General features: G+C 40.6%; 4 protein-coding genes across 8 annotated transcripts; 1 reads left to right on the top strand and 3 right to left on the bottom strand.

Annotated features, from left to right (window-relative positions):
- Positions 1-14,764: 14,764 nt before the first annotated feature.
- LOC121304866 (zinc finger protein 239-like) lies at positions 14,765-18,763 on the top strand. The gene is made up of 2 exons (XM_041236278.1): positions 14,765-14,862; positions 15,945-18,763. The coding sequence occupies exons 1-2, from the start codon at positions 14,765-14,767 to the stop codon at positions 16,735-16,737; spliced, it is 891 nt and encodes a 296-aa protein (XP_041092212.1). The 3' UTR covers positions 16,738-18,763.
- A 10,103-nt stretch (positions 18,764-28,866) lies between these two features.
- Positions 28,867-37,247, bottom strand: LOC121304973 (E3 ubiquitin-protein ligase TRIM39-like). 3 transcript variants are annotated; one of them, XM_041236433.1, is made up of 7 exons: positions 36,781-37,247; positions 34,898-35,002; positions 32,542-32,640; positions 31,798-31,881; positions 31,053-31,151; positions 30,431-30,457; positions 28,867-30,182 (listed from the first exon to the last, which is right to left on the bottom strand). In XM_041236433.1, exons 2-7 carry the CDS (start codon positions 34,992-34,994, stop codon positions 29,641-29,643), a joined length of 948 nt encoding a protein of 315 aa, XP_041092367.1. In that variant the 5' UTR covers positions 34,995-35,002; positions 36,781-37,247; the 3' UTR covers positions 28,867-29,640. The 3 variants fall into 3 exon arrangements, with proteins under 3 accessions (XP_041092367.1, XP_041092369.1, XP_041092368.1); XM_041236435.1 differs by having other exon boundaries at positions 34,898-34,996; XM_041236434.1 differs by lacking the exon at positions 36,781-37,247 and having other exon boundaries at positions 34,898-35,317.
- Positions 37,248-38,711: 1,464 nt separating this feature from the next.
- On the bottom strand, positions 38,712-46,660 carry LOC121304975 (E3 ubiquitin-protein ligase TRIM39-like). 3 transcript variants are annotated; one of them, XM_041236436.1, is made up of 5 exons: positions 46,530-46,660; positions 42,594-42,692; positions 40,412-40,510; positions 40,139-40,165; positions 38,712-39,861 (listed from the first exon to the last, which is right to left on the bottom strand). In XM_041236436.1, the coding sequence occupies exons 1-5, from the start codon at positions 46,627-46,629 to the stop codon at positions 39,320-39,322; spliced, it is 867 nt and encodes a 288-aa protein (XP_041092370.1). In that variant the 5' UTR covers positions 46,630-46,660; the 3' UTR covers positions 38,712-39,319. The 3 variants fall into 3 exon arrangements, with proteins under 3 accessions (XP_041092370.1, XP_041092373.1, XP_041092371.1); XM_041236439.1 differs by lacking the exon at positions 46,530-46,660 and adding an exon at positions 43,598-45,037 and having other exon boundaries at positions 38,713-39,861; XM_041236437.1 differs by lacking the exon at positions 40,412-40,510 and having other exon boundaries at positions 38,713-39,861.
- Positions 46,661-50,493: 3,833 nt separating this feature from the next.
- Positions 50,494-56,561, bottom strand: LOC121304865 (erythroid membrane-associated protein-like). The gene is made up of 5 exons (XM_041236277.1): positions 56,465-56,561; positions 53,054-53,152; positions 51,903-52,001; positions 51,551-51,577; positions 50,494-51,313 (listed from the first exon to the last, which is right to left on the bottom strand). The coding sequence occupies exons 1-5, from the start codon at positions 56,559-56,561 to the stop codon at positions 50,772-50,774; spliced, it is 864 nt and encodes a 287-aa protein (XP_041092211.1). The 3' UTR covers positions 50,494-50,771.
- Between the last annotated feature and the right edge of the window lie 8,634 nt (positions 56,562-65,195).

The raw sequence follows: 65,195 nt of genomic DNA, 5'->3' as shown, positions 1-65,195 counted from the left end.
ACACAGAGGTGCCTCAAATCAATAATGCTTGTAACATTCTAAACAGTTAACCTTGTTTTTCATAAGTAAAAATTGTAGAAGGGCAATGTTATGAAAACAGAAAGTTGCATTTATCTAACGCATATCTTCCTGTATTTTTTCTAAAGGGTGTGTATCAATGCAGGCTGCTTTATCCTTGTTCTCTTTGTGTCTTTCCTTTACAGCCATTTAAAGTTACTGTTAAAAAGGCAACTGTAAGAGGTTCGATTTCTTAAATAATTAATCTTCTACAGGTAAAGTTAATCAAAAATAGTTTATTCAAGAATCAAAATGCAAGCAGGAACAAAGCAAATCAAAGGTGATCCATCATTGATGTCACACACAAGTCTCAGTCGATGCTGTTCTGAGCTGGCATCAGTGATCTCACACACAAGTCTCAGTCGATGCTGTTCTGAGCTGGCATCAGTGATCTCACACACAAGTCTCATTCGATGCTGTTCTGAGCTGGCATCAGTGATCTCACACACAAGTCTCAGTCGATGCTGTTCTGAGCTGGCATCAGTGATCTCACACACAAGTCTCAGTCGATGCTGTTCTGAGCTGGCATCAGTGATCTCACACACAAGTCTCAGTCGATGCTGTTCTGAGCTGGCATCAGTGATCTCACACACAAGTCTCAGTCGATGCTGTTCTGAGCTGGCATCAGTGATCTCACACACAAGTCTCAGTCGATGCTGTTCTGAGCTGGCATCAGTGATCTCACACACAAGTCTCAGTCGATGCTGTTCTGAGCTGGCATCAGTGATCTCACACACAAGTCTCAGTCGATGCTGTTCTGAGCTGGCATCAGTGATCTCACACACAAGTCTCAGTCGATGTTGTTCTGAGCTGGCATCAGTGTAGATGTTATTTACTTCTGAGCCAAGCTGAGCTTTCATGGCATCAGAGATGTTGGCTTTTTTCTCAGCCGGCATGGCACAGAGATGTTAGTTTCTGAGCTGAGCTGACCTGACCAAAGAAATGACTTCATACAGTACAGATATACAGCTAGCTTGCGTCATTTAGGTGCGTCTCGTTTTTTGAATAGGCTACAGTGTAGCCGCTACATATTGCAAACGTTGTTGGTTTTTAATGTTAGGCTACACAAAAAGTACATTTTGTGACTTGGGTTACCACTTTTTTTTTTTTTTTTTAAATTTTGTGCCACTGTGTTATTCCTTCTAAAACTCACTTGGTTTGGTCTGTGCATATGATTATGATACGCACAAAAATGACTACTTTCTATAACTTTTAAAAATCATAAAAAAATACCCCCCCTCTTTTTTTGAAACCCATTCCTGCGCCTCTGTACTAAGATAACAGCTACCTAGCCTAAGTTTAATTAATCATTTTAGTGATCTACTAGTGGCTTCTGTTGCATCCACATCGCTGATAATAGAGCAGACCGTGGGGTAAACCAATGTTCGTATTGGGGGGTGGATTTTTTTTTGTTAAATCAGTGTTGTCCTTCTGGAGTCCTCTGAATGCCTTTTTAATTTGTTCATTTTTTAAAGCATTTAAATGCAAAACCATAACTGAACGTGGTGACACGTTACAGCTCTATGTACAGCTTAATTTTAAGAGCTTATTAACCCTGCGTTACATTAAAAACAGGAAAATCACACATTGTTTACAGGCACGTTCAATGATTTCGCACTTCTTTAACCTTTTAAATGAAAAGCATAAGTAATGGGTTGTATAATGCAAAAATTTAACTGTAATAATGTGGACACTGCCCCACACAAGGTGCCTGGTTATTACAAAACGTCTGTGTGTTCCAATAGTGTGTTTCAATTGGTTTGATTATGGTTTGTATATAGGCTCAAAACAGCTTATTAATACCAACTTACTAATATTAAATTATCTTGGGATAAAGTGAAATATTTTATAGTCATTCAAAATCATGGTGTTTAAATAAAAACAAATGTTGCATCCATAACATTTTCTTGGTAAAGTTTTTATAAAAGTTGTGTACTTTCTTGCCAGCGCTGTTGAGCATTACGTTGCTACCTGGAAAAATGACGCTGTATTCAGGCCGCTACGCTGTGTTTTCACTTTGCGTAACGGCCAAAAAATAATAATAATCCTGTGAAACATTGTTGATTGTTCCTTTATGTGGGAAATTGGTTTGCTTAAAACACTTGTTTCAGCTCTCAATAGTCTTCAATAGGCTGGTTGTGACAGCATGTTCTTTAGTTTGGTGCATGTAATGTATGCGACACGGAGACGAGATTGAACTTCACTGAACTTTATTAGCACATTCCCCCCTGTTGACGGATGAGACTAGATCCTGGGTGCGCCCCTGATACACAGCTCTGTAACAAGAAACCCCGCTGCAGATGTTTATTATTATACCAGAACTACATTCCCTCTAACACTTTCATTTAATCAGCCACTGTGGCTAAAGTAACTTAACATTTATTAGCCACACTGGAAAAACCTTAGCCACTTAACAATACTGTAAACAAGTTATAAACATACTGTTTCAGCAAGGCAAACAGACTTGTATTTTATCTGAAAACATGCAGATATTTGCCATATAATATCAGACCCTATCATTTACAATACACAAAAATATTATATGTAATTTGCACTATAACTCTGATTCCCATTTAATAAATGCCAAACTTAGTCCCACGTGAAAAAACGTTACAGATTTCCTAAATTCTGAATAGGTTTGCATTGATATTCATGTGCTGTATAATCCTTTACATTGTTTTGACTGTGCCTCAGTTTTCTTTCCACTACAGAATAGTAAAGCAAAATTGTGCCAGTAGACAGTGCTATTAGTGTATGTTAATATTATTAAGAACATAAGAACATAAGAAAGTTTACAAACGAGAGGAGGCCATTCGGCCCATCTTGCTCGTTTGGTTGTTAGTAGCTTATTGATCCCAAAATCTCATCAAGCAGCTTCTTGAAGGATCCCAGGGTGTCAGCTTCAACAACATTACTGGGGAGTTGATTCCAGACCCTCACAATTCTCTGTGTAAAAAAGTGTCTCCTATTTTCTGTTCTGAATGCCCCTTTTTCTAAACTCCATTTGTGACCCCTGGTCCTTGTTTCTTTTTTCAGGCTGAAAAAGTCCCTTGGGTCGACACTGTCAATACCTTTTAGAATTTTGAATGCTTGAATTAGGTCGCCACGTAGTCTTCTTTGTTCAAGACTGAACAGATTCAATTCTTTTAGCCTGTCTGCATATGACATGCCTTTTAAGCCCGGAATAATTCTGGTCGCTCTTCTTTGCACTCTTTTTAGAGCAGCAATATCTTTTTTATAGCGAGGTGACCAGAACTGAACACAATATTCAAGATGAGGTCTTACTAGTGCATTGTACAGTTTTAACATTACTTCCCTTGATTTAAATTCAACACTTTTCACAATGTATCCGAGCATCTTGTTAGCCTTTTTTATAGCTTCCCCACATTGTCTAGATGAAGACATTTCTGAGTCATCAAAAACTCCTAGGTCTTTTTCATAGATTCCTTCTCCAATTTCAGTATCTCCCATATGATATTTATAATGTACATTTTTATTTCCTGCGTGCAGTACCTTACACTTTTCTCTATTAGATGTCATTTGCCATGTGTCTGCCCAGTTCTGAATCTTGTCTAGATCATTTTGAATGACCTTTGCTGCTGCAACAGTGTTTGCCACTCCTCCTACTTTTGTGTCGTCTGCAAATTTAACAAGTTTGCTTACTATACCAGAATCTAAATCATTAATGTAGATTAGGAATAGCAGAGGACCTAATACTGATCCCTGTGGTACACCGCTGGTTACCACACTCCATTCTGAGGTTTTTTCCTCTAATCAGTACTTTCTGTTTTCTACATGTTAACCACTCCCTAATCCATGTACATGTGTTTCCTTGAATCCCAACTGCGTTCAGTTTGAGAATTAATCTTTTGTGCGGGACTTTGTCAGAAGCTTTCTGGAAATCTAAATAAACCATGTCATATGCTTTGCAATTATCCATTATCGATGTTGCATCCTCAAAAAAATCAAGCAAGTTAGTTAGGCACGATCTCCCTTTCCTAAAACCATGTTGACTGTCTCCCAGTACCCTGTTACCATATAGGTAATTTTCCATTTTGGATCTTATTATAGTTTCCATAAGTTTGCATATAATAGAAGTCAGGCTTACTGGTCTGTAGTTACCTGGTTCAGTTTTGTTTCCCTTTTTGTGGATCGGTATTACGTTTGCAATTTTCCAGTCTGTCGGTACCACCCCTGTGTCAAGAGACTGCTGCATGATCTTGGTTAGCGGTTTGTAAATTACTTCTTTCATTTCTTTGAGTACTACTGGGAGGATCTCATCCGGCCCAGGGGATTTGTTTATTTTAAGAGCTCCTAGTCCCTTTAACACTTCTGCCTCAGTTATGCTAAAGTTATTTAAAACTGGATAGGAACTGGATGACATGTGGGGCATGTTGTCAGTATCTTCCTTTGTAAAAACTTGTGAAAAGTAATCATTTAACATATTTGCTATTTTTTTTTTCTTCATCTACGATTTTGCCATTTGTATCTCTTAAACATTTAATCTCCTCTTTGAATGTTCTCTTGCTGTTGTAATATTGGAAAAACATTTTGGAATTGGTTTTAGCTCCCTTAGCAATGTTCATTTCTATTTCTCTCTTGGCCTTTCTAACTTCCTTTTTGACTTGCGTTTGCAGTTCTGTGTACTCTTTCTGCGTACTTTCTTTTTGGTCCTTTTTTAATGCTCTGTAAAGTGCCTTTTTTCGCTGAATATTTTTTTAAATTGATCTATTAAACCATTTTGGCAATTTAGTTTTACATTTAGATTTGTCTACTTTAGGGATATAATTGTTTTGCGCCTCTAGTACTACATTTTTGAAGAACAACCATCCTTCTTCTGTGGGTGTTTTCTCTATTTTACTCCAATCTACTTCTGTTAGTCTCTGTTTCATACCTTCATAGTTTGCTTTTCTAAAATTGTAAACCTTAGCTTTAGTCTTTACTTTTGGGGATTTAAAAAACACTTCAAATGAGACCATGTTGTGGTCTGAGTTTGCCAGTGGTTCTCTGACCTCTGTTTTAGTTATTCTATCTTCGTTATTTGAAAAGACTAAATCAAGGCATGCCTCCCCTCTAGTGGGTGCCTTCACAAATTGTGTTAGGAAGCAGTCATTTGTCATTTCCACCATTTCTATTTCATCCTTCGCGCTACCCACCGGGTTTTCCCATTTTATTTGGGGGAAGTTGAAATCCCCCATTAGTATGGCTTCTCCTTTGCTACACACATTTCTAATGTCATTGTATAACAGATTATTGTGCTCACTGTCTGAATCTGGCGGTCTATAGCATGCTCCTATTATTATGCCTTTTGAATTTTTGTCTGTTATTCTGACCCATATTGATTCGGTTTTATTTTCTTTGTCCAGGTTTAACACCTGGGCTTCAAGACTGTTTCTTATGTATAGCGCTACCCCTCCTCCTCTTCTGTCCTGCCTGTCTTTCCTATACAGTGTATACCCACAAATATTAAATTCGTCCCCATCACTCTCAGACAACCAAGTTTCTGTAACACCTATCACATCATAGTTACCTGTTAGTGCAGTAGCTTCAAGTTCTAGAATTTTGTTTCTGATACTTCTAGCATTTAGATAAATACATTTAATGGTTGTCTTACCTGAGTTGTTGTCCTTGTTTTGATGCGGTCTCCCTTCTGTTTTTTTTGTTGATTTCTCCCCCCTTCCTTTCTAGTTTAAATGCTTCCGAACCTGCTCGAGGATCTTTTCTCAGAGTAGACTAGTTCCCTTGTTATTTAAATGCAGTCCATCCCGTCTATACAGATAGTCCTCGTTGTAGAATGTGGTCCAATGATCAAGATAGGTGAAGCCTTCCCGTGTGCACCACGTCTTCAGCCATTCGTTTTGATTAATTATTTCCAGCTGTCCATATGGTCCTTTGCAAGGTGCGGGTAGTATACCAGAAAATACCACAGTTTTGGTTTTCTCTTTTAATTTCCTTCCTAGCTCTCTGAATTTGTTTTGCAGGGATTTTGGTCTGTCTCTTCCAATGTTGTTTGTACCGATGTGGACGACTACTACCGGGTCGTCTCCTGTTCGTTCTAGGAGCCTGTCCACGTTTTCAGTGATGTGCTTGACCGAGGCTCCCGGAAGGCAGCACACTGTTGTAGTAAGGGGGTCCAAACTGCGAATTGAACTTGCTGTGTTTCTCAATATGGAGTCCCCAACAATCATGACCTCCCTTCTTTTTGCTGTCTGGTCACCACTGTCAATAGGGTCCTGGATGTTGTTCCTTTCATTCTCTTGTTGTTGGTTCTGCTGGTCAAAATTCTGAAGTGACTCAAATCTGTTGGTTGTTTTGATTTCTGGTGGTTGTGTTTGACGAAGTTTCTTTTTTTCCCTGCTTCTGCCTACCTGAACCCAGCTGTTCTGACCTTCTATCTCCCTGGTGGCTTTCAGTCTGTTAGGGGTGATGCAGACTTCCATGAATTGTGGGTGTGCCAGTTCCTCAAGATCCTGTTGCTGTCTCACTTCTTCCAGCTCCATTTCTAGCATACTTACTAGTTTATGCAAATCCTGGATCGCGCGGCACTTTACGCACACTTGGTTTAGCTCCGCTGGGTTTTCTCGGATTTCCCACATCAAGCAGGTGTCACAGATTACTGGCTTGAAGACCATGTTGAGAGTTTTTTTTTTTTTTTTTTTTTGAAGTTTAGTTTCTTCTGCAGCCGTCAACCTGCTTTCAAACTGCTTCGAAACTGCTCTGTACTTTTCCACGCCTGTACTTCTCCCACTCGCTGTCGCTGGGAAGACTGCCTCGACTATCTGTATAGACGGGATGGACTGCATTTAAATAACAAGGGAACTAGTCTACTTGGAGAAAAGATCCTCGAGCAGGTTCGGAAGCATTTAAACTAGAAAGGAAGGGGGGAGAAATCAACAAAAAAACAGAAGGGAGACCGCATCAAAACAAGAACAACAACTCGAGTAAGACAACCATTAAATGTATTTATCTAAATGCTAGAAGTATCAGAAACAAAATTCTAGAACTTGAAGCTACTGCACTAACAGGTAACTATGATGTGATAGGTGTTACAGAAACTTGGTTGTCTGAGAGTGATGGGGACGAATATAATATTTGTGGGTATACACTGTATAGGAAAGACAGGCAGGACAGAAGAGGAGGAGGGGTAGCGCTATACATAAGAAACAGTCTTGAAGCCCAGGTGTTAAACCTGGACAAAGAAAATAAAACCGAATCAATATGGGTCAGAATAACAGACAAAAATTCAAAGGGCATAATAATAGGAGCATGCTATAGACCGCCAGATTCAGACGGTGAGCACAATAATCTGTTATACAATGACATTAGAAATGTGTGTAGCAAAGGAGAAGCCATACTAATGGGGGATTTCAACTTCCCCCATATAAAATGGGAAAACCCGGTGGGTAGCGCGAAGGATGAAATAGAAATGGTGGAAATGACAAATGACTGCTTCCTAACACAATTTGTCAAGGCACTGACTAGAGGGGAGGCATGCCTTGATTTAGTCTTTTCAAATAACGAAGATAGAATAACTAAAACAGAGGTCAGAGAACCACTGGCAAACTCAGACCACAACATGGTCTCATTTGAAGTGTTTTTTAAATCCCCAAAAGTAAAGACTAAAGCTAAGGTTTACAATTTTAGAAAAGCAAACTATGAAGGTATGAAACAGAGACTAACAGAAGTAGATTGGAGTAAAATAGAGAAAACACCCACAGAAGAAGGATGGTTGTTCTTCAAAAACGTAGTACTAGAGGCGCAAAACAATTATATCCCTAAAGTAGACAAATCTAAATGTAAAACTAAATTGCCAAAATGGTTTAATAGATCAATTAAAAAAAATATTCAGCGAAAAAAGGCACTTTACAGAGCATTAAAAAAGGACCAAAAAGAAAGTACACAGAAAGAGTACACAGAACTGCAAATGCAAGTCAAAAAGGAAGTTAGAAAGGCCAAGAGAGAAATAGAAATGAACATTGCTAAGGGAGCTAAAACCAATTCCAAAATGTTTTTCCAATATTACAACAGCAAGAGAACATTCAAAGAGGAGATTAAATGTTTAAGAGATACAAATGGCAAAATCGTAGAGGAAGAAAAAAAAAATAGCAAATATATTAAATGATTACTTTTCACAAGTTTTTACAAAGGAAGATACTGACAACATGCCCCACATGTCATCCAGTTCCTATCCAGTTTTAAATAACTTTAGCATAACTGAGGCAGAAGTGTTAAAGGGACTAGGAGCTCTTAAAATAAACAAATCCCCTGGGCCGGATGAGATCCTCCCAGTAGTACTCAAAGAAATGAAAGAAGTAATTTACAAACCGCTAACCAAGATCATGCAGCAGTCTCTTGACACAGGGGTGGTACCGACAGACTGGAAAATTGCAAACGTAATACCGATCCACAAAAAGGGAAACAAAACTGAACCAGGTAACTACAGACCAGTAAGCCTGACTTCTATTATATGCAAACTTATGGAAACTATAATAAGATCCAAAATGGAAAATTACCTATATGGTAACAGAGTACTGGGAGACAGTCAACATGGTTTTAGGAAAGGGAGATCGTGCCTAACTAACTTGCTTGATTTTTTTTGAGGATGCAACATCGATAATGGATAATTGCAAAGCATATGACATGGTTTATTTAGATTTCCAGAAAGCTTTTGACAAAGTCCCGCACAAAAGATTAATTCTCAAACTGAACGCAGTTGGGATTCAAGGAAACGCATGTACATGGATTAGGGAGTGGTTAACATGTAGAAAACAGAAAGTACTGATTAGAGGAAAAACCTCAGAATGGAGTGTGGTAACCAGCGGTGTACCACAGGGATCAGTATTAGGTCCTCTGCTATTCCTAATCTACATTAATGATTTAGATTCTGGTATAGTAAGCAAACTTGTTAAATTTGCAGACGACACAAAAGTAGGAGGAGTGGCAAACACTGTTGCAGCAGCAAAGGTCATTCAAAATGATCTAGACAAGATTCAGAACTGGGCAGATACATGGCAAATGACATTTAATAGAGAAAAGTGTAAGGTACTGCACGCAGGAAATAAAAATGTACATTATAAATATCATATGGGAGATATTGAAATTGGAGAAGGAATCTATGAAAAAGACCTAGGAGTTTTTGTTGACTCAGAAATGTCTTCATCTAGGCAATGTGGGGAAGCTATAAAAAAGGCTAACAAGATACTCGGATACATTGTGAAAAGTGTTGAATTTAAATCAAGGGAAGTAATGTTAAAACTGTACAATGCACTTGTAAGACCTCATCTTGAATATTGTGTGCAGTTCTGGTCACCTCGCTATAAAAAAGATATTGCTGCTCTAGAAAGAGTGCAAAGAAGAGCGACCAGAATTATTCCGGGCTTAAAAGGCATGTCATATGCAGACAGGCTAAAAGAATTGAATCTGTTCAGTCTTGAACAAAGAAGACTACGTGGCGACCTAATTCAAGCATTCAAAATTCTAAAAGGAATTGACAGTGTCGACGCAAGGGACTTTTTCAGCCTGAAAAAAGAAACAAGGACCAGGGGTCACAAATGGAGTTTAGAAAAAGGGGCATTCAGAACAGAAAATAGGAGACACTTTTTTACACAGAGAATTGTGAGGGTCTGGAATCAACTCCCCAGTAATGTTGTTGAAGCTGACACCCTGGGATCCTTCAAGAAGCTGCTTGATGAGATTTTGGGATCAATAAGCTACTAACAACCAAACGAGCAAGATGGGCCGAATGGCCTCCTCTCGTTTGTAAACTTTCTTATGTTCTTATGTTCTTAACTGCGTTGTTCTGCTGTGCTGTCGGCTCCTCCCCTCGCCCGTGTCTCAAAACGGCGCTGAATTTGAATCAGCTGCTCCGAGTTTCAGCTTGTTTGTTATCAGAAAAACACACGCGGCTGTTTGACTTTGAGCTGCTGCTGTGTTTCCCCAATGTCCTCTGTTTTCTGATTAAAGCAATTCAAGATGCAATTTCTCCTTTCTGCTTCGAAACTGCTCTGTACTTTTCCACGCCTGTACTTCTCCCACTCGCTGTCGCTTCCACTCGCTGTCGCTGGGAAGACTGCCTCGTTTAACTGCCTGACCAACCGCTGCTCTAGTTACACAAGATTGTACTAATGTGATTAATAACGTTGGTAGGATTATACAGCTACTCCTGTGTTTAAAAAATCGTTTTTTTAACCATGTTCTTTCACTTGTGACTACTGACAGTAATATTGCACCGATTCTGACATTAAAACTCAATAAATCACAGTGAGACGAACATTTTTTAAAATAAGAAATTTAAAAAGTTTATTATTTTATTTAATTATTACTCTTTCAAATCCACTCTGTTACCATTTCCAATATATATATAGAAAGTCTACACCCCCTTGAACTTTTTTCACATTTTGTTGTGTCAGTGTCTCAGAGCTTCATGCATTTAAACGAGGATTTTTTTTCCACTTATCTAGAAAAAAAATGATATATTAAAAATACAAAACTGAAAGATCATAATTGGATAAGTCTCCACCCCCTGTTAATACTTGGTGGAAGCACCTTTGGCAGCAATTACAGCTGTTGGGATAGGTTTCTACCAACTTTGCACACCTAGATTTGGCAATATTTGACCATTCTTCATTACAAAGCTGTTCAAACTCTGTTCCTTGGAGCATTGATGGACAGCAATCTTGAAGTCATGGCACAAATTTTCGCTTGGATTTAGGTCAGGGCTCTGACTAGGCCACTCAAGGACATTTACCTTTTTGTTCCTTAGCCACTCTAGTGTAGCTTTGGCTGTGTGCTTTGGGTCGTCGTCATGCTGAAAGGTGAACTTCCATCCTAGTTTCAGCTTTCTTGCAGAGGGCAGCAGGTTTTTCTCATGGACTTCTCTGTACTTGGCTTGATTAATTTTCCCTTTCTATCCTGACAAGTTCCCCAACCTCTGCTGATGAGAAACATCCCAATAACATGATGCTGCCACCACCATGCTTCACAGTAGGGATGTTGTTCTTTGGGTGATGCACTGTGTTGGATTTGTGCCAAACAAAGCGTTTTGCATTTCAGCCAAAAAGTTTAATTTTCGTCAGTCCACAAAACTTTTTGCCACATGGCTACATAATCTCCTGAGTGTTTTTTTTTTTGTATACTTCAAACAGGATTTAAGGTTGGCTTTTTTGAGTAATGGCTTCCTTCTTTCCACCTTACCTATATTGTTGTCACATGCACACTTTGACCAGTCTTGGCCATAAAAGCCTGTAGCTCTTGCAAAGTTGCCATTGGCCTCTTGGTAACTTCTCTGATCAGTCTTCTTCTTGCTCAGTCATCCAGTTTGGAGGGACGGCCTGATCTAGGCAGGGTCTTGGTGGTGCCATACACCTTCCTCTTCTTAATAATCGTCTTGACCATGCTCCAAGGGATATTCAAAGCCTTTGATATTTTTTTTTAATACCCATTCCCTGATCTGTGCCTTTCAACAACTTTGTCCCGGAGTTCTTTTGAAAGCACCTTGGTGCTCGTGGTTGAGTCTTTGGTTTGAAATGCACTACCCAGCAGAGGGAACCTACAGGAACTGCTGTATTTATCCTGAAATCATGTGAATCACTACAATTTAACACAGGTGGAGGCCACTTAACTTGGCGTGTGATTTTGAAGGTGATTGGTTACACCTGACCTAATTTAGGATTGCTATTACAAGGGGGGTGGACACTTATCCAACTAAGTTATTTCAGTTTTTAGTTTTAGTTTTTCTACAAATTTGTAGAATATTTTTTTCACTTGGAAGTTATGGGGTAGGATGTGTAGATAAATGGGGAAAAAAAACTATTTTAATGCATTTTAATTCCAGGCTGTAAGGTAACAAAAGTTGAACATTTTGAAAGGGGGTGTGGACTTTTTATAGGCACTATATATATATATATATATGGAAGCGACAGCGAGTGGGAGAAGTACAGCGTGGAAAATAAATATCATATGGGAGATATTGAAATTGGAGAAGGAATCTATGAAAAAGACCTAGGAGTTTTTGTTGACTCAGAAATGTCTTCATCTAGGCAATGTGGGGAAGCTATAAAAAAGGCTAACAAGATACTCGGATACATTGTGAAAAGTGTTGAATTTAAATCAAGGGAAGTAATGTTAAAACTGTACAATGCACTTGTAAGACCTCATCTTGAATATTGTGTGCAGTTCTGGTCACCTCGCTATAAAAAAGATATTGCTGCTCTAGAAAGAGTGCAAAGAAGAGCGACCAGAATTATTCCGGGCTTAAAAGGCATGTCATATGCAGACAGGCTAAAAGAATTGAATCTGTTCAGTCTTGAACAAAGAAGACTACGTGGCGACCTAATTCAAGCATTCAAAATTCTAAAAGGTATTGACAGTGTCGACCCAAGGGACTTTTTCAGCCTGAAAAAAGAAACAAGGACCAGGGGTCACAAATGGAGTTTAGAAAAAGGGGCATTCAGAACAGAAAATAGGAGACACTTTTTTACACAGAGAATTGTGAGGGTCTGGAATCAACTCCCCAGTAATGTTGTTGAAGCTGACACCCTGGGATCCTTCAAGAAGCTGCTTGATGAGATTTTGGGATCAATAAGCTACTAACAACCAAACGAGCAAGATGGGCCGAATGGCCTCCTCTCGTTTGTAAACTTTCTTATGTTCTTATGTTCTTATATATATATATATACAGGTAGTGCAAAAAATAAAATGGAAACACCAATGTAAAGTCACTTAATAGGCCGTTGGGCCACCACGTGGGGCCAGTACGGCCTGTATGCACTGTCCCTTTTGTGCTGCAAGTCATTAGATCCTTTTGCATGGAAGGCCTCGGCCATCTGGGTGCAACCAGCAAAACCTGTGCTCTCCCCACCCTGATCCTCTCTAGAGTCAGGGATAATAGCGGTAGCGGAGGGAACGCATACAAGAGCCCCTGTAGCCAGGGGTGAGCTAGCGCCTCTACTCCCAGGGGGCCCCCGTCTCTCTCAATAGAAGGCAATGAGTGGACTAGGTTGTGGCGAAGAGGTCTACTTGTGCAGTACGAAACCTCTCCCAAATCTATTTCACCACCTGAGGGTGCAGTCTCCATTCTGAGCTGTCTGGAGCACCTCTGGACAGGAAGTCTGATGCCTTGTTGTCCACACCGGGGAAGTGAACCGCCTGATAGAACGCAAGTTTCTGTGCATCCAGGAAAGGAGTATGTGTGCTGCGTAGTGAAAGCCCAGCGAGCGCAGGACTCCTTGGTGATTTTATGTAGGCTACCACCGTAGTGTTGTCCATCCGGACCAGCACATGTTTGTGCGCTAACTGCTGGTGAAAATGATAACGCCACGGCTACTGCTTGCCCCTTCCACTGACCTATTACCCCTCCCATTCCAGACCACTCCCCAGCCCAGGCTGGAGGTGTCCATAGTGACAACTTCCCTTTTGTGAGCCACCACTCCAGTGTCTTCCGGCATTGTCTGGACACTTCGCACCAGCCGGTATCGATTGTGGACTGGGTGCACCTTGATCGTATTTACCCAGGCTTGAAGCGGGCGCATTCTCAGCAGCCCTAGGAGGATTCTCGAGGCAGCTGCCGTTAGCCCCAACAACCTTTGAAATATTCTGACCTCTAGAAGAGCATCCTCTCTGAATTGGGAGAGTGTGACTTCCAATGACCGAATCCTGTCTTCCGACATTGAGGCAAGCATGCTCACAGAGCTCAGTTTGATCCCCAAGAACACTGTGGACTGAGACGGTACATAGTTGCTCTTCTGTTGATGTATGGAGAGCCTTAATTTCATCACATGATCTATGACCTGTCTGGTGTGTGCTTTGGAACGTGCGCAAACCAGCCAATCGTCCAGATAGTTCAGGATCCGAATACTCCGCAGTCTGAGTGGAGCCAGTTCTGCATCCATGCACTTTGAAAATGTGCGGGGCGCCAGCGAGAGGCCAAACAGCAGCACACAGAATTTGTTTTTTGTGGCCTTGAAAGGCGAAGCACAGATATTTTCTGTGCGTAGGACGGATTGGGACATGGAATTAGGCATCTTGCAGGTCGATCGATGTGATCCAGTCTCCCGGCTGGACGAACTAGAGGATACGCTGTGCGGTCAACATGTTGAACTTCCTTTGTTTTGAGGAACATGTTGAGGACCCTGAGGTCCAAAATAGGTCTGAAACCGCTGTTCCTCTTGGGCACCAGGAAGTACCTGGAGTAAAAGCCGCTGAGGGCATCGCTTGGGTTTACCAAGCGCACAACGTTCTTCTGTTGAAGACTGGCGATCTCCTGTTGAAGGAGTATCGCGCACGCTGGTTCGACGGTGGTAAGGAGCACACCCTTGAAGGGTGGCGGGCCGAAGCGGAATTGCAGAGCGTAACCATGTCTCATAGTCGATAGCACCCAGGATGCGTGCCTGATGCCTGACCTAACTCCCCCATTAAGTCAGTCAATGCCCCCGTCACCATCTGGAGCTTTCCTGCGTTCGTCTCTGTTGCCCGTTCCTGCACCCTCGCCACTAGCTGCGACTGGTAAAGCACCAGTATGGCCATTGCATTTGCTGCTTGGACTGATAACACTGCTGACACATATGCTTTTTTGACCATGGCGTCAGTAGTCCTGCATGGCTTGGATGGGCAAGTAAGGTCTTTGTCCCCTCTGGTGAAGGTGGATCCTTGCACCAACACCGTGACCGTGTCCCCGATAGGAGGGAACGTGCCTAGGCCTGCTTCTTGCATGGAGAGCGGGAGAGCGGGAGTCGGGGAGCTGGGGCTGTCCGGTGGTAGGGGGCAGTCTACCCTGAGACTTCAGCAGGGTCTCCTGCATGGTCTCTGGTGAAGGTGGATCCTTGCACCAACATCTAGGAGGATTCTCGAGGCAGCTGTCCGGTGGTAGGGGGCAGTCTACCCTGAGACTTCAGCAGGGTCTCTTGTATGGTCTGCTGGGCCCTCACTGTCTCTGCGAGTTCCTGAAAACGCCACTCGTGTTTTAAGCGGAAGGGTTAAAAGCAGCAAGAGGTGGTGCGTCTCTTCCAAATCGAGGCAGATCATTTCACAACTATGGGGCTCTGAAGCTGAATGCTCTGCCACCTGCCTTCTTTCTCTATGTCTATGGATTACTTTTCATGGGTAAGAAAATAAATGGGGGTTATTGTTTACATTTACATATAAGACTAGTTTCAGACTGATGTGTAAATATAGACAATAGACACAGCTGTTTCTTTAAATGTCCGATATGCACGTTCTCAATGCTCCGCTCCATTTTTGATGATAAAATGAAATCTTAATTGGCACGGAACAACAACCTTGAAGTAGAAACACACAAGTGACACAAAGGACAGGCTTGCTGTTGATTTAAACACTTCCGCCTCTGTGTTTTGGGAGGGGGCTGTCTTCACACAAGGGGTGGTTGTTATGATGTCATCGGGCACGCGCTGCAGTTCAGGGGCTATGCGCGTGCATACGGAGCCAAAGCCAGCCTAGGACTGTGTAAACAGGGGCTCAAATGATAAGAATCTTTGAATCTGAGAGAGCCTAAGCCAGTTCAGGTTCGAGTTGCAAGTGTAAACACACCAATAGAGAACAGATCATAATACTTCATTTCATTTTCTGTTTTCAGGACTGCCTTATCCAGGTGAAAGCCAAGGAACAAAGATGGAGTCTGTTTACATTAAACAGGAGGAGGTTCTGGAATTGGTACCTATCTGCATTAAACAGGAGATGCCTGAACTGGAGCCTGTCCACAATAAAGAAGAGACTGAACTGGAGCCTGTCCACATTAAAGAGGAGACTGAACTGGAGCCTGTCCACATTAAACAAGAGACTGAACTGGAGCCTGTCCACATTAAAGAAGAAGAGACTGATCTGGAGCCTGTCCACATTAAAGAGGAAGAGACTGAACTGGAGCCTGTCCACATTAAAGAGGAAGAGACTGATCTGGAGCCTGTCCACATTAAAGAAGAGGCTGAACTGGAGCCTGTCCACATTAAAGAAATAGCGATTTACCCAGAGCCTGTCCACACAAAAGAGGAGTCTATTGACTTGTTTAAGGATTCAAAAAACATACGCCGTACGAAGATAGCACATCAATGTACTGAATGTGGAAAGAGCTTCAGTAAGTTAGGAAACCTAAAAACACACCAGCGAATTCACACTGGAGAGAAGCCATATCACTGTTCTAAATGTGGGAAGAGCTTCAGTAAGTTAGGAAGCCTAAAAAGACACCAGCGAATTCACACTGGAGAGAGGCCATATCACTGTTCTGAATGTGGCAAAAGCTTCATTGAGACAGGAAGCCTAAAAACGCATCAGCGAATTCACACTGGAGAGAAGCCGTATCTCTGTAATGAATGTGGGGTGAGCTTCACTGTGTCAAGAAGTCTAAAAACCCACCAGCGAATTCACACTGGAGAGAAGCCGTATCATTGTACCGAGTGTGGGGAGAGCTTCAGTCAGTTAGGAAGCCTAAAATCACACCAGCGAATTCACACTGGAGAGAAGCCATATCACTGTTCTGAATGTGGGGAGAGTTTCAGTCAGTTAGGCAACCTAAAAGCACACCAGCGAATTCACACTGGAGAAAAGCCTTATCACTGTTCTGAATGTGGAAATAGCTTCAGACAGTCAAATACCCTAAAAAGACACCAGCAAATACACTGGAGCCAGTCTCCCTCCCTCCCAGTACCACACGTCTCTATAATGCTTGTTTAAATGTGTGGAGAGCTGGCTGATTTTCACTCTCACTCTCTCATATAAAGGGGTCCCCAGGAGTGAGAGCCAGCCTGAATCCAAGACACTGGGATTCAGCTCCACTCCTGCCCCTGAATTGGAAATGAATCTCACTCATCCTACTGTGAGGATTTAGGACAGAATTACAGGTCATTCTACTGAGAAGGGACACATTGGAAGTATATGCCAAGCTTTTTATGTGAACACTTACATGTGTGATACCAAGCTAAACACATTAAACAAAGCTGCCAATATACATTTTTAAAATGCAATTGGAGCTGTATATGGCATTACTGTACCAATGTTAGTGTGTACAGTATATGATACAGACATGAATTGTTTAAAATTAACTAAAACTAAGAATATCTTCATGGGTGTGGCAGCAATGTGTGCTTCATCTAACTAGAGTGGACTCTAAGGTGTTGCACCAGTGCAGACAAAAGCAGAAAGCAGTCTTGTGTTTTTAATTCTTTGTTTTACTTCAAGTGGTGCAAACTTTGCGCTGGAGAAAATGCTGTTTTGGGTTTGAATGAATGAATCTGTTTTAAATACTGAGAAATCCTGTATACTGGAGCCCTGCTCCAGTGCAGTGGGATTGAAATGCAATTCCTATCATTATTTTAATGGGTAGATTGCTATGTGCAATTATCATGACAGCCCCGCAATAGCAGAGCTGTATAAATATACTGTAAAACATGAAAGGGTTGCAAGCAAACATTTCTCGGATTTTGCAAACCATACTTGCTGCAACATTCCCATTAGTACTACATTCATAGTTTTGTACTGTTTGTGAATAATTGATTCACAAACAGTATGAACAATCTGTTTTACAGTAACAAAGCTGGACTCGCCATTAGCTTTTTTAAATCCTTTTGGGCAAACTATGGCCTGTTTTCTTGTATTTTGTATCAGTATGCTGTTACTAGTGACAATACAGTACCTCCTAAGGCAAGCTTAACTATTTAGAAAGGATTTCATTGAGTTTCAGTTCCTGTAAGTTTTCCAGTATCTCTGTATATAAAGGGTGGGTGAGAAATTTGTAGTTGTAATTGAACGTATTTGTAAAATGACATTTCACATCTGAAACTGTGAGACTTCAGATGCTGTGATGTTAAGTTTGTCTTGCCCTGTCCTTCCTTCCTCTTAACATTCTCTAGATCTGCTTCAGAGGACTAGATATTAGTAACAGAGGGGTTGTAAAGATTTCCATTGCAGAATAGTTTAGATTACCTGCTGTGCTGACCTGCCAGTCTGGTATCAACAAACAGAGCTGATTCTTACATTTTAATTAAGAATAATACACAATTTTCTTCATGTAAAGGGTTAAGAAGTGTGACACCTGGTGGATATGAGGTGCCATTACTCTCTCCCATGAAATTAATTGTTGCATTTAAGTGAATAGAAATTCCTAATTTCCTTATTCTAAAAGTGAATTGAAAAACAAACCTTTGAGGGTATACTATTAACTTGTTTAACAATGTGAGGGTTTTAGATTTACTGAAACTACTAGATTGAAATGTAGCAAGTAAAACAACTGAAAAATTGGTTTTAGAATTATTTTAATAACTAATCTTGCTGATGATGTTTGAGCTGTTTAAGTAGGCGTCCAAGTAAAATGTAAATGCGTTTTAATAATAATAAATAATAAAAAATAGTTATTAAATGATTTTACTAAATCTACTGCATAACATATTTAACATGCTTGTAATGTTTAGTTATGTTTAGTTAGGAGAAAGAAACTGTTTTTTTTTTATCCTTCTATGATCAATATAACTGAAGGTAGAACATAATTAAGTTTTGTTCTATAAATGTTCAATATCTCTGCATGGAGGATGCCAAGCTGCCTGTGTTAATGATGCACTTTGCTTGTGTAAAGGTAAACATAATTTACTTCATCAAACTGATTTTGGTCAGGGGTTAGCTTCCTATTTTACCTGGAAATGATTGGATCACCAAAGTAAACTCTTCTTTGGGCGATATATTTAAATAAAAACAAGCGTGAACTTGTTCTCTTTGTCTTGGATTTGGACGTCTCTCCCAATGAAGTAACCGCTGAGCTGTTGCTTAAATGCAGCTCTATTTAGAAGCAGTGTAGTTATAATAATAATCTTTATATAGCACCTTTCATAGACAAGGGTGTGTGAACTGTGCATCAGCTGCAGAGTCACTTACAACAGCATCTCACCTGAAAGATGGAGCACAAGGAGGTTAAGTGACTTGCTCAGGGTCACACAGAGTGAGTCAGTGGCTGAGCTGGGATTTGAACCGGGGACCTCCTGGTTACAAGCTTGTTTCTTTAACCACTGGACCACACAGCCTCCCTGTAATGCTAGCATCATGTCGACTCCACATCCATCTGCAACTCTTACACACAAGACCAACTGCATTCCAACTGTGTGTTTCTTGAACGACCACGTCTCCAGAGTAAGTGTTATGTTTCAAAGACTCATGAAGATTCAAGTAAAATACTCTGTGTAGTTAATATGTACATGCAAACCAGAAGGAAAAATGCAGAACTTAATCATTTTTATGTGCTGAGTTTCTGTTTGCCTGTTATGAGTTCTAAAGTAAGCATTTATGATTGATTTGGGATCCTTAAATATGTGTGTGTGTGTGTGTGTGTGTATGTGTGTATATATATATATATATATATATATATAATTAGAGGTTGGCACGGGTGCCCTTCAGGTTTTAAATTACCTGACCCGGACCGGGTCTCTTTGAACTACCCTGGTTCCAAATATTATTTAGAGAATTTAAAGAAAATGTAGAAAATATTACAATGCAGTTGTAAGCACAGTTTTCTGCCTGGCATAATGAAGACAATGTTATAACAGCTTTGCATGCAGCCTTTTCTAAGGTTTTACAGAAAACAATAACACACAGCAAGCAGCAAACACACCTCAATAATAATGTAATGAACGGTGGTTCCCACAGGCAGGGGTGGGACGCGAACCCAGGACTTCTCACTTTGAAGCATAGCGCTGATACTGCTGTACAAAATAGCAAAATAAATGGGTTTATGTCTGTCAGATTGCATCACCTACCAGCCCAGACCCCTAACCCTGTGTACGCTACACTTGTGACTGCAGCATCCAGGACTAACTTGGAAAGAAAATAACATACAACATCCTATTCTGTTTATGTCAGTGATAACCAGGAATCCTAGTTTATTAAATTAAATTCTACGATAAATTTAAAACTGTGTTCTGCCATGATTAAAATAAATTCTAAAAAAGAGTTTTCCCTGCCCCATTAAGACACACAAGCAGGTAACAGTTTGTAATGATCCCTCTGCACAACTGAGAAGCAGTTGCACTGTCCTCGTTAAGGAGATACTATTGGCCCTATTGCTATAACTAAATAAGTCAGCAAGAGTGACAGACAGCAAAATGCAGGGACATCAATTTCACAAACAAGCTGTTTATTGTTGTGAACAATAATGTCAACAAGTGAAATATAAACAAAAACAAAAAGGTGAACAAAACAGGTCAGTATAAAGATGGTGCAGGTCAGTAAAGATGGTACAGGTCAGTATAAAGATGGTACAGGTCAGTAAAGATGGTACAGGTCAGTATGAAGATGGTGCAGGTCAGTAAAGATGGTACAGGTCAGTATAAAGATGGTACAGGTCAGTAAAGATGGTACAGGTCAGTATGAAGATGGTGCAGGTCAGTATGAAGATGGTACAGGTCAGTAAAGATGGTACAGGTCAGTATGAAGATGGTACAGGTCAGTATGCAGATGGTACAGGTCAGTATGCAGATGGTACAGGTCAGTAAAGATGGTACAGGTCAGTATAAAGATGGTACAGGTCAGTAAAGATGGTACAGGTCAGTATGAAGATGGTGCAGGTCAGTATGAAGATGGTACAGGTCAGTAAAGATGGTACAGGTCAGTATGAAGATGGTACAGGTCAGTATGAAGATGGTACAGGTCAGTATGCAGATGGTACAGGTCAGTATGCAGATGGTACAGGTCAGTAAAGATGGTACAGGTCAGTATAAAGATGGTGCAGATAAGCTGGTAAATGGAAAACAGAAGACCAAAAAGTAACACAAAGGAGAAATGGATGTAGTGTCCGGTGGTCCTCAAATTTCCCCCCACACACAAACACAAAAACAATGCACAGACAGACAGGGAAAGATAACAGACGGCTGAAAAGATCACAGATGGTAATAATAATAATAATAATAATAATAATAATAATAATAATAATAATAATAATAATAACAGTCTGTATGGCAATGAATGGTTCATGAAAGTTAACCCTATCAAGTCCAGCAGAGCAGCAATGTAATTGAAAACCAAACAAAGTAACAAAAAGAACAAAACCAAAAAATACAGGAAACAAAACCATCAAATTAAAGTGGAAAAAATCCAAACAGAAAATCTCACCAACAGATAAGGAAGTCCAGCAAAGAGTCCAATAATGATGGGAGATTGTAGAAGGGTGAAAAAATTGAGTATGTTCAAACTGATGATTCCCTTTCAATTAGAAGATGGCCACCAAAACATTGTTACGGTGACCCCCTTGGTCCCGCCTCCCGAGGGTACTTAACCATCATTCAGGGGAGATTCGCTCTCTTTCACTTCTCACGATTGGTAAGGTAAGACCTCTGTGTTGCATTGAACCCTCTTTTTCTTCTAAAAAGTGCTGAGTAAGCTACTGCTAGTTCCCCTGCACTTGGTGCTGAAAGCTGGCATTTGCCACTTTTCCCGGAATTAAAAAAAAAATTCATAGCCTTTTTATTCTATCTCTGACTGTCAGCACCTGCTTGCTCCTCATGTCAGGCTGCTTCTTTCTGTCTCAGTACAGTAAGTATTACTGTAAAGAATTGTGTGTGTTTTTCACCATTTCTTGCTTCGGAGAGCGCTGTTACTCCATGGAGCTGGGCTTGCCTTGTCCCCGTTGTCGAGCTAGCCCACCAGCTGCCTGCGGGCCACAGGTTGGGCCTTGTTTTGATTGTAGCTACGCGTCCCAGTGCTCACGCAGAGGACTAGCCGCACCGCGGCTGCTTCAGCCGGGCCAGCCGTATACTCCTTACCAAGGCTTCCCTCGTTGTTGGGTTGAAACGTACGTAGGCTGAATCCTCAATCCTTCCCAACTTTCTCCGATTTTATGGAGGAGGTGCGTTCCTCTTGGATGGGATTTTGCGTGATGCCCCACTCCAAGAGCCGTTGGCCACGGAGTTGCAGTTACTATCGCACACGTTGCTCTAGATCTCCGGCCTGCAGGGTCAGACCCTCGGCCGGAGTCTGGTGGGTCCAGTGTTCGCGCGCAGACAGCTGAGGCTGTCGCAGGCGCGGGTGCCTGATGCTGATAAGGCCGCGCTGTTGGACACGCCCATATCAATAGGCCACACCTTTGGCCCAGCAGTGGAGGAGATCCTGCAGCGGTCTCTTAGGGAACACAAGGCATCTAGACAGGTAGCCGCGTTGCTCCCTCCCCCCGCTCCGGCACGGATCAGGTCGAGCCGCTGGCACTCTACCCTGACGCGAACACCAGATAGTGCCAGTTCCCACCAAGTGACCTTAGGCATCGTCTACAGGCCTCATCTCAGGTGAGAGGCAGGACCCTCCCTCAGAGTGATGGACGTGGCCGTAGCCAGCCCACGCAGCAACAACCTAGAAGGCGGTTCCAGAGTTTCCACTCTAGACAACCACCACCGCTAGCCCCACCCCAGCCTCACCCGACCCAGCAGGTCCCCTGAAGGCTGGCGGCCTCAGACCCAATTCACAGCACAACAGCTGCACTACTGGCGTGCTTGCACCTCCGATGTGTGGGTGCTCGCAACTGTACAATACGGTTACGCGCTTCAGTTTCGTTTGGGACCCCCTCCTTTTCGCTGCGTCATGACTACGTACGTGACGGACCCACTTCAGGCCTCGGTGCTCCAGATCGAAGTGGCAGCCTTGCTGGACAAGCGCGCCATTCGTCTCGTAGACCCCACCTCTCTCAGAGAGGGGTTCTACTCGAGATACTTTCTGGTACCGAAGAGGCACGGTGGCTTTTGCCTCATCCTGGACCTGCGGCTTCTCAACCGGGTTCTGAAACAGAAAGGGTTCCACATGCTGATTCATCGTCACATACCTCACTCTGTCCTACTGGGTGACTGGTTCACCACGGTGGACTTGCGGGACGCGTATTTTCACGTTCCCATTCGTGCACAGCACAGGAAATTTCTCCGCTTTGCCTTTCAGGGTAGCGCGTACGAGTTTTCCGTGCTGTCGTTCGTCCTCTCCCTAGCTCCCCCGGTTGATCTGTTCCCAGTCGCGGGAGGGAGCGGTGGCCCACACGGCACTAGTGATGGAGCATCTAGTGAGGCTTGGCCTCACCATCAACGATGCCAAGAGTCGGCTGACGCCGGTGCAGTGCATAACGTATGCGGGGCTCCGGCTGGACTCCACTGCGACGCGTGCATTCCTGTCAGATGACAGGGTAGCAGCTCTAAAGCACCACCTCTCCCTGTTTCGACAGGGATCGAGGGTGCCCCTCGTTTTATGCCAGCAACTACTGGGTCTGATGGCAACAGCGGTATCGGCCATCGAGCTGGGTTTATTGCGCATGCACCCGCTGCAGGCGTGGCTCAATGCGTTCTGGTTACATCTTTAAGCTTTTGATTTGGGCTCAACAGAATCTACTGTCCCTTCGGGACACCCTTAGGTGGTGGAGCGCATTTGGGAATAGTTCGGGAAGGCGCAGGTCAATCTCTTCGCCTCGGCGGAGACGACACACTGCCCCCTATGTACTCCCTCCACCGCTGTGGCGGTCCACTCGGTGTCGACACCCTAGCCCACGTATGGCCCAGAGCGCTCCATAACTGCTCGATTCAGGTCCTGAGCTATGCACAGACAGTGCCTGCAGCTGACTAACCCGCTTTGTGGAGGTGATAGCCAAGAGGAAGGCTGTCTTCATGGACAGATGCTTCAACTCGGAATATATAGGCTCAAACGAGGTCTGCGTGAGAGCCTCCAGTACAATCTCAAGGCTCCATTCGGAGAGAGTAGCCCTCCTTAGAGGGCGCAATCGCCGAGCGCCTCTGAGAAATCGGGTAGCCAAAAAATGCATGCCTGGGGACACTGAGTCAACGGGGGCATGGCAAGCAGAGATAGCTGCTAGGTAAATCTTCAGTGTGGAAGATGATCTACCAGCCTCAAGCAGATCTTGCAGAAACTGCAAGATGACAGGTATAGGACAGAGATTGGATCATGACCGTAGAATGGCACCAATCTTGAAAGAGTTTCAACTTATAGGCATACAATGACCTAGTGGAATGTACCCTAGCATTCTGCAGTGTACCCACGACCACGTCTGAAAGCTCTAAAGCTGACCTGCGGTCCCTTTTAGGGGCCAGACCCATAGTTGGAGCCTGCCCGGCTCCGGGTGCCAAAGTGTGCCTCTCGCCTGACTGAGAAGATCCCGGCGAAGTGGGATTTCCCAAGGAGGGCCGTTCAATAGCTGGCACAGGGATGAGAAACAAATCCTCCTGGGCCACCTGGGGGCCATTAAGAGAACTGAAGTCTTCTCTGACCAGACCTTTTCGAGAAAAGCCGGGAGCAATGGCAGAGGCGGGAACGCGTAAAGGAGTGCTCTCGGCCATATGTGGGCAAGGGTATCGATGCTAATTAGACCACCGCACCGGTGGAGGGAGTACCATAGGGGGCAGTGTGTCGTCTCCGCCGAGGCGAAGAGATCGACCTGCGCCTTCCTGAAACAACTATTATGGACATTTCTTGCCAAATCTGTCCACAGTTTTTTAGCACCAACTGTTGCAGAAACAGGTCTGGTGGCATTGGGGTCTGGAGCAGACAAAGGCTCTGCTGAAGTGTTCAGACGTACTGGTGCACTATGATTGTAAGAAAGCCCTGGTCTTATCATACAACGTGTTGCCTTACGGATTGGGAGTTGTTCTTGTGCATAGAATGTCGGATGGCTCAGAGCGGCCCATCAGCTAGGTATCACGTTCTTTGACACTTGCAGAGAAAAATTCCCAACTGGAGAAGGAAGGGCTGGCTGTTTTTAATGCATAAGGAGGTTCTATTGCTATCTGCAGGGCAGACATTTTACAATAAATTTAGATCACAAGCCCCTCCAAAGCTTGTTCAACGAAAATAAAACAATACCCCCAATGGCCATACAAATATAAACAAAAATGTCAACGACCTCCTGAGTTTCTTCTATGGAAAACTGTACTTTAAAAAAAAAATGCTTTTATTGTAAAAAAAAAATACATCATTAGAAAACGATTGAGTGCGAACAGTCAATCAGCTTCCAGGTTTAGCGGGCTTCTATTTTGCATAGATGCCCGCTGGAATGTTGAAGTGTTTAACTGTGAATTGCATTTTAAAATCAATCCAAGCATAAATACCGGTCCAGAGACAAGGGAAATCATGTCTTTGACAGGCCAGCATAATGAAGGCTCAATTCACAGCTACTGGACAGCAAATCAACAGGGAAGACATGATTGGTCCACAATTCTGTCATCGGCTGGATCCAAACAACACCCTCCCTCAAAACCAGCCAGTCAAACTGCCAACCCTGTTTCAGTTCTAGGATATCAACTCCTATCAAGACAAACAAAACAAAAAAACTAGAGCGAGAAATAAACTTTATACATTGCCAGGAATATTACAATCTTGCTTCCAAAATAAATTCGATTGCTTTCTAATTTCTGTTTTAATCGTGTTGCTGTAATAATAATGCTTCAGCTGTATTTTAAATCAAATTACACTTGACCACTTCATTTTATGAATGTATCTTCCAAAAACTACTAAGAAATTAAAGATGTACACAAACTTCTGTTCAATGTTTGTTTGCTTGAAATAAAGCAACGCATCAACCCCACCAAAATGTACATTTATAGCCAACTTCCTTAAATAAAAATACTGCGTATCATTATGGCAGGCTGTACGCATCTCTAGCGCCGACAAAGTGACGTGGCCGTGAAGAATGACGCTGAAGTGTGTTTCAATTTAATCACTTTTGCGCTTTGAAGAGAGTGGGCACAGCCTGAATCTCCTCTAAAGACTAATCTTGCTTCCGGCATTACATTTTTATCTGACCCGTCCACAACTGTGGCTCAATACAAAGTAACCCACAACAACATATAAACCCGAGGCGACAGGATGTGGTGTGACACCACAGAGTTTGTCGGCAGTCAGAACAGGAAGTTCCATTGTCTGAGCCCCTTGGAGAAAAAGACAAGAGCAAACAGAAGGAATAGAAGATAGAGAGAGAAAGAGAGTGGTGAGTTATTGGAATTGAATTAAACTCACCCGCTGAAAGCCATGTGTGTGGTATGGGGGTGTGTAATGTGTTTAGGATGATGAGTTTGATGCCAGACTGGAGCAGGCACAGACACGTTCATTACTACACCTGCCTGCAGAGTCTCCATGCAGTAATTCTGACTGCTGTTTGGCAGAGTTTGGATTGTATTTATATTCATGTTGGGTTAATCAGAGGTGACTATCGACATGAGATTTTAATATATATATGACATGGAGACTCTGCGAATCACTGTTGAGCCCTCTTGAGGTGTCGTGGGCTAGTCAACGAAACACCAAGGGTGGAAGATGCCCACTTGAAGACCCCAGAGATGTACTCTACTTAGCTCAATCCAGACGGTTGTCGTGCTGATGCGCCGGGGAGACTGCACTGGGTTGATCCCCGGAGCCAGCATTGCAGCCGTTGTGTGTGCTGATGCGCTGGGGAGGCAAAATGATCTGATCCCTGGAGCCAGCATTACACTTCAGCCATCAACACCAGACAGAAGGATATCTACATCATCAGATGGAAAACAACGCAAATGGATGGAGATGCAGATGGATCACATTAGGGTACTGTAAAGCTACGTCTTAGTTAGTGCTTATCTTGGTGAGACCAATTTCAAATCAGCATGATGTTTTAATATCTACTCTAGTGTATTGGAAATCAAGTACATTTCTTTGTATACCTGATCATTGCTTACAATTGTGAAGCACATTTAATTTACATGAAACTGTCCATACTGTACAGCTCTGGACAAAAGTTTTGCATCATGTGATAGAATTAACTAATGATGCTTTATAAAGACGAATGAAACCTGCTTGAATAATGTTACATTAAAATATTTAACCTTAACTAATAATTTAAGTCCAGTACAGAAACCAGGACCAGCGGACACACAGGTGGAAGTGGAGACAGACTTAGACGATACTTCTTCACAAAGACAGGGGTGAGGAGGATGGAAGGATCCTCCCAGTAGTACTCAAAGAAATGAAAGAAGTAATTTACAAACCGCTAACCAAGATCATGCAGCAGTCTCTTGACACAGGGGTGGTACCGACAGACTGGAAAATTGCAAACGTAATACCGATCCACAAAAAGGGAAACAAAACTGAACCAGGTAATTACAGACCAGTAAGCCTGACTTCTATTATATGCAAACTTATGGAAACTATAATAAGATCCAAAATGGAAAATTACCTATATGGTAACAGGGTACTGGGAGACAGTCAACATGGTTTTAGGAAAGGGAGATCGTGCCTAACTAACTTGCTTGATTTTTTTGAGGATGCAACATCCATAATGGATAATTGCAAAGCATATGACATGGTTTATTTAGATTTCCAGAAAGCTTTTGACAAAGTCCCGCACAAAAGATTAATTCTCAAACTGAACGCAGTTGGGATTCAAGGAAACACATGTACATGGATTAGGGAGTGGTTAACATGTAGAAAACAGAAAGTACTGATTAGAGGAAAAACCTCAGAATGGAGTGTGGTAACCAGCGGTGTACCACAGGGATCAGTATTAGGTCCTCTGCTATTCCTAATCTACATTAATGATTTAGATTTTGGTATAGTAAGCAAACTTGTTAAATTTGCAGACGACACAAAAGTAGGAGGAGTGGCAAACACTGTTGCAGCAGCAAAGGTCATTCAAAATGATCTAGATAAGATTCAAAACTGGGCAGACACATGGCAAATGACATTTAATAGAGAAAAGTGTAAGGTACTGCACGCAGGAAATAAAAATGTACATTATAAATATCATATGGGAGATATTGAAATTGGAGAAGGAATCTATGAAAAAGACCTAGGAGTTTTTGTTGACTCAGAAATGTCTTCATCTAGACAATGTGGGGAAGCTATAAAAAAGGCTAACAAGATGCTCGGATACATTGTGAAAAGTGTTGAATTTAAATCAAGGGAAGTAATCTTAAAACTGTACAATGCACTAGTAAGACCTCATCTTGAATATTGTGTTCAGTTCTGGTCACCTCGCTATAAAAAAAAGATATTGCTGCTCTAGAAAGAGTGCAAAGAAGAGCGACCAGAATTATTCCGGGCTTAAAAGGCATGTCATATGCAGACAGGCTAAAAGAATTGAATCTGTTCAGTCTTGAACAAAGAAGACTACGTGGCGACCTAATTCAAGCATTCAAAATTCTAAAAGGTATTGACAGTGTCGACCCAAGGGACTTTTTCAGCCTGAAAAAAGAAACAAGGACCAGGGGTCACAAATGGAGTTTAGAAAAAGGGGCATTCAGAACAGAAAATAGGAGACACTTTTTTACACAGAGAATTGTGAGGGTCTGGAATCAACTCCCCAGTAATGTTGTTGAAGCTGACACCCTGGGATCCTTCAAGAAGCTGCTTGATGAGATTTTGGGATCAATAAGCTACTAACAACCAAACGAGCAAGATGGGCCGAATGGCCTCCTCTCGTTTGTAAACTTTCTTATGTTCTTATGTTCTTATGTTCTTAAGGGGCTGCCGGGGGTTACTTAGTCATATTGATGCTGAATCACTGGGATGCTTTAAGACCCGACTAGATAAAGTTCTGAGATCAATCAGCTGCTCGGAACCGGATGAGTGCTGCAGGGCTGAACGGACTCCTCTTGTTTGTGAATTTTCTTATGCTCTTATAGATATGCTTCACATTGAGCCCCGCACAGAGTAATGAGTTCAGTTTACTAGCAGTGTGCTGCCATCTATTGACACAAAATAAACACTGCATTTCATTAGACAAAGACTGTTTAAGAAGTCACTCACAGCTTTTTTTTTTTGGGTGCAATGATTTTCAAAATACGTGGACACGCACACAAAGAGGCAAAAGAAACAGTGTTTCATTAGAAATTAAAATATTTATTAATGGAGCAGAGATTACAAAAACCTGGAGCTTAATCTGCTTCAGCCACATGAACTCAAAACAGTGTGATCTGACCAAGTCCATGTTTCTAAAAGCAAGGGCTCTGGTATAGAAAGTTAAAAGATCTTAACCCTACTTGCATGAGCATCTAAATAAGCAACATTGATACATATTGTAAAGGGATCCTGGCACTCCTCCTCTACCTGGTTCGTTCTGGACCTGTTTAATATCATAGTTTGCTCTCTAGCATTCTCTATTGTTGTTTTTGCTCACTGATGTCATTCGCAGATGGTGTGAAGCAACCCTTTAATATACATTTCAAAAAAACTCAAGCATCTAAAAATAAGCATCTAAATCTACATGTGATTTTGACTGCAATCCAGTGTCATGTTAGCACAAAGGAATCAATGCAACTCTTGCAAAAAGATGAATAAAAAAAAAATAACACCACCACAACTGAAAGATGTTCATTGCAATGCAAGGGGGGTCGTGATGAGGCTGAGCCCAGCAATGAGGCAGCTGGTGCCACACAACTGAATCAGGCATGTGAGGAATAGTCCATGTGCGCAAGTCACAGGGGTGTGTTAAATGTGACGGGCGCTCCCATAGTTTTGTCAAGCTCATAATTACTGACAGTGCCAATCGGTAAAACAATTACAGGTAGACAAAGAAAGAGGTGGGCAAGTAATAATGCAGTGAACAGGATTATCAGTGCTGGTATAGGCTGTCATACAGATACACCACTTTACTCAATCTCTATCACTGACAGGGAGGATGATCAGCGGGGCTGCGTTTTTACCATCTGTATTAACAGAAGGGCAGAAGAATGGATAGAGCTTCTCAGTGAAGGTGTCAGTGAAGGTGTAGATGTGAGATCTGGTCTCCACATTGTAAAAGGAGACCTGCCCTTCCTCATAATCCAGATACACCCCCACCTTCCAGGGCTTCAGGCTCAGGGGGAGGCGGGTAGAGGGGTCAGCCAGAGCCAAGTACTCACCATCCCTCAGCCACATAGTCCAGTAACCATTCTTAGGAGTCAGTGTAATCTTCCCCTTCCGGGTGATGGATTCTCTGGCCACCCCTAACTCCCACCCAGGCTTGTCCCCCACCTCCACCTGCCAGTAATGTCTCCCTGAGGTGAAGCCCTGTCTGCCCAGGACAATGACAACAGGATCAAATCTCTTTGGATTGTCAGGGAGATCCTGTAGTGTGTCTCCAAGACTCACTTGCTTCCCTTCCTCAGACAGGATGAGTTTGGGATGCGCTGTGTCAGGGTCCAGAGTCACATCAACTGTGGAGAAGAGAGGAGACAATAATCATGATCCCTGAGAAATATCAATCCTCTCACTAGCCCTGTGATTGAATGTTAAACCAGCTTTACATTGTGTGCTGTTGATTTTCACATGCTGCTCAAAGCCTCATTTCCAGACAGTAGAATATTCTGATGCAGAGAGACAGTGTGAGTTTCAGGGGAATAATAAGCAAGATCAGTTTTGCCATTCTAGTTGTTTGGTTTAGGACAAATAAAGAGAAGAGTACCTGCAGCACCGAGGATCCACTTCCACACTGGAACAGAGAAAGAAAGAGGTTTTCAATACAGCTCTATACAATATACTGTGTCACTGAATGCATTTCAATACAGCTCAGCTCAATGAGAGATCTATACAATATACTGTGTCACTGAATGCGTTTCAATACAGCTCAGCTCAATGAGAGATCTATACAATATACTGTGTTAATAAATACATTTCAATACAGCTCAGCTCAATGAGAGATCTATACAATATACCCTGTTAATAAATACATTTCAATACAGCTCTGCTCAATGAGAGATCTATACAATATACTGAATACATTTCAATACAGCTCTGCTCAATGAGAGATCTATACAATATACTGTGTTAATAAATACATTTCAATACAGCTCAGCTCAATGAGAGATCTATACAATATACTGTGTCACTGAATACATTTCCACACAGCTCTGCTCAATGCAGTGCTGCGTGTAAATGTTTGGTCACTGCTGTAGATTTAACCTGCATTATTTTCCTGTGATTCCTTTTGTGACGGCAGTGGAAACAGAAAGATGTTCATATAAGCAGCTTCTCACACAGGGATGTTAGTTATGCAGCACTAATGCATGTTAGATATTAATATTTACCAGCTGTGTAGTTTTCTGTCATGTTGGTATCCTTCTTCAGGTGATTCTGCAGGTCAGAATACTTTTGAAAGAGGCTGGCATACTCTGCATTCCTGTGAACTGAGAAACAAGATTAAAACCAAACAGCTTCTTTTATACCATACAGCTCTGGACAGAAGTTTTGCATCACCTAGACTTTAATCACTGAGACATTATAAAACAAAACAAAACAAAAAACCTTATGAACATAACTTAGATCTTTTTTTTAACATCATATAATCAAAGAAGCTACTAATACTGTTGCAATTCTTGTCAGCTTTTGAATGCATTTCTATACAGCTCTGCTCAATGAGAGATCTATACAATATACTGTGTCACTGAATGCATTTCTATACAGCTCTGCTCAATGAGAGATCTATACAATATACTGTGTCACTGAATGCATTTCTATACAGCTCTGCTCAATGAGAGATCTATACAATATACTGTGTCACTGAATGCATTTCTATACAGCTCTGCTCAATGAGAGATCTATACAATATATTGTGTCACTGAATACATTTCAATACAGCTCTGCTCAACGCAGTGCTGCGTGTAAATATTTGGTCACTGCTGTAGATTTAACCTGCATTATTTTCCTGTGATTCATTTTGTGACGGCAGTGGAAACAGAATGATGTTCATATAAGCAGCTTCTCACACAGGGATGTTAGTTATGCAGCACTAATGCATGTTAGATATTAATATTTACCAGCTGTGTAGTTTACCTGTCATGTCTGTATAGTTCTGTAGGTGTTTCTGCAGGTCAGAATACTTTTGAAAGAGGCTGGCATACTCTGCATTCCTGTGAACTGAGAAACAAGATTAAAACCAAACAGCTTCTTTTATACCATACAGCTCTGGCCAGAAGTTTTGCATCACCTAGACTTTAATGACTGAGACATTATAAAACAAAACAAACAAAAAAAACCTTATGAACATAATTTAGATCTTTTTCTAACATCATGTAATTCCAGAAGCTACTAATACTGATGCAATTTGTGTCAGTTTTTTGTTAAATATATGGGAAAGTACAAAGTGGTGTGTAATTCAATATATTAACGTAACATTTTTCAGCAGGTTTTATTCAACTTCATGAAGCACTATTAGTTAATTCTATAGGCTGATGTAAAACGCTTGACCATAGAAGTGTGGTCGGCCTCTGTGGAAGGACAGCAGCCTTGCCCCTGTAATTAGTGTGTGGGGGGGAATGTAACTTTGGCAGGGATGGGGTTAAATCTATCCCTGCCAGCAATCACAGGTGTAGATGTTCCACATTTAGCTAATTGATGCTAATTGGGGAATGGCCACATATATATGAGGAAGGAGACATGGTATGTTTGGTTGAGGTTTTGATGCATATTTGCAGTCCCATCAATCTCAATCTCAATCTCAATCTCAATCTCAATCTCAATCTCAATCTCAATCTCAATCTCAATCTCTGCCCTTTCTCATAAGGGTTCAGTACTCACAGGTCACGCCCAGGAGGACGGACAGGGAGAGGATCCACAGCACAGCAAAACCCACAGCAGCCCACTTGCAGGAACTGGCTTTCTTCACAGTCGTGTTTACTGATAAAAAAAAAATGTCAAACGAAGCTCTTGATATAAATCGGGTAAAGTGAACTTTCTGCAGCACGGTGGGGGTTATTGGTAGGACAACCCCATTTGATCCACTGATCCATTTGTTCATCGATAAATCAGTACTATAACCGGTAACCAGTTCATTGGTAAATGTATAAAATAACTTAGGATACGTTAGCATACTTTTTCAGAACTAAAGTAAGGTCAGGTAGATTACTGGGAAAAAATATGGTGAAGCACGTGAGCTTCCTCTAAGAGATTTGCTTAAATTAATTCATGTATTTATTTTTCTTAAGCTCAAGCCTTATTTATTATTATTATTATTATTATTATTATTATTATTATTATTATTATTATCATTATTAAATAGCAGGAAGGGATGCAGTGAAGCATAAATAAACTCGATTAGCTCACTGTTCTCTAAACGAGACCCTGTTTATATCAAAGTCACATTCGCCTCAATCGTGTCACTTGCTGCCGGGTAAGGCGCGTGTTTCCCACGCAGAATTAACTGCATAATACCCCCATCAACCACAGCGGAAACAGCGTTATAATGAAACATTTTGTCTAAAATATAACAGGAAGTTAGTGTGGAGCTAAACGTTATATTGGAACATTTGTTCTGCAAATTTTCTGGAAGTTGTCAGCAAATATTTCGGTAATACTTTATATTGCGTGGCATAAATTAATATTTAATAGATATGCAATTGCATATTAAATTTACGGTCAATTGTTTGTTATTACTTTCCATTAACATTAAAGTCAGATTAACTATTTTCATTTAAAAAGATGTAAACAATGGGAAATTATCACATATTTCCAAGGGTAATAAATGGACGTGATAACAATTGCATTTTAAATCGACATTTGGTTAACATTTAGCAAGAAACCAGCTATTGCCTATTTATTAAATATTATTTTAATATGCAATTGTATATCTGTTTAATATTAATTTGTCACGCAATATAAAGCGTCACCAGTATTTCGTGTTCACAAATATCAATTGTCAGCTTGTTCTGTGAGTGCAGCAGGCCAAAAAATTTGCAATATATTATATAAATATATATATATATATATATATATATATATATATATATATATATATATATATATATATATATATATATATATATATATATATATATATATATTTGAACATATTTAGACTTTTAATATATATACATAACTTATTTAATTTACATATATGAATCAAAGAACCTACAAATTATTATATACGAAAAGTTTCTGGATGTTGTAATATAATATACATAACTTATTTAATTTACATAAATGAATCAAAGAACCTACAAAATTATATCGCGAAAAGTCTACAGGAACCTGTAAGAGTACTACGGGAGTATTTCATGTTAGATTTCAAAATGTCCCATTTCTCCAGTTTGTCGTTAAGTATATGGGGGGAACTACAAACTATAAAGTAATTCGAGATGTTAAAGAACATCGTTCAGCGGGTTTCATTTGACTCTGTGATGCAAAATTAGTTAATTCTACAGGGTGATGCATAACTTTTGTCCAGATTTGTACAGAACCCTAACACGCTATTAGACCTGCACCCAGTACCGGTCACTGATATGGGAAAAATGCAGCAAGCCAGGGAGCAAAAAGTACGAAAATTCATTTTGAAATGAGGCACTTTGGAACCTCTTGGAATGAACAGTCTGTTCTGAAGACATTAGGAGATGTAGATGTTTATTCTTATCACAGATGTTCCACGAAGCGATCAGCTGAGCGGCGGTTTGTTTCTCCGATGTGCAGTTTGCTATTCGTTTACTGGTGCAAGTAAAACTGAAGTAAATGCAAATTTTGCCGCTTTGATTACTGTGTTGTTGTATTTGTCAGCGGGCTAGTTTCACAGAATCTCACTTCAGATTGATGTTTCCACAGAACAAACCCGCATTCATTGCTTGTCTTTTTGAATATGTGGGTTATTACATAATATGGCGATCATCACGATAACTGATAAATGCAAAAATATAGAAATTCAGTATTTGCTATTGTGAAACACTTTATCGTAATATTATAGATTGAATCGTCCCAACACAAGCCACCAATGTAAGTAGAACTGTCTGTGGCAGAATGGTTAACTTGTGTAAAGCATTTATCTTCCCTGTGTGAATGTAATAAATTGACTTAAATTGTTACAGAGCAGGATTGGAGACAGAGATATGAATAGCTCTGACAATAGTTTAGGTTTGTACATATAAGTAAATCCAGGATGATAAATTACCTGTGTGCTTTCCATGCTGTTTCTCCCTTGGTGGGATGTTACAGTAGATATTCTGGTCTGATGCAGGAACCATATCGTAGATGTTTTCCACCGGCATAGCTAGTACTCCAATGAAGAGAGGAAGAAATGAATCTGTTCTTAAGAGGATCCTGACTTTCACATTCACACAGTGCAAGCATGATTGTTTGAAAAGGTTTCAACTCCACCTCGGGAAGTGGTTTAAAGCCGACACATATACTGCATCCAACACTGCAGCAACCGCTAGTGTGATCTGTATGTGTGGTCAGTATTTCCGCTACAGAATTAGCCAGCCTGTCCGGCTGTAAATTTAAAAATGAGTTCTACCAGTAACATGAAAAAGTTGATCAGCTGTGGCCATAAGTTTGGCATCGCCTAGAATTTTAGGATTGAGACATACCGGAAATAAAAAAATAAAAATAAACTATATGAACATAATTTAGATATTTTATTTAACATAATGTAATCAAAGAAAATACAAAATAATAATGCATAGTCTACCGGAAGCTATAATAATAGTACGGTAGTATTTCACGTTAGATTTGGAAATGTCACATTTTGGTGAAATTATTGTCAGTATTTTGTTACATGTGAAACTGCAAAGCGGTGTGTAATTCAATGTGTTAAGGTAACATTACAGAGCAGGTTTCATTGGACTTTATGAAGCAACATTAGTTAATTCTATAGAGGGTGATGCTAAACTTTTGTCCATAGCGGGACAGAACAGCCTTGACTTGCCGTGGCAGAGACTGAACAAGATGGGGTTGCCTTGTACATTTTGTCCATCCCAGTGCATTATTCAGCTTAGGGAAGGTAAACAACAGAGCAATGCTGGAGATCACTGACCCCCCCACCCCCCCCCCCCCCCCCAGACCCCCCCCACCCCCCCCCCCCAAAAAAAAAAAAACCTTCTGTATCCGTGCAAGAAACCATTAAAATTGCACTTGGAGAAGGTGTGGCGAACGGAGTAAGAACATTTTCTGTTCCTGTTTCGAGTTCCTGTTTTTCTAAGTGTAATCTCGCACACTGAGGCTAGTAACATGTTCAATATCTACTGAATGTATTAATAGAAAATCAGACATACAAAGCACATCATGTTAACTCATATTACAGTAGAGTCTTGTTAATTGAATAGCCACTGTGTGCCTAAAGGTTGTGTGCAATTAACCCCAGTACAGGAATGTGATGATCAGTAAGATATACAGTGTATTACAGGTACATTTCATTGTATACCTGATCATTGCTTACAATTGTGAAGCACATTTATTGTATATGAAACTGTCCATACTGTACAGCTCTGGACAAAAGTTTTGCATCATGTGATAAAATGAACTAATGTTTCTTTATAAAGACGAATAGAACCTGCTTAAATAATGTTACATTAACACAGTTAACCTTAACCAATAATTTAAGTGCAGTACAGAAACCAGGACCAGCGGACACACAGCTGGAAGAGGAGACACACCTAGGCGATACTTCTTCACACAGACAGGGGTGAGGAGGATGGAAGGGGCTGCCTGGGGTTACCTAGTCATATTGATGCTGAATCACTGGGATGCTTTAAGACCCGACTAGATAAAGTTCTGAGATCAGCTGCTCGGAACCGGACGAGTGCTGAAGGGCTGAACGGACTCCTCTCGTTTGTGAATTTTCTTATGCTCTTATAGATATGCTTCACACTGAGCCCCGCACAGAGTTATAAACTCGGTTGCTTTTCTGGAAGGAGAATCCACCCATAACCAATACGTCATCAGCAAGCTCAGTCAAGTGCCGGGAGGCAGAAACGGGAGGAAGGGATTTCATGAGGTTCCCCCACAAAAAAAAAAAAAAAAATAATAATAATGTGAGTAAGGGTTTTTCCTTACCTGAGTGCTGAGCGGTTCGTATGTAGTTCTGCGGCGTGCGTGGTCGGGTTTGAGAGGCACGACCCGTCCCCTCGGTGCAGACATGCTCTGGGGGACAGGCCGTGTCTCAGCTGCTGATTTTCATTAAATTCAGTATCTGGGGGTTAGGTGGCAGAATGCCACTGTGGAGAGCGTTAAATATTTTTCATTATTCATTCACGGTTTGGCGGCCTCGACATTTCGGGGAGAGGTGGCTACAGCCACTTCCTGTCTGCGGCACTGGGATGCATGTATCTGTTCATGTTTTTCTGTCTCGGGCACCCGCAGACGAGACCTCCGACCAATTTTATCTCGCAATTGTGGGGTGCGTTAATTATTTATTATTCTCCATTCATGGTTTGGGGGGGAGGTGACGAGACCTCCAGCCAAATATATATTTCACTCGAGCCCTGAGCGCCCTTCACAGGCATAGATCATCTGCAATTGCAATCGCTGTCATCATCATTCATTCACTGCCGTGCGCAATGATTAGTTCAGTATACTAGCAGTGTGCTGCCATCTATTGACACAAAATAAAGACAGCACTTTATTAGACAGACTGTTTAAACATTCAAATCACTATTTTTTATTTATTTATTGGTGCAATGATTTTCAAAACACGTGGACATGTGCACAAAGCGACACAAGAAACAATGTTTCATTGGATATTAAAATATTTATTAATGGAGCAGAGACTACAAAAACCTGGAGCTTAATCTGGTTCAGCCACATGAACCCAAAACAACGCGATCTGACCAAGTCCACGTTTCTAAAAGCAAGGGCTCTGGTATAGAAAGTTAAAAGATCTTAACCCTACTTGCATGATGGTCTAAATAAGCAACATTGACACATATTGTAAAGGGATCCTGGCACTCCTCCTCTACCTGGTTAATTCCGGACCTGTTTAATATCATAGTTTGCTCTCTAGCATTATCTGTTGTTGTTTTTGCTCACTGATGTCATTCGCAGACGGTGTGAAGCAACCCTTTAATATACATTTCGAAACAACTCATGCATCTAAAAAATAAGCATCTAAATCTACATGTGATTATGACTGCAATTCAGTGTCATGTTAGCATAAAGCAGGGCAGGTAAAGCGTGGAGATACTTTATCCAGCTCCAAGCAAAGTTAATTCATTACAATGTAATTTGGCTGTGCCCAGTTTGAGTCTATTGGGTTATTGCACATAATCAACCATCAGAAAAGTAGCAGGATGCTCAGAGCTAAAGAAACAGAAGGCAGCGAGAGACAGCCAATCATATCTCGTGCTTGGTGCTTAAGGCGTATTTTCCATTAGACGCTGTTGCCTACTGGCCGTCAAAAACAGTAATATAACTCAAAAATGTCCAAGAAAAGAAAGCTCGATAAGGAAGGTAGATTGTTTCAGCAAAGGTGGGAGTCTGAGTATTTATTTGTGGAGCAGCAAGAAAACCTTGTTTGCTTGGTATGTAAGGGAAATATTGCGATGATGAAATAATTAAATTTAAGGCGTCACTATGACACGAAACAAAGAAAAATATGGCGAGTTGGAAGAAAAGCAAAGGGAAGAAAAGCTGGCCGAATTAAAAAAAAAAAAAAAAAAAAAGGCTGCATGCATCATGTCAATGTTTGGCAGTACGAACTTTTGCAAACAGCTATTTCACTGATGAAGATTAATAAATCCGCTCAAAGATCTCGGCTGAATGACAAGCATCTACACTCCGTGCTAAAGATCATTTCAGCACAAAACATGAATCCCGATATTGACAAGCTTGTCTCTCACGAAAAAGGTGCCAGATCTCTTCAGTAAATGAAAATGCACAGGGCATCAACTATGTAAGATAGATAACATGTGTTTTAAATGAATAAGTCATATATAAAATACATGTGTATGTATTAAAAACTGTGAATATAAACATGCATTTTCTACATCACCTATTAAAATGCACGTGTGTACAATGTGTGCATTCTGTGGTCCACAAATCAAGCGTTACATTAAGATATTGCCCTTGGTAAAATTGAGTTTGACACCCCTGGCATAAATCAATGAGTCTCTTTATTCTGTTAGCAGTATTTACAGTGCAGGCCACCTCCTATCTATTGTAAAACTTGCTATTCTTCACTAACTAAACCATACAGAGCTACCTGTTACATTGATTCTGGGAAATCTAGGACATGTGACCTGATCTGCATCATATGAACTATTAGGTAAAAATCAAACAAAGATGAATTTAAAAAAATAACAATACAACCAAAATATATTCTTTGCAATGGAAGGCGGGCAGTGATGAGGCGGACAGTAATGAGACCGCTGGTGCCACACAGATGAATCAGGCATGTGAGGAATAGTCCATGTGCGCAAGTCACAGGGGTGTGTTAAATGTGACGGGCGCTCCCATAGTTTTGTCAAGCTCATAATTACTGACAGTGCCAATCGGTAAAACAATTACAGGTAGACAAAGAAAGAGGTGGGCAAGTAATAATGCAGTGAACAGGATTATCAGTGCTGGTATAGGCTGTCATACAGATACACCACTTTACTCAATCTCTATCACTGACAGGGAGGATGATCAGAGGGGCTGCATTTTTACCATCTGTATTAACAGAAGGGTTGAAGAATGGATAGAGCTTCTCAGTGAAGGTGTCAGTGAAAGTGTAGATGTGAGATCTGCTCTCCACATTGTAAAAGGAGATCTGCCCTTCCTCATAATCCAGATACACCCCCACCTTCCGGAGCTTCACGCTCAGGGGGAGGGGGATAAAGTGGTCAGCCAGAGCCTCGTACCCTCCATCCCTCAGCCTCACAGTCCAGTAACCATTCCTAGGACTCCGTGAAATCATACCCTTCCTGTTGATGGACTTTTTGGCCACCCCTAACTCCCACCTAGTCTTCTCCCCCACCTCCACCTGCCAGTAGTGTCTCCCTGAGGTGAAGCCCTGCCTGCCCAGGACACTGACAACATAATCAAATCGTTCTGGATTGTCAGGGAGAGCCTGTCGTCTTTCTCCAAGACTCACTTGCTTCCCTTCCTCAGACAGGATGAGTTTGGGATGCGCTGTGTCAGGGTCCAGAGTCACATTAACTGTGGAGAAGAGAGGAGACAGTAATCATGATCCCTGAGAAGTATCAGTGCTCCCACTAGCCCTGTGATTGAATGTTAAACTAGCTTTACATTGCTGATTGATTTTCACAAGTTGCTCAAAGCCTCATTTCCAGGCACTGGCTGGTGCAAGTCCAGTGCTTTATTAAAGTCGAATATTCTGATACAGAGAGACAGTGTGAGTTTCAGGGAAATAATAAGAGAGTACTTTTGCCATTCGAGTTATGTGATTTAGTTTTAAAAAAAGAGAGAAGAGTACCTGCAGCACTGAGGATCCACTTCCACACTGGAACAGAGAAAGAAAGAGTATTATACAATATACTGTGTTAATGAATACATTTCAGTACAGCTCTGCTCAATGGATTGCTGCATGTAAACATTTGGCCACTGCTGTACATTTAACATGCATTATTTATCTTTTGAGATGTAAGTGATTCCTTCTGTGACGGCAGTGGAAACAGAAAGATGTTCATATAAGCAGCTTCTCACACAGGGATGTACGCACTAATACATGTTAGATATTAATCTTTACCAGCTGAGTAATTTTCTGTCATGTTCATATCCTTCTTCAGTTGTTTCTGCAGGTCAGAATGCTTTTGAAAGAGGCTGGCATACTCTGCATTCCTGTAAACTGAGAAACAAGATTAAAACCAAATAGCTTCTTTTTTTTATCATACAGCTCTGGCCAAAAGTTTTACATCACCTAGAATTTCAGGTTTGAGACATCATTAAAAACAAAAACAATATGAACATCACATACATCTTTTTTTAACACCATGTAACAAGAGAATCTACAAAATGATATTGCAAAAGTCTATCAGACTCAAAAGTTTTTCGTTAAGTATATAGAAAACTACAAAGCGGTATGTTATTGATTATGTTAATGTAACATTATGCTGCAAGTTTCATTCAGCTTTATGAAGAAAAATGTATTAATTCTATAGTGTGGTGCAAGACATTTGACCATAGAAGCTACTCTACCAAAAACAGTTCCCTGAAAAATGGAGAAGCTGAATATCATTTTATTTATTTATTTATTTATTGCATTTATATAGCGTTCTTCATACTGAGCTGAGTAGGGGATGGAGGGGGGTGATGCTGGGATGCCAGAATCACTGTTGAGCCCTCTTTTGGTGTCGTGGGCTAGTCAACGAAACACCGAGGATGGAAGGTGCCCACCTGAAGACCCCAGAGATGTACCCTACTTAGCTCAATCCAGACGGTTGTCATGCTGATGCGCTGGGGAGACCGCGCTGGGGAGACCGCACTGGGTTGATCCCCGGAGCCAGCATCGCAGCCGTTGTGTGTGCTGATGAGCTGAGGAGGTCTTGCAGGGATACAACTAATGATGAACCTAATGATCCTTGCGAACCCAGTCAGACAAACCAGCGTAAGAGAGCAAAAAACCTCAACAGGCACAAGCCTGGAGTTAAATGGCCAAGAGCTTGTGAGAAATCCATGTGGGACACAGTAAACACGGATCTCTGTTTTTCTTTGGAAAGGTTAAATGGAACAGTTGAAAAGAAGCTGGATAAATTTGGGGACATTTACTGCAAAGCTGCATCTTAGTCGGTGCTTATCTTGGCAAGAGCCGAGTTCAAATCAGCATGAAGTTCAACATCTACTCTCATGTAATGGAAATCTACAAAAGTATCACAAAGCATTGTACAATATATAGCAGAAAAAACCCACAATGCATTTGTATAGCATGTCACACATACAACTGCCACAATCCGACCATTTAAGTACAGACTTAACAGAAAAATAATAATAATAATAATAATAATAATAATAATAATAATAATAATAATAATAATAATAATAATAAATTTAAAAGTATATCAATATCCACTAAGATAAGAAAGCCACTTTATAAAAGTGTAATGGTCCCAGCTTCCCTAACAAATGAAGGCAGAGCATTCCATAATTTAGAGCTCTACAAGAAAAAGCCCTCTCTCCCGTGTTGCTTTTGTTGACCCTAGGAATAACCAGCAGCCCCTGTATCTCAGAATGCGGTTTGGAAAATACAGCACAATCTTAAAATCAGTTATCTACTGCACAGGGAGCCAAAACAGGGGTAATATGGTCACTGTTCCTGGTTTTAGTCAGAATTCTATCGACGGTATTCTGAACAACCTGCAAGTGAAAAACTACAGGTTTTGGGATACCAGAAGAAAAAAAATTGTATTACAATAATCAATTCTAGATTAAACAAAGGCATGCAATAATCTCTCAGCATCAGATACAGAAATAATTAGCCTAAGGCTTATTTCTCAAATGGTAAAAATATACTTTAGTAACTTCCATAATACGAGTCTCAAATGATAGATCAGGTTCAAAAGATGACCCCCAAACTCTTAATTTCGAGTTTAAGTTTTGATGCAAGACTGCAAGGATTGAGGTCATATAGTCACACATTTCCTTTTAGTTGGTTTTGTGGGTCCACTAGCATAATCTTTGTTTTATCTAAATTCAACATTAGAAAATTCTGTGACATCCAGTGCTTGATGTCTGTAAGACAAGTAGCTAATAACACCCAGGCAGAAGGATTTCCTGGCTTTAGGGACAAATAGAGCTGGGTCTCATATATACCTGGTACATTGTGGCTGTAGGACAAAATTACAGGAAAGCAGCCATTCATTTCTTTTTTTGTTTTGACCCATATCGCCGGTCACTGCAAAGTTTCCTCTTTCTCACAAGGGTTCAATACTCACAGATCACGCCCAGGAGGATGGACACGGAGAGGATCCACAGCACAGCAAAACCCACAGCAGCCCACTTGCAGGAACTGGCTTTCTTCACAGTCGTGTTTACTGGAATAAAAACGTCAAATGAAGCTCTTGACATACAACAGAATGTGATTATCAAAGAGCTACTGGCCTGCTTTAAAATGATACCGCATGTATAAAGACTGAATCATTCTCACTGAAGTAATGCAGATCACTAAAATGGGTATAGGTTAGGGTCCATTAGGGTTAATCTAATCTACTGATCGGGAAATCAGTAAAATAACCGCTAACCAGAAACCAGCTCATTGGTAAATCTATAAAATAACCAAGGATATATTAGCATACATTTTTGGAAATAAAGGAGGTCAGGCAGGTTACTGGAAAGAAAAATGTTGAAGCTTGTGGGATTTCTGAAATATCTGTTGGACATATTTGGATAAATTAAATCATGTATTTATTTTTCTTAACCTTTAGTTGCCTTTAGATGTTGTTGTTGTTATTGTTATTATTATTATTAAGCAGACACCTTTATCCAAGGCTACTGGTAGACCGTGGGTTATACTTACAGTGGTTTGTCACCTAAGAAATACTCCTCAGCACGTGATGGTATTAGAGACAGATTTCTGGTTTAATTTCTAATACTTTTTTTGTCTTAGTTGAAATGCTGAACTGCAGATCTACCAACTGTTTTCTCGTTGGTGTGTTCTGCATATCTACAGTAAGAGACAATGGGTCCTATTTTGCAAATGTGTGCAGCGGCATCCGCTCGGGCAAAAAAGGCGACGTTACCGAACCTCTGCGATAGCGCACAAAAACGAGATTTAGAAGAAGTCGGGTCTCATGCACGGGCTAACGCACATCAACTAGCAAATCATGTGCCCAGCCAATCAAATTACAGTGGGGGCAGGTTACAACCAATAAGGATTCAACATTTCCTTTAAGAGAGCTATGTTGTGTAGAACACAAACAGGCAGGGTGATATTGCTAACCTTCTGAGGAGTGTACTGTAGTGTTCCCCCAGAGACAGCCAAACATCGGGATTGCATTTTGAGGATTCCAAACGTTCGGTCAATTACAGTACGAGCACATTAAAAGGTACTCTTATCCTGTTACCTCTGTTCGGCAAGGGTCGTAGGGTTGAGCAGCGGGGTCAGTAGACGTCTCTTCAGTGATTCCCTTTCAATTCAATCAATGCTGAGCTCTCTATACCAGAGCTGCCAAAAGGCCAGTTCCTCTGATGATGCACACTGTCCTGCCTACCGAGGGAATAAAACGCAGGAAGATCCTCTTTTTCCCTCTGAAGATGGTAAGGTAAAACCTCGGTTTAGCCGAATGTGTATAAGTAAAGAGCTTCAATTCAAATTGAGTTGTGTTGAATTTCCCTTGCATTCGTGCTGAAAGCCGGCTTGCCACTTTCCTGGAATCAACGACTTAAAAGACTGAGTCCTTTCTGTCTTTCAGAGGCCTCCGCGCTTGCGTGGTAGGCTGTTCTTTTTTTATCTGTCTGTCGTATGTGAGCGACTGCCTGTGCAGTCATCCATGAATAATTGTCTTTTCTTCTTGAGAGTACTCGTGTCCTTGTTGGGGTTAGGCTTGCTGTATCCCTGCTGTCAATTTGACCTCCCAGCCACACTCTTCTCCACGGGGCTAGGCCTTGCCGTATCCCCGCTGTCAAGTAGACCCTGCCGGCCACACAGGTCTGCCAACTCAGTGAGTTGGCCTTGTAAACAGTGCACTCTCTCTTCCTTTACTTTCTTCCCGAGTGCATGCGTCCTCCTAGGCCTTGCCGTATTCCCGCTGTCGAGTTGACCTTCCAGCTGTGCCCTCTTCCAAGGGGCTAGGCCTCGGTGAGTTGGGCCTTGTAAACAGTGTACTCTTTCTCCCTTTATTTTCTTCTCGGAGAGTCCTTAGGGTGACCAGATAGCAAGAGTGAAAATTCGATGGTAAAAGGAGGATTTTCCTGTGAATGACAGTTTTATTCCCTCGGTAGGCGGGACCGAGAGTGTCATCCCAGGAAGGAGCCTTTCGGCAGCTCTGGTATAGAGAGCTCAGCAATACCTTCCCGAAGGGCAGGAGTATCCCGTACCAATGTAATTAGTGGTTGTAGTCTTCTCTGAGGGAACCAGGGTTACGATAAGTATATCCATGATATCCATTATCCCTGATCAACCAGCTTCTCAGACAATGTTTTAGTCAAAGGTTTTCATAATGACTATAAATAATCCATGTAACAAATACAGTAAATCTCCCAGACTTCAAAACACTCAACACAAGTTCAGCTGTAGCACTATACTACAAATTTTATTAAAGTCAACACACGTTTCAATTTCCATCTTCTTCCATAATTTCTTCAGCTTCTCTACATTGATTCCAAATGCAATCAGGAAAAAACAGGATTTATGTTTACGTGAAAAGACACACAGGCATCTGTCTCCAATAGCATGTGCTGAGGGGTATTGCTGTCTATTAGGGGACAAAACATTGACATTAAATGCAGCATAATCCAGGGCCTACCAGTCACTAAATAAAGATATCAATTGTTATTATTATTATTATTATTATTATTATTATTATTATTATTATTATTATTATTAAATAGCAGGAAGGGATGCAGTGAAGCATAAATAAACTCGATTAGCTCACTGTTCTCTAAACGAGACCCTGTTTATATCAAAGTCACATTCGCCTCAATCATGTCACTTGCTGCCGGGTAAGGCGCTTGTTTTCCACGCAGAATTAACTGCATAATACCCCCATCAACCACAGCGGAAACAGCGTTATAATGAAACATTATGTCTAAAAAAATAAATATATAAAATAACAAAATTACAAAGCTAGACTGGAGCTACACGCTACATTGAAACATTTGTTCTGCAAATTTTCTGCAAGTTGTCAGCAAACATTGCATGTCAACATGTATCAGATGGTCAGCTTGTTCTGGGAGTGTGCATCACCTTGAATTTTAGGATTGAGATATCGCTTTTTATTTATTTATTTATTTATTTATATATTTTTTTAAAAAAGCTATATGAATGTGATTTAGTGATTACACAATCAAGTAATGAGAAACTACAAAATGAGATAGCAAAAAAAAAAAAAGAGTCTACCGGAAGCAGTAATAGTAGTGCAGGCGTATCTCAGGTTGGATTTCGAAATATCCCATTTCTCTTTTTTTTAAGGTTGTCGTTAAGAATATGGAAGCTATGAAGCAGTGTGCAATTCAATGTTTCATTCAACTTTATGATGCAAAAGTAGTTAATTCTAGGGAGATGCATAACTTTTGGCCAGATCTGTACACAACCCGGACACGCTATTAGGCCCTGCACCCAGTAGGCCATTGGCATGGCTGTAACTAGCTCAGAGAACACAGGGGTCGAGTCCTCGCTTGTTTTTGTGCATCATCAATGCTGACGCTCGTGAAAATTCTTTTAAAGTAGAAAAGACTCCATGTTCTCTGTTGGAGTGCCGTGTAACACATATTTGGAGGTTGAATACTAAATACCAAGCAGTCATACAAATACTGCAGCTATAGAGATTTTTTATAGATATGGGAGACCGGGGGCAGTTATAACAGTACGGCTGTAACACCTTGAATTTCTCCAATCAGAAGCCAGCTAGAGCCCTGAGATTTTGACCTAGCAGAGTAGAATCCCCCCCCCCCGTTTCCTTTCTGTGATCTATACCTGTGTTATCCAGTTTACAGATCCAGGCTTTTAGCATTCTCATCACTGATCTCTGTAATTATAATTGACACTATTGATTGTTCTTCGTTTTGTTCACCATTAGCTGAACTACACTGGGACAAAGGAATCTTGCACTGAAGAAAACAAAACGTTCATATATCACAATTGTGACTCAGTGACATATTCTTGCTTGATAAAGCCTGTAATTTTAGGGATGTTAAAATTTTTGTTTAATTACCTGTGTGTTTTGCAGACTGTGTCTCCCCTGGTGTGATGACAGAGTAGATATCCTGGTGTGGTTTCTGCAGCCCAGTGTAAATGTTGTTTTCCACCTCCATAGCTAATGCTCCAATGAAGAGAAGGAGAGCTGAATCTGTTCTTAAGAGGATCCTGACTTTCATATAAACACACGGTGGCCAATCAGGGCTGGCTTGTCTTCATAATGTTTCAACACCACCTCAGGAAGTGGTTTAAAGCCAACACACACATTGCAGCCAGCACTGCAACAAGCGCTATAGTGATCTGGACATGCATGTGTGGTCACTATTTCTTCTGCAGAATTAGCGAGCCTGTCCGGTTGCAAATTTAAAATAAAATGCACTAGTAACATGCAAAAGCTGATCATTATGAACTACAGCTGTGGTCAAAAGTTTTGCATCACTTAGAATTGAGACATAATATGTATTACATGGCTTAAAAGGGGTCAAATTGTTCAAACAGTCTTATGACCAAAAACCGACTGCACTACCTTGTGTTTAAAGATGGCAAGGTCCTCTTGGCAACCTTAAAAGTTCACTTCTGAATTCAAAATACTGCGGTTCTTTAATTGGGTTGGCAACAGTATGTTGCACCATGCATAGAGACACAATGAAAGTTTCAAAAAGTTTATTTAAAATAGCATCTGGAAAAAAAAAAAAACACTGGAATATTATTGTGCAAAATTTTGCAATAAATCAATGAAAATGGGTAACTAGAGTTAGAATAAATGTACTAATTGCAGACACAGCAATGCTAACAACCACTCAAGACTTAACTAATTAACAGTTCTTAATAGATTTACAAATACTCCGTCTTAAGTCAATCTGCATGTCAAGACAATATTGTATTAGCAATATTCAGAACAACCTTTATAACTTTGTAGAGGAGTGGAGAAATCTTCAATTGACAACTACAAAAATACATCCACAACAAAATGAAGTGAAACTCAATACAACATTACACAAATCAAAGTGAAATCAAATACAACAATATTACACAAATCAAAGTGAAATCAAATACAACAATATTACACAAATCAACAATCTACACACAAATCTCAAATCAAAAAGATAAAATTCCAAACCATCACTCACATTTCCCCAAACAGCGGTTCTCAAACTATGAGGCGCGAGCTGTGTGTCTTTTTTTGGAGGTTGGATGATTTGAAAAATTATATATTTTAAAATGGATTATATTAAAAAAAAAAAAAAAACACACACACGCACACACCACACACTAAAATAACACAAAAAGCTTTTGTTTAACGTGCTAACGTTGCTTAGCAACTGAGAAATGCCACACTTACATTGCGTGGTTCCCCCTCCCCACCACCCTAAGTGAACTTAAAACAGCATCATCAGCAGCGTGCGTACTACAGTGAGAAACTGCTTTCATGAGAAATGGGTCGTTTTGTGACAAAGGCAGAAAAACGTACAATGCAAGCCGAAGTGAGGGCAGCATTGGTGGTTCCAGCAACACGCAGAATTCGAAAATATGACGAAGCATATTTAAAACTGGACTTTACATGGAGCGGGTCCCTCGGTGCCCCGAGCCTCAATGTGTTTTATGCGGCGAAATAATGGCAAACCACAGCATGCTGTCGTGCAAGCTACACCGGCATCTCGAAAAACAAAACACAACCTTGCAGAAATACAGATATACCAATACAGATATATAAATACAGCTAAAAAAAAAACAAACTGTATGAACTTATTTATATCAACATCAAGTAATCAAAGAAACTACACAATGGTATCACATAAAAGTCTAAACCAGAAGCCATAACAGTAGTTTTTTTTTTTTTTTGAAGGTTCTTTTCCATGTTTATTAAATTATTTTTAATGGACAATACAAGTCTGGTCTGCTTTCCTCGAACCGGTGTGGCTCCAATTTGCAAGTACAGACGGACAAACAGACTTGTGGACACCTGGTCAGACTGGACGTCTTGTAAAATACAGTATTGGAATAGTCTTGTGGTGCTGGACTCCTGGGCTTCGTGGAGAACGACGCTGTACACATTGGGTTCTCTTGCCACACACAAACCCAGGGACCAGCGATTAGTAGCTTTCAAGGCAACTTAAAAAAGGAAAGCACACAGTTCTACTCCAGGACAACAGTGCCTCCAGCTGCCTCCAGCGCAGCCTTCAACTTCCCTGCCTCGTCTTTGGAAATGTTAGCCTTGATCTCCTGAGGCAGAGACTCCACCAGCTTCTTAGCCTGGACCAGGTTGAGGCCGGGGATGCAGTAGTTATTCGTGTTAGATTTTGCAATGTTAAAGGGTTTCAATTATTGCCACAGAAAGAGACAACGCGGTGTGTAATTCAATATGTTATAATAATTCAGCAGGTTTCAACTTTTTGAAGCACAATTAGTTCATTCTATAGGGTGATGATGTCAAACCTTTGGGAGCTGCACCCAGTAGACTGGCATGTAATACCACTAGAAACTGTGCTGAACACAGTGTGAAGAACATGGGTTTGTTAGTATGAGGGCATGATTTCCTGTTTTTGTAAACACACACAATTAGACTGGTGACATGTTCACTATCTATTGAATTTATTAAGAGACAATTCATGCAAATGGAATGAAGCACATCATGTTAACTCATATTACAGTAGATTCTTGTTAGTTGCATAGACACTGTGTGCCTAAAGGTTGTGTGCAATTAACCCCAGTACAGGAATGTGATGATCAGTAAGATATCCGTGTATTACAGGTACATTTCGTTGTATACCTGATCATTGCTTACAATTGTGAAGCACATTTATTGTATATGAAACTGTCCAGACTGTATGAATGAAACCTGCTTGAATAATGTTACATTAACACAGTTAACCTTAACCAATAATTTAAGTGCAGTACAGAAACCAGGACCAGCGGACACACAGCTGGAAGAGGAGACACACCTAGGCGATACTTCTTCACACAGACAGGGGTGAGGAGGATGAAAGGGGCTGCCTGGGGTTACTTAGTCATATTGATGCTGAATCACTGGGATGCTTTAAGACCCGACTAGATAAAGTTCTGAGATCAGCTGCTCGGAACCGGATGAGTGCTGAAGGGCTGAACGGACTCCTCTTGTTTGTGAATTTTCTTATGCTCTTATAGATATGCTTCACATTGAGCCCCGCACAGAGTAATGAGTTCAGTTTACTAGCAGTGTGCTGCCATCTATTGACACAAAATAAACACTGCATTTCATTAGACAAACTGTTTAAAAAGTCACTCACAGCTTTTTTTGGGGGTGCAATGATTTTCAAAATACGTGGACAAACGCACAAAGAGGCAAAAGAAACAGTGTTTCATTAGAAATAAAAATATTTATTAATGGAGCAGAGATTACAAAAACCTGGAGCTTAATCTGCTTCAGCCACATGAACCCAAAACAGCGCGATCTGACCAAGTCCATGTTTCTAAAAGCAAGGGCTCTGGTATAGAAAGTTAAAAGATCTTAACCCTACTTGCATGAGCGTCTAAAGAAGCAACATTGATACATATTGTAAAGGGATTCGGGCACTCCTCCTCTACCTGGTTCGTTCTGGACCTGTTTAATATCATAGTTTGCTCTCTAGCATTCTCTGTTGTTGTTTTTGCTCACTGATGTCATTCGCAGATGGTGTGAAGCAACCCTTTAATATACATTTCGAAAAAACTCAAGCATCTAAATGTACATGTGATTGTGACTGCAGTCCAGTGTCATGTTAACATAAAGGAATCAATGCATCTCTTCATTCTGTTAGCAGTATTTACATTGCAGGCCACCTCCTATCTATTGCAAAACTTGCTATTCTTCACTAACTAAACCATACAGAGCTACATGTTACATTGATTCTAGGAAATCTAGGACATGTGACCTGACCTGCATCGTATGAACTATTAGGTAAAAATCAAACAAAGATGAATTTAAAAAAAAAACAACAACAACACAACCTAAATATGTTCATTTCAACGCAATGGGGGCCGTGATGAGGGTCAGCACAGTAATGAGACGGCTGGTGCCACACAACTGAATCAGGCATGTGAGGAATAGTCCATGTGCGCAAGTCACAGGGGTGTGTTAAATGTGACGGGCGCTCCCATAGTTTTGTCAAGCTCATAATTACTGACAGTGCCAATCGGTAAAACAATTACAGGTAGACAAAGAAAGAGGTGGGCAAGTAATAATGCAGTGAACAGGATTATCAGTGCTGGTATAGGCTGTCATACAGATACACCACTTTACTCAATCTCTATCACTGACAGGGAGGATGATCAGCGGGGCTGTGTTTTTACCATCTGTATTAAGAGAAGGGTTGAGGTATGGATAGAGCTTCTCAGTGAAGGTGTCAGTGAAGGTGTAGATGTGAGATCTGGTCTCCACATTGTAAAAGGAGACCTGCCCTTCCTCATAATCCAGATACACCCCCACCTTCCGGAGCTTCAGGCTCAGGGGGAGGGGGATAGAGGGGTCAGCCAGAGCCTCGTACTCTCCATCCCTCAGCCTCACAGTCCAGTAACCACTCCTAGGACTCCGTGAACTCACCCCCTTCCTGTTGATGGACTTTTTGGCCACCCCTAACTCCCACTTAGTCTTCTCCCCCACCTCCACCTGCCAGTAGTGTCTCCCTGAGGTGAAGCTCTGCCTGCCCAGGACACTGACAACATAATCAAATCGTTCTGGATTGTCAGGGAGAGCCTGTCGTCTTTCTCCAAGACTCACTTGCTTCCCTTCCTCAGACAGGATGAGTTTGGGATGTGCTGTGTCAGGGTCCAGAGTCATATCAACTGTGGAGAAAAGAGAGGAAGGAAACAATAATCATGATCCCTTTACATTGTGTGCTGCTTTCACACGATGCTCAAAGCCTCATTTCCAGACACTGGCTGGTGCGAGTTTATTATAGTCGAATATTCTGATGCAGAGAGACAGTGTGAGTTTCAGGTGAATAATAAGAGAGTATTTTTTGCCATTCCAGTTATTTGGTTTAGTAATAAAAACATTTTTTAAAAAAGAGAGAATAGTACCTGCAGCACCGAGGATCCACTTCCACACTAGAACAGAGAAAGAGGATTTCAATACAGCTCCGTTCAATGAGAGCGCTATACAATATACTGTGTTAATGAATACATTTCAATACAGCTCTGCTCAATGAAAGATCTATACAATGTACTGTGTCACTGAATGCATTTCTGTACAGCTCTGCTCAATGCAGTGCTGCGTGTAAATGTTTGGTCACTGCTGTAGATTTAACCTGCATTATTTTCCTGTGATTCCTTTTGTGACGGCAGTGGAAACAGAAAGATGTTCACATAAGCAGCTTCTCACACAGGGATGTTAGTTATGCAGCACTAATGCATGTTAGATATTAATATTTACCAGCTGTGCAGTTTTCTGTCATGTCTGTATAGTTCTTCAGGTGATTCTGCAGGTCAGAATACTTTTGAAAGAGGCTGGCATACTCTGCATTCCTGAGAACTGAGAAACAAGATTAAAACCAAACAGCTTCTTTTATACCATACAGCTCTGGCCAGAAGTTTTGCATCACCTATAATTTAGGATTGAGGCATCAGTAAAAAATAAAAAAAAATGTAATTAATCTAAGTGAACATAATTTAGCTATTTTGTTTAAAATCATGTCATCAAAGGAGCAGAATGCATGTGTAAAGAAAGCCACGTCTTAAAAACACACACAGACGTACATGTGCTTTTGCTTCGCCATGTAGTGTTCCCTTGCACAAGATAAAAGGTAACTTTAACTGCTGTTCTACGCAGTTTCCAATAGAGGGCGCAGTAGTTATTTTAATGGGGGAAAGTTCCTTTAACCAACACACACGCGCGTGCGCGCTTTCATTTTATTTACTTACACGACTCTTCAGGCAATCACATTAGCGGCAACATTACTCAGCAGGCTTCATTCGCTTTCATGAAGCAAAATCAGGTAATTCTATGGTAACTTTGGCCATTACTGTTCCCCACGGCGCTTGCTTTGTAGCCGATTGCAGATAATTGTGTAAGGCAGGGTGTGGAGCTCAAAGTTGCCCTGCTGATGGTCCCGCCTCCTTCCCCTCCCAGATTCGTTCGCTAGATATGAGAAGCTAGAATTCAATTAGCAGAAGCCAATTCAATGTATTCCCCCAAGCTGAAAAATCCAGCAATGTAATGATCCCTTATATATATCTATATTAATATTTGCTCTGCACCTTTATGGTTTGGAGCTCTTGAAAGACTGACCTCAAACTCCACCTCCCAACGGAGAAGAGAGCGGAACATGAACAGCATAGCGCTTAATAGTTGTGCAGGGATATGGGAACTTTTACAATATTATGCATGCATCGGCTACCTGTGGTTTGTGTACTAGATTGTGAGGATGGAGTAACGAAGTATGTGACGCAAAATAAACGGAGGTCTTTCCAAATATTTGGACTTTGTGGCTGTAGGACTAAATTATAGGAAAGCGGCCGTTCATTTGAGCCATATCGCCGGTCACTGCAAAAGTCTCCTCTTTCTCACAAGGGTTCAATACTCACAGATCACGCCCAGGGGGACGGACACGGAGAGGATCCACAGCACAGCAAAACCCACAGCAGCGCACTTGCAGGAACTGGCTTTCTTCACAGTCGTGTTTGCTGGGAATAAATGTGAAATGAAGCTCTTGACATACAACAGAATGTGATTATCAAAGAGCTACTGGTCTGCTTTCAAATGATACCGCATGTATAAAGACTGGATCATTCTCACTGAAGTAATAAAGGTACACATGTGCAGGTTTGTGGCAGTGATTCAGTTAACTTTCCACATATAGACAACCTTGGTCAATTGAACGAGCATTCAGAGCTAGTACACGCATCAAGGGTGCAAATTGCGCACTAGCTTGCACTGGGGCCGGTTTTTCAAAACTTTGGTCTTCAGATTCCGGCAGATTTTGATCTGGATTAATCACGATTAAATGTCACAGTTGTTTGTTTGTTTGTTTTTTCATAATTTAAAGAGCAGACCACGATTAGGGGAGACCGGGGCTGGTTGTCACACATTTTACTCTTATGTTATTTTCCTCAATCTGGTGCCATGCTGCGAGGGTCTGTTTCTAGCTAATAACGAAGCATAACTCTTCACATACAAATGTATGTTTTTTATTTCAGTATAACTTTATTCCAAATATGATATTTAGACGGTTGAAAATGCTCCGGTCACCTGTGACACCCTGCCCCATAGTGGGGTTGGGTGTCACAATGTTCTTGCTTTTACAATAGACAATAATGCAACTTTTTTTTTTTTTTTTTTTTTAAATAACAAAGTTTCTACTGTGCACAAAGACAGAAAAAGTTGTATTTTTACTTTTTATGTGAACATAAAAAATACAGACCTATATATATTTGAAATGTTGACCCATGCTACAAAGTAATACCACAGCCTCCACATAACCAGAGGACAAACAGTAAATAATTTAAATAAGCATTACAGGGTGACATAGCCCACATTTTGGTGTAAAAAAGTAGAAAGAAAAAATATGAGTTCTTCCTATAGGATTTACATGTGACAACCAACCCCCAAAACTATGTGACAACCTGCCCCAACCAGACTTTACACGATAATTTAATTATTATATTAATTTAATTTAATCTCAGGACTACTGGGAGAACCTACTGGTTTTGTTTTTACACCAAAAGTTAGCCAGTATCTGGTTCTATTTAACATGGCCACCAGTTCAAACAAACTCCAGTACTACTAAGAGTTATAACATAAATAACAAGATATGCATTTTTTATTGTGAGTATGAAAAAAATGAAATATGTGCTAACCTTTATGTTAGATGGAATTGACCTCAAATTAGAAGATGGTTGACTTCCAGACAATAGAACACACATTTCAGTGTTAGAATCATCTGCCTGTGCCATATAGTTTCATAGCTATGAGCACTGTGACAACCAACCCGTGTGACAACCAAACCGTGTGACAAGCAACCTTGGTCTCCCCTTCTGTGATCCCAAATACTAGATTATTGTGATCCTACTTTAAATGATCATAGAACAGGATATTTTCTTTGAATTATCATAGCAAACATACACTGTATGCCCAAATAGTGTTAGAATATAATATTTATTGAAGCTTTCACGTGGGATAGTTAAAAAAAAAAAAAAAAAAAAAAAAAACACAAGCGTTCAGATAAGCTTTCACACAAGCCTCCTTGAATGAGATGCTGGACTCCAGACCGACGAGGATGGTGTCTAAAGAGACATATCCTTTTTCAACAGTTTTATTTGTATTCAATTTAGATTTGGTTATTTAATTTCTGCTAAATAGGCACAAATACAATAACCATTATTTGCACGCGTTATATGTGCACTAGCATTGAAATGTGTAATGCAATTGCACATATAACGCATGCAAATAAGGTGTAATGCTGGCTCCAGGGATCCGCTCATTTTGCCTCCCCAGCGCATCAGCACACACAACGGCTGCGATGCTGGCTCCGGGGGTCAACCCAGCGCGGTCTCCCCAGCGCATCAGCAGGACAACCGTCTGGGTTGAGCTAAGTAGGGTACATCTCTGGGGTCTTCAAGTTGGCACCTTCCACCCTCGGTGTTTCGTCGACTAACCCACCACACCTCAAGAGGGGAATATTTGAGCATATAGCGTGTGTTTGCTTTGACAATTCAAACAAAATATCGCTGTGCTATGATCATTTAAAAGCTAAATCCACCTCAGCAGTAGGATGACAATAATTCTGGTATTTTGGATCAAATTAATGCTGATTTCCTTTTTAAATTCCGAAAAAAAAACCAATTTTGACATTGATTTAATCGTGTTAAAAGTGATTACCAAAACGAAATCATGGGTCGCAGTTTGCGCTCAGCCACAGTTCGCGCTCAGCTCTTCTGGCTAAACTCGAGAGCTGCCAACGGCTCTTATTTTTTCCTTGAGGTAATGCCATCTCTGGTCTGTCTGTCAAGATCATTTTATTTTTTAAAAGGTATAATTATCTGTTTGGACGAGTCAAACCTGTCAGTTTCATTAAAGACGGTGTGTCCGGATTAATCAATGTGCGCTAGGAGCACTTGAACAGGCCCCCCAGCTAAAAAGACACCGAACACCAATGGTTTAAAAAATAAATAAATAAAATAAAAAAAAAAAAAACCAAACATTACTCTAGATAAATATTTATTGTCACATAAAAGTCTCACTAAACTCTAACTATGGTTGTTAGTCATATATATATATATATATATATATCATATATATTATATATATATATATTATTTAAGAACGTTATTTTTTTACGCGAGAAAGCTCCATCTATTAACTGATTAATATATTATATAATATAATTGTTATATATATATATATATATATATATATATATATATATATATATATGTATATATAATATATATATATATATATATTATATTTTTTTATTTTTTTTTAATTAAACATATTAATAATTGTATCCAAATGAATTTTGCAATAAATGTATTAAACATGTTCGCATAACAGGACATTTGCTTTGGTTTGTCATGTGCGGTTATAATAGATTTGGAAATAGGACGGTAAGTGATACTAACTGCATTGTTACAGATTAATGTTTCTGCAGAACGCATTTATTATAGCCTTTCTTTGAGTGTGTCGGTTATTAGAAAATATATCGATCATCACGATAACTGATACATGCAATCATATAAAAATACAGTGTTTTGTATTGTGAAAAACATTATGTGAGATTTTACAGATTGAATGATTATGGGCCCAGCACTAGCCGTCACTGTTTGTAGAACTGTCTGTGACTGAAACGTTAACTTGTGTAAAGCATTTATCTTCCCTGTATCAATATAATAAATTAACTTAAAAAAATGCTACAGGACAGAATTGGGTACAGGGATATAAATAGCTATGACAACAATGTAAAAACATTTAGATTTGTACATATGACGGTTAATTACCTATGTGTTTTGCAGGCTGTTTCCCCACTGCTGTGATAACAGAGTAGATGTCCTGGTCTGGTGGATGCACCACTTCGTAAATGTTTTCCATCTCCATAGCTAGTGCGCTACTGAAGAGAGGAAGAGGTGCATCTGTTCTTAAGAGGATGCTGGCTTTCACATTCACACGCAGTAATCGATCAGGGCTGGCTTGTTTGAAGAGGTTTCAACACCACCTCAGGAAGTGGTTTGAAGCCGACACATATACTGCAGCTAACACTGCGCTCCCTTCACTGGTGTGAGACGAGGTCAGTGTGCATTGAACTGCCATTGTGGTCTAGACATGTATTTTTAGTCAGTATTTCCTCTACAGAATTAGCAAGCTTGTCCGATTGTGAATTTAAATGTGATCATTATGAATTATAGCTGTGGCTAAAAGTTTTGCATCACCTAGAATTTTAGGATTGAGACCAGTTGTGCATAGCCCCAGCACCTCTTCAGCTATGAAAGTTAAAAATGACAGTTTTATTCCTTCTGCAAGTTCTCATGTGCGCTAAACAGAGACAGGGATATTCAAAATCGAATAGACAGGATTTCCCAGGAGTGGCCGTCCAGCCAAAATCTCTCCAAGAGCAACGTTCAAGCATGGTGGTGGTTGTGTCATGATTTGGGGATGCTTTGCTTCATCAGGACCTAGACGACTTGCCATCACTGAAGGAACCATGAATTCTGCTTTGTGTCAGAGAATTCTATGGGAGAATGTCAGGCCATCCGTCCATGAGCTGAAGCTGAAGCGCAGCTGGGTCATGCAGCAAGACAATGACCCGAAACAAACAGGCAAGTCTACATCAGAATGGTTGAAGAACAAGAAATTTAAAGTTTTGGAATGACCTAGTCAGACCTAAAATAAATGAAACAAGTATCAAAATTTTGTGTTATTTGTTCACTCAGGGTCCCTTTTATCTAATATTATATTCTGGTTGAAGAGCTGATAACATTCAGTGTCAGAAATATGGCAAAATGCAGAAAATCAGACAGGGGGCAAATACTTTTTCACGGCACTGTATACCGAAAATGCGGCCGCTTCCCTTCCCTCAGCCGAATATGATCAGAAAGGACAGAACGGCGTGGTTTCGGGATAACTGGCTGAGAAAGAGAGAGGGGAAAGCAGGTGAGTGCCTTCTACTGCATCCCCCGAACTGCGCAATAAGGCTACATTTAATTACTTTACCATTTTAGCTACATGCCATAAAGATGGCACTGGCTGCTTAAGAAAGACTGACACTATTTATTGATATATACAAATATGCTTACTTGATTTGAACAACGTCTTGACCGATATAAGCAAATTCCTACACTACTTGGTTTGATTGAATGAATAGTACACCACACGCTTCAATATGAAAGCTGAACATGAGTTTCAGCAAACAACTTTTTAATGAAAAAAATATATATTTTAGCCTGCTTCACTGAAGCAAAAACTGGACTCTGTCATTTTTAAATACCACTGCTTCTGATTATACTACTGCTTAATAACAAGAATGACATTTTATTCAGGGTTAGTGGTGAACAAAACGTGTTCACTCCTGCCTGTACCCCTACCACCATGCAGGAGCATTACCCTTCTAACTTCCCCTATTCAAAAACATATAAAAACAATTATAACGGTCTGGTTCTCTCTTGCCTTTTTTTCAATGAATATATAATTTAATTAATAGAGAATAAAAACAAACCAAGCTAACAACTGTTTAGCTTAAATAGATTATTTATTTCTCAATCTCCACAAATTTGCGGGTTCTGTTACATACACAGTGCTGAAATTACCTTTATAATATTTCTCATTGGATTGAAATTTTATGTAACTTTAATAATAAAAACATTGACAGTGTGCATTTGGCTTTAAAACCCTGATAATACAAATTACTGATAAGGCGTAGTTGTTTGCTGCTCCCTTGAAATTCGTATTAACGAAACTCGACTGCAGTTGTCTTTTGCGAGACACTGACCTGAATGTAGCTGAGGTCAGGGTGCTGTGTAGGCCTGCGCATTAACTGGCCACATGCTTTCCTACGGACTGCACTGACAGTGTCGCTTCGGGGAACGTCCTTTGGGATACACAACTGGCACTCAAACAACAGGCCAGGTTTGAATAAAAGACTGTAATTAGATTTGGTAAAATGAAAACAGCTGCTGTAGCTAGGACGGTCGAAAGGCATTGGCTATGCAGTTGTAGATACAATAATGCGTTCTCTCTGAGGGACGACATCGGCAGCATTGCTTTGGCGAATGATCTTTCATTTAATGTCATCAAAGAAGTGTCAAATGTGTTCAGTTTAACTGTTAAGTGTACATAGAAGAGAAAGCGCTGCTGTGTAATTCAATATATAACATTATTCAAGCAATTAGTTCATTCTATAGGGTGATGATGTCAAACTTTTGGCCACGGTTGTACACTTACCCTGGGAGCTGCACCCAGTAGACTGGCATGTAATACCACTAGAAACTGCTGAACACAGTGTGAAGAACATGGTTTTTTTTTTTAGTATGAGGGCGCGAGTTCCTGTTTTTCTAAGTGTAAACTCACACGATGAGGCTGGTGAGATGTCCAGTATCTACTGAATTTATTAAGAGACAATTCATGCAAGTACCAGTGAAATACAAGTTTAAATCAGACATATAAAGCACATTAAGTCATATTACAGTAGATTCTTGTTAGTTGCATAGCCACTGAGTGCCTAAAGGTTGTGTGCAATTAGCCCTAGTACAGGAATGATCAGTAAGATATATAGTGTATTACAGGTACATTTCATTGTATACCTGATCATTGCTTACAATTGTGAAGCACATTTATTTTACATAAAAATGTACATACTGTACAGTTATGGCTAAAAGTTTGGCATCACCCAATAGAATGAACTAAATTTGCTTTATAAAGTCGAATGAAACCTGCTTAAATAATGTTACGTTCAAATATTGAATTACATACCCGTGATTTTAAAATCTAACACGAAATACTACTTTACAACTATTATGGCTTCCGGTAGACTTTTGCAATATCCTTTTGTAGTTGATGACGTGGTGTTAAACAAAAGATCACACTTATGTTCACAGGGTTTTTATTTTAATGTTTCAATCCTAAAATTCTAGGTGATGCAAAACTTTTGGCCGGAGGTGTTTGTAGTATGTGTTGTGTTTGTCGTGCTTGTATTACACATTTTATCTTCAGGACCATCTCCACGGCTCCCATTGTCAGTGTTGCAGCCTACCTGTACAAGAAAAGGAAAGCTAGACTGTGATGAGAACATCCATCCATCCACCCATACATCAATCCATACGTACAGTGCCTATAGAAAGTCAGCACCCCCTTTCAAAATTTTCACATTTTGTTGCCTTATAGGTTGGAATTAAAATGCATTAAAATAGTTTTTGTTTTCATTTATCTACACAATCTACCCCACAACTTCCAAGTGAAAAAAATATTCTAGAAATTAGTAGAAAATTAATTAAAAATAAAAACTGAAATAGCTTGGTTCGATAAGTGTCCACCCCCCTTGTAATAGCAATCCTAAATTAGCTCAGGTGTAACCAATCGCCTTCAAAATCACATACCAAGTTAAGTGGCCTCCACCTGTGTTAAATTGTAGTGATTCACATGATTTCAGGATCAATTCAGCAATTCCTGTAGGTTCCCTCTGCTGGGTAGTGCATTTCAAAGCAAAGACTCAACCATGAGCACCAAGGTGCTTTCAAAAGAACTCTGGGACAAAGTTGTTGAAAGGCACAGATCAGGGGATGGGTATTAAAAAAAAAATATCAAAGGCCTTGAATATCCTTTGGAGCATGGTCAAGACGATTATTAAAAAGTGGAAGGTGTATAACACCACCAAGACACTGTCTAGACCTCCAAACTGGATGACCGAGCAAGAAGGAGACTGATCAGAGAGGCTACCAAGAGGCCAATGGCAACTTTGCAAGAGCTACAGGCTTTTATGGCCAAGACTGGTCAAAGTGTGCATGTGACAACAATATCCCAAGTGCTCCACAAATCTGGCCTGTATGGTAGGGTGGCAAGAAGGAAGGCATTACTCAAGAAAGCCCACCTTCAATCCCGTTTGAAGTATGCAAAACAACACTCAGGAGATTCTGTAGCCATGTGGCAAAAAGTTTTGTGGTCTGACAAAACTAAAATGGAAGTTTTTGGCCTAAATGCAAAGCGTTATGTTTGGTACAAACCCAACACAGCACATCACCCAAAGAACACCATCCCTACTGTGAAGCATGGTGGTGGCAGCATCATGTTATAGGGATGTTTCTCATCAGCAGGGACTGGGGCATTTGTCAGGATAGAAGGGATAATGAATGGAGCAAAGTACAGAGAAGTCCTTGAGGAAAACCTGCTGCCCTCTGCAAGAAAGCTGAAACTGGGACGGAAGTTCACCTTTCATCATGACAACGACCCAAAGCACACAGCCAAAGCTACACTGGAGTGGCTGAGGAACAAAAAGGTAAATGTCTTTGAGTGGCCCAGTCGGAGCCCCGACCTAAATCCAATCGAAAAGTTGTGGCAGGACTTGAAGATTGCTGTCCATCAACACTCCCCAAAGAACTTGACAGAGCTTAAACAGTTTTGTAAAGAAGAATGGTCAAATGTTGCCAAATCTAGGTGTGCAAAGTTGGTAGAGACCTATTCCAACAGACTCACAGCTGTAATTTCTGCCAAAGGTGCTTCCAGCTTATTAACTCTGGGGGTTGAAGACTTATCCAATTATAATCTTTCAGTTTTGTATTTTTAATATATAATTTTTTTCTCGATGAAAACTTTTTTCCTCTTAACAGTGTGGAGTATGGTGTGTAGATAAGTGGAAAAAAATCCTCATTTAAATGCATGAAACTCTGAGGCACTGACACAAGAAAATGGGAAAAAAAGTTCAAAGGGGTGTAGACTTTCTGTAGGCACTGTACATACATCCACACATACATGTGTACATACATCCACACATACATGTGTACATACATCCACACATACATGTGTACATACATCCACACATACATGTGTACATACATCCACACATACATGTGTACATACATCCACACATACATGTGTACATACATCCACACATACATGTGTACATACATCCACACATACATGTGTACATACATCCACACATACATGTGTACATACATCCACACATACATGTGTACATACATCCACACATACATGTGTACATACATCCACACATACATGTGTACATACATCCACACATACATGTGTACATACATACATACATATGGTAAAAAAACAAGGTTACAATGCAGTTACTTAAAAATGAAAAACAATTTAAAAGAGGGAGAATTGTAAATTGTGAACACGTGCAGAGGCTGCATGTCCACAGCTATTGCCCCGATACAGAAGGAAGCGACACAGGATGGCTTTAAACAGAGAAGTGGGTCTGTTGAAAAAAGACAAAATGTTTAAAATAAGGAACAACCTGTTTAAAAAATGTACATACTTAGTGCAACACAAAAACAAATAAATAAATACACAAGCAAAATAAAGTAATAATAATGTGAGACCCTGTATACATTGTTAACATTTAAAAACCTTATTGCATTGTTTATTTTACACATTCTGTTTTACAAGCATGTGTAAAACAGAACAGTCGGCTTCTGAAATGTCCGTACCAGGTGTCTTGAGTTTAACATTAAAAAAAAGAATACAAAGCTTGACTATCGGCTGCCTCTATGTTAGACTTGTTACAGTATATTTACTTAAACTGAAGAAAAAGACTACTAAGCTTTTCAGTGTCAGTGCTTGTCTGTATCTGAACAGACTGAGAGAGAATTGCGAGCATGGCTGGCAGTGTGCTAAGGGCGTTGTGGAAGTGCCACTACCTCTTCCTGTCACATGTTTGTAGTTTTTATTGAAGTTTTACCTTGGTTAAGGACCATGTGTGTAGTTTTAAGGCAACAGTTTTAAAGACTGTAGTGAAAAAATGCAAAGTGAAAATAAAATTGAGATAGAAAAATCTAGACAAGATTCAGAACTGGGCAGACACATGGCAAATGACATTTAATGGAGAAAAGTGTAAGGTACTGCACGCAGGAAATAAAAATGTACATTATAAATATCATATGGGAGATACTGAAATTGGAGAAGGAATCTATGAAAAAGACCTAGGAGTTTTTGTTGACTCAGAAATGTCTTCATCTAGACAATGTGGGGAAGCTATAAAAAAGGCTAACAAGATGCTCGGATACATTGTGAAAAGTGTTGAATTTAAATCAAGGGAAGTAATGTTAAAACTGTACAATGCACTAGTAAGACCTCATCTTGAATACTGTGTTCAGTTCTGGTCACCTCGCTATAAAAAATATATTGCTGCTCTAGAAAGAGTGCAAAGAAGAGCGACCAGAATTATTCCGGGCTTAAAAGGCATGTCATATGCAGACAGGCTAAAATAATTGAATCTGTTCAGTCTTGAACAAAGAAGACTACACGGCGACCTAATTCAAGCATTCAAAATTCTAAAAGGTATTGACAAGGTCGACCCAAGGGACTTTTTCGACCTGAAAAAAAAAAAAGGACCAGGGGTCACTAATGGAGATTAGACAAAGGGGCATTCAGAACAGAAAATAGGAGGCACTTTTTTACACAGAGAATCGTGAGGGTCTGGAATCAACTCCCCAGTAATGTTGTTGAAGCTGACACCCTGGGATCCTTCAAGAAGCTGCTTGATGAGATTCTGGAATCAATAAGCTACTAACAACCAAACGAGCAAGATGGGCCGAATGGCCTCCTCTCGTTTGTAAACTTTCTTATGTTCTTATGTTCTTATATGCGGCTGGAATGTACCAACCGGTCATCTAAGAAAAGGGGTTAGTTTATGAACAAAGTACTTGATGTAAATAATATTTTAACTGTTTATAGCATGTCTCACTAATTAAACAGCTCTTTAAAAATGTACTGTTGTAAATAAGATGGGTTTTAAATCGTGTAGTGGCATATTGTTTATTGATTTTATTTTAGTTCACTCTCCCACCCCTGTAGTTGTGTGTGCCTTCATGTCCAGTCACTTTTATAGGTTTCCACCGGTCAGGTAGGGCGTGTGTAATTTTGCTCTGTTGTATTGTTACTGTGAAAAACACTCTGTTTAAATAAGTTGATTTACTTTAGTGATCGATCATTGTAAAGTGCAAATGAATGCTGTGTTGGTTGAGAGCATGTTGTAAAATAGAAATATCGATCTGATGCCTTGTTTGAAGATACAAATAAAACGACTTGTATATGTTTCCACCGGTCAGAGCACAAACAAACCTGGTGTCTGTGATTCACTGCCACCGGGGATTGCCGAGTCTGTCTGCCGTGCGAAAGGAGACCAGTGAATGGGGACAGACAACCAGGTTGAAGACCGTGAGACATTACACTTGCAAGAAAAAGTGGAAAACCCGTTTGTCGCTATTGTTCCATAGTTGCCACTGTTGTTCCAAAACTGGACATGTACGGTGTCCGACATTTTATATTTTAAAACCTACATACAATATGAAAATCGATCTATGGGAAACTGAAGTCATACAAAAGGATTATTGTAAAATTGTGGAACTTTGTACTTTTTTCTAAAGACTTGTATATTACTCTGCAGGTGGGGAGCGTTGTTCATATGCACAGCACGTGATAAATTGTTACAGTGTATAGTAACACGTGTAGGGTGTGTGAAAGAGTGTGAAAGGAAAGGCGTGTGTGCACTTCTGTGTTCTGTGTGTAACTGTGACTGTATAAATGACTTTTGGTTTTGTACAGTTCTCCTTGTCTGGGCTCACTTATTTCTAGACCCAAAATACATAACAAATTGGCGACGAGGATGGGGTGTTGCTAAAAAGGATTCAGCACAGTTAAAAATAAGAAGAGCAAAAGGGTGGCTGCTATCGGAAGAGCCGAGGATTTCCAGTTTGACGAAAATGAAGAAAGTTTCAAAGTGTACCGGGATAGGCCTGAGCAGTACTTCTGTGCTAACGGAATCGCAGATGAGGGTGAAAAGAAGGCAGTATTTCCCACAGCGGTGGGCCGAAAGACACTTGGCGTGCTCACCAACCTTACATTTCCAGAGAAACCTAGCGAAAAGGGGTTTGATGCGCTAAATACTGCTGAAGGGGTTTTATATGCCAAAGAAGAACTTTATGGCCGAGCGATACCGGTTTCATACACGGAACCAATTGGAAGGAGAAACTGTAGCTGAGTTTCTTGCGATGTTAAAGAAACTGTCGGTCAATTGCTGTTTTGGGACATTTCTGGAGGAAGCTGTATGAGACCGGCTGGTTTGTGGACTCCGAATTGCCAAACTAAGAGACAGGTTTCTGAATGCTGCATCTACGAAAGACAATGCTGGCTGCTGCTATGGAGATGTCCTCGGTGTACGAAAGCACAAAGAAAAGCGCAAAGCAGTATTTTCAAAGGCCAACTGTCTAATAGAATTACATGAACAGCACCAAGGCATTGTAAAAATGAAAAAGTTAGCTCGCAGTTTGTTTTGGTGGCCAAGCTTAGATGCTGCTATAGAAACCAAATGTAAGGTATGTGGAATGTGCATGGGTAGCAGGAACTTACCGGCTGTAGCGCCTTGCCACACATGGAAGTGGGCTTGTAGACCGTGGTAAAGGATACATATTGATTACACAGAGAAAGACAAACATACTTTTCTAGTGGTTATCGATGCGTATTCTAGATGGCCTGAAGTAGTGCTTGTACCAAATACCA

Source organism: Polyodon spathula, chromosome 40 (assembly GCF_017654505.1).
Source record: "Polyodon spathula isolate WHYD16114869_AA chromosome 40, ASM1765450v1, whole genome shotgun sequence".
Taxonomy (NCBI): Eukaryota; Metazoa; Chordata; class Actinopteri; order Acipenseriformes; family Polyodontidae; genus Polyodon; species Polyodon spathula.
Note: the sequence above shows the minus strand (reverse complement) of the source record. Positions and strands in the feature narration are given on the sequence as shown.

Bases quoted from the DNA above. Each gene is read 5' to 3' on its own strand.
- LOC121304866 (XM_041236278.1), top strand. From the start codon at position 14,765: ATGGAGAGCGGGAGAGCGGGAGTCGGGGAGCTGGGGCTGTCCGGTGGT. The intron at 14,863-15,944 runs GTGAAGGTGGAT...GCCTGTCCACAT, and splicing joins GGTCTCCTGCATGGTCTCTG to TAAAGAGGAAGAGACTGATC.
- LOC121304865 (XM_041236277.1), bottom strand. From the start codon at position 56,561: ATGGAGATGGAAAACATTTACGAAGTGGTGCATCCACCAGACCAGGAC. The intron at 53,153-56,464 runs GTAATTAACCGT...ATTTATTCCCAG, and splicing joins ACAGCCTGCAAAACACATAG to CAAACACGACTGTGAAGAAA. The intron at 51,578-51,902 runs GTAAATATTAAT...TCTCTGTTCTAG, and splicing joins GACAGAAAACTGCACAGCTG to TGTGGAAGTGGATCCTCGGT.
- LOC121304975 (XM_041236436.1), bottom strand. From the start codon at position 46,629: ATGGAGGTGGAAAACAACATTTACACTGGGCTGCAGAAACCACACCAG. The intron at 40,511-42,593 runs GTGAGTATTGAA...CTTGTTTCTCAG, and splicing joins CATCCTCCTGGGCGTGATCT to TTTACAGGAATGCAGAGTAT. The intron at 40,166-40,411 runs GTAAAGATTAAT...TCTCTGTTCCAG, and splicing joins GACAGAAAATTACTCAGCTG to TGTGGAAGTGGATCCTCAGT.
- LOC121304973 (XM_041236433.1), bottom strand. From the start codon at position 34,994: ATGCCGGTGGAAAACATCTACGATATGGTTCCTGCATCAGACCAGAAT. The intron at 31,882-32,541 runs GTGAGTACTGAA...CTTGTTTCTCAG, and splicing joins CGTCCTCCTGGGCGTGACCT to TTCACAGGAATGCAGAGTAT. The intron at 30,458-31,052 runs GTAAATATTAAT...TCTCTGTTCCAG, and splicing joins GACAGAAAACTACACAGCTG to TGTGGAAGTGGATCCTCGGT.